This window comes from Nicotiana tabacum, chromosome 12 (genome assembly GCF_000715075.1).
Source record: "Nicotiana tabacum cultivar K326 chromosome 12, ASM71507v2, whole genome shotgun sequence".
NCBI classification, from domain to species: domain Eukaryota; kingdom Viridiplantae; phylum Streptophyta; class Magnoliopsida; order Solanales; family Solanaceae; genus Nicotiana; species Nicotiana tabacum.
Window position 1 is genome coordinate 24313619 of NC_134091.1, and position 72089 is coordinate 24385707.

The 72089-nt window shown below is 38.7% G+C and overlaps 2 protein-coding genes across 2 annotated transcripts; one reads left to right on the plus strand and one right to left on the minus strand.

The window, feature by feature from the left end:
* Nucleotides 1-10855: 10855 nt before the first annotated feature.
* LOC107770665 (uncharacterized) lies at nt 10856-12646 on the minus strand. Its single transcript, XM_016589998.2, has one exon. The coding sequence runs from the start codon at nt 12141-12143 to the stop codon at nt 11067-11069; it is 1077 nt and encodes a 358-aa protein (XP_016445484.1). The 5' UTR covers nt 12144-12646; the 3' UTR covers nt 10856-11066.
* A 31339-nt stretch (nt 12647-43985) lies between these two features.
* Nucleotides 43986-48003, plus strand: LOC107780960 (putative nucleobase-ascorbate transporter 10). The gene is made up of 14 exons (XM_016601583.2): nt 43986-44121; nt 44226-44323; nt 44447-44623; nt 45054-45154; nt 45267-45342; nt 45474-45533; nt 45905-46080; nt 46271-46367; nt 46550-46636; nt 46715-46773; nt 46949-47040; nt 47172-47249; nt 47333-47493; nt 47591-48003. The coding sequence occupies exons 1-14, from the start codon at nt 44007-44009 to the stop codon at nt 47807-47809; spliced, it is 1596 nt and encodes a 531-aa protein (XP_016457069.2). The 5' UTR covers nt 43986-44006; the 3' UTR covers nt 47810-48003.
* The last annotated feature ends 24086 nt before the right edge of the window (nt 48004-72089 follow it).

The following is a 72089-nucleotide window of genomic DNA, read 5'->3' on the forward strand; positions in this document are numbered from 1 at the left end:
TTCCAATTTTTCTAATTTCCTTTCCGTCTCTTCTGAGTTTTCTGCCTGTAAATCTGTGACTTTTACTGCAAACTCTTTGCTAAAACACCAACTACTTCCGTTCTTTGTTCAAGAAATTTTAAATGGCAAAAACGTCTAAAACTGTTCTGCATAAAGAGACTGCTTCTTGATCTCGACCTGCTGGTGGCGAGGATGTGGAAGAGCCCCACCCTGAGGAATTCATTTCGGTTGGGTGTTCGACTGTAGGCAATTTTAAAATTGAAAAGCCTTCTCTGATACCGGATCGATGTGAGCCGATGTCGAGTATCAATGTTCAATTACCGAAAAAGTTATCGATAAAGTCATACAAGAATGCAACTGGGATAATAAACTCATAGTAATCTCATCGCCTGATGGATTAATTACTACCCACGTCGAAGGGTTCTTAAGTGTTTACACTTATCCTTTCACGTTGGGACCTTTAGACTCTGTCATCGTTGCCTTTTTGTAAGAGGTACGATGTGACCCTCGGCCAAATTCACCCTTCTTTTTGAAGGATAGTGATTCTTCTTCGATATTTCTCGAGCAAGGTCGAGGGGCGTATCTTCACCCTCGATTATCTTATGTGCCTTTACAATCCCCGGCTTTATCGAGGGGGGTTGATCAAGCTTGCTCGCTGAGCAACCAAAGCACCATTCTCGAGCATAGACGAGACTCGGGATCGGGGTTGGATGGGCCATTTTGTTCGAATCAAAACCTCGGACCTGATCCCTGCCGATGACTTGCCATTTCCCGATAAATGGAATATGAGCCGTGAGTGAACGTTTCTCTTTGCCCGTTTTGATTTTGTGATTGCCTTTTATTTTGTTGATCTATTTTTCTTTCCTTATCACAACCGTAGCTCGAATACCGGAACCGATCCCGGATCTTAGACAATGGGTCAAAAGTCTGGTGTTGCAGAGACCGTACTCCGAGCGTTCTTGGGTCGAATTATCAAAGGGTCGATGGGAGGCCCGCAGTCATGGTAAATCTTTTGTCGATTTGTCTCTTCATCGGTTTGTATGGTAAATCTCCATCTTCCCTTTTGTAGGACTCGGGAAAGATGTAGTCATGAGGCCCTCATCTGGTGGCGAAGAAGTTCCTGTCCTGAAGCAGGTAAAAGAAAGGAAGAAAAAAGACGTATCGGGCTCCCCGATCTCGGAGAAGAAGAAACCGGCTAAGAGATCTCGAAGGCCGAAGGGGGACTCTGGTGTTATGACTTTGGAAGTGGCCCGCTATTTAAGGGACGAGCCCAAAGAAGGAGAGGAGAATTTAGCCTGTGTACGGGCTAATGTTGTGATTCAACAGTCTTCCAATTTGGTGGAAGCAAATCAGGGAACCTTGGCCATAATCCCAGAACAAGAAGAAACCGAGATTATCCCTTCTCGAACTAAGATGATCGAAAGGGACACAGAGGGTGGATCTTCTCGGGCAGTAGAAGATATTTCAAGGGATGAGTTTGGGATATTGACCTTGGCAGATCCCCTCAGATTTCGGATGCCATGATTCGAGAGGCCGTCATGTTGGAGGATCGGTCCTATGAGGGTATTCATAAGTCGGCCGATATCCATGGTTTTCTGGAGGGGCTTGAGTCAGGTGCCTCGGAGGGGGTTACCTGTTTTGGTGGAATGCCGGTACCCAAAAAAGCATCGTGGTCGGGTTCTACCGAGCCCTCATCGATTCATAAACTGGTGGACCGATTTTCGGCCCCGAGCATCGATCCCGACCGAAGGCAGAAGATAGTGCTCTCCGTACCTGCGGATACCCGAATTGTTTCTTCCCCTGTGGGGATTGCCAGCTACCTACGGTCCTTGGTGACCGAAGAAGATAAATCAGTGATGAATGCGGTGGGGACCGCCTGTCTCTTCAACGAGGCCCAACATGCTTTGAATCGGACAACTCTGATGGCGTTTTCGTTGCTTCTTTTGCATATAGAGTTGTAGGTAATTCTAATGTTTCTTCTTTTGTTTGCAGGCTTCGGTGTTGCATCACGAGGCCTTTCTTCGAATCCGAAAGGAGCATGATGCCAAGGTTCGGAGCCTCACTGAGAAGAGTGACTTGTACAAGCTCCTTAGTGAAAAACTTCGAGCAGATTTGACAGCGGCTCGGGAAGAGCATGAGGAGATGGCTGAGTAGGTATTTCGAATGTTCCGTGATAGTGAAGATGAAAAAGAGATAACCACTAATGATCCGATTCTGCAGGTTCGGCAGAGGATCGAGCAGATTGGACGGCTTAACTCACAGGTAGACGCACTACTCGCCGAGGCAGAAGAATTTAAAAAGTGTATGGATATCCTTGCCTCGAAAAAGGAAGCCGTCGAAGCTCAGTTGGAGATGTCTGATGCCAACTTCGATCTGCGAAAGAAAATGCTTCGGAGCTGATCGAAAAGATAAAAGAGCTTCAGCATCCGTTGGATTTTGCCACTTCAGATAAAGCGGATTTGGCCAAAGAACTTGAAGTGGCCAGATCTGAGGTGATCGAGGCCAATAAAAGGGCTGATGCTAAAGTGGCTCAGTTCAGGATCGATTTTGAGGTTAACCAAGCCAAAGCTGAGAGCATGGTCGAACATGCAAAATGGCAAGCTCGGAGAGAGGCTCTCGAGGAGGTCAGAGCTCAAGGCTTCGATATTGGGGCCGAGATTAAAGTCGCCAGGGCAGAGGAGAACAAAGCTCGGAGGTTGGCCTTTCCTGAGGAGGACTCCGATGACTCGGGGGAGTCTGAAGATGAGGACGGTGCCGATAATATGGCCTCTGATGAAGATTGAATCATTTAGGGCCTTAGGTCGTTTGCTGCGTTCTTTTGATACCGATTTTGGTTTTTTGTATTAAGAACTTCCTTTTGGCAGAGTAGCCGCCTCTGTACAAAAATAATTGTAAATATAAATCTTTCTTCCTTTTGAAGTAAAATAGCCTTTCAAACAAAATAGATAGTTTGATTTTTAATCTCTGTTGCCTTCGGGCCTTGTGGGTAGTCCCCTTTGTTTTATCGGGCTTGAACATCCTTCAGCTTAAATAGTCAAGTGTTTGTGTGAATTCGAAGAAATGAGTAGTTTTACTCGAAGTAATGTAGCCCGTATGCGTAATGGTCATAGTAGCCCGTATGCTTAATGGTCGAGTGAGTGATTTCTCGAACTCGAAATAAAAGTAGCCCGTAGGCTTAGCAGTCGAGTGAATGATTCGAACTTGATGCAATGTAGCTCGTAGGCATAATAGTTGAGTGAGTGCTTGCTCGAACTCGAAATAAAAGTAGCCCGTAGGCGTAATGATCAAAGTGGCCCGTAGGCTTAATGGTCGAGTGAGTGTCTGCTCGAACTCGAAATAAAAGTAGCCCGTAGGCTTAGCAGTCGAGTGAATGATTCGAACTTGATGCAATGTAGCCTGTAGGCTTAGTAGTCGAGTGAATGATTCGAACTCGATGCAATGTAGCCCGTAGGCATAATAGTCAAAGTAGCCCGTAGGCTTAGTAGTCGAGTGAATGATTCGAACTCGAAATAATGTAGCCCGTAGGCGTAATGGTCAAAGTAGCCCGTAGGCTTAATGGTCGAGTGAGTGCTTGCTCGAACTCGAAATAAAAGTAGCCCATAGGCTTAGCAGTCGAGTGAATGATTCGAACTCGATGTAATGTAGACCGTAGGCGTAATAGTCAAAGTAGCCCGTAGGCTTAATGGTCGAGTGAGTGCTTGCTCGAACTCGAAATAAAAGTAGCCCGTAGGCTTTAACAGTCAAGTGAATGATTCAAACTCGATGCAATGTAGCCCGTAGGCGTAATAGTCAAAGTAGCCCGTAGGCTTAATGGTCGAGTGAGTGCTTGCTCGAACTCGAAATAAAAGTAGCCTGTAGTCTTTAGCAGTCGAGTGAATGATTCGAACTCCATGCAATATAGCCCGTAGGCGTAATGGTCAAAGTAGCCCGTAGACTTAATGGTCGAGTGAGTGCTTGCTTGAACTCGAAATAAAAGTAGCCCGTAGGCTTAGCAGTCGAGTGAATGATTCGAACTCGATGCAATGTAGCCCGTAGGCGTAATAGTCAAAGTAGCCCGTAAGCTTAGTGGTCGAGTGAGTGCTTGCTCGAACTCAAAATAAAAGTAGCCCGTAGGCTTAGTAGTCGAGTGAATGATTTGAACTCGATGCAATGTAGCCCGTAGGCGTAATAGTCAAAGTAGCCCGTAGGCTTAATGGTTGAGTGAGTGCTTGCTCGAACTCGAAATAAAAGTAGCCCGTAGGCTTAGCAGTCGAGTGAATGATTCGAACTCCATGCAATATAGCCCGTAGGCGTAATGGTCAAGTGAGCTCTTGCTCGAACTCGATCTTGTTTGCATAATAAATCTTGAACATAGAGCGTCGGTAAAGAAGAGAGCTTTCTTTGCAAGTCATTATACATGTGTTCATGTTTTGCGTCGGGGCTCGGGCCAATTACATAAGCATGGTTCGTTTTGACCATTTGGCTCTTACAACGTTTCCTGTTGAGACACTGTTTGAAATAACAAAGTAACTTCCTTTGTACCGAACTTGATAATCATCACAGATGCGTTCAATGATAAAGCCCCCAGTATACGAGGTTGATTTTAAAGAGGCCTCGGATACTTAGCAGTAGTATCGTTTCCGCTATATAGCTGGTATCGATCTCTGGTCGACTTTTGCTTGGTAGTTCTTTTCGTAACGGACCTAGAAATCAACTGGTCATCTTCGACTCTTATTTTGGATTGATATCGATTGTGCACATCGGCCCAAGTAATAGCTGGGTACTCGATCAGATTTTGCTTCAGCCGCGGTGAAGCCATCGAGCTCCGCTCGTTTAGACCTTGAGTGAAAGCTTGAACAACCCAATCGTCTGTGACTGGTGGCAGATCCATTCGTTCCATTTGAAAATGAGATACGAACTCCCTTAACATCTCGTTATCCTTTTGTATTACCTTGAACATGCCCGACTTTCTGGTTTCGACCTTTATGGCTCCGGCATGTGCTTTTACGAAGCAATCTGCAAGCATAGCAAAATAATCAATAGAGTTAGATGGTAAATTATGATACCATACCATTGCCCCCTTTGACAGGGTTTCACCGAATTTTTTCAATAATACAGATTTGATCTCATCATCTTCCAAATCATTGCCCTTGATGGCACACGTGTAAGAAGTGACGTGCTCGTTCGGGTCAGTCGTTCCGTTATATTTGGGTATTTCGGGCATGCGAAATTTTTTAGGGATTGGTTTTGGGGCTGCACTCGAGGGAAAAGGCTTTTGAATGATTTTTTTCGAATCTAGCCCTTTTATCATTGGTGGAGCTCCCGGGATTTGATCGACCCTGGAATTATATGTTTCTACTTTTTTATCGTTGGTTTTGACTCATTTTGTGAGTTCCTCGAGCAATTTAGTAATTTCCGGAGTAGTCCCCGATTCTTGTTCATTTGACTTCACTATGGCTGGTTCCGTTCTGTGGGTGATTTCTCGAAGCGGATTGGGCTCCGGCCTACTTTGTACCTGAGTTTGGCTCTGAAACTGAGCTATCGCTATTTGTTGGGCTTGTAACATCTCGAAGATCATCCGTAAGCTGACTCTGATCTCCTCCACGTTATGGGTGTCTCGAGCTACGGATCGAGTACCGCCCTGAATATTATTTTTCGGTTCGGAACGTTGGTTCGCCTCAAGAGCCACTTGTGAACTGACATCTAGCGGTACTTCGACTCTTAGCTTCGGTGGCATCGCTAATTCGCCTTCCGGCCCTGGGTGTCAAGTTGTTGGTTTCATCTTGAAGGCCGGCTTCGTGGTCGATAGGTAAAGCCATCAATCGAGGGTTTGCCATTGCTGATTCAGAGTTGTAAACTGGTGCGTATTGCGGATTTGTATCAAACAACCACTATTATCCTTAGCCCCACGGTGGGCGCCAAACTGTTTACCCGAAAAATTGGATAGAGTTAAATTTGTGTATGGTTCTAAGGATATGTGATATAATTTGATACAAATCGCATAGAGAAATAGAAATACGTGTATTCTTGACTATGAGAATGAGAATAGTGATAAGAAGAACGAATAGATAAAGGGAAATAAACACAAGGGGATATCTTTCAATATGAGAAGAAAATATTTTGTTACAATCTGTCCGCCCCCCCGTGCTTACAGTGATTCCCCATTTATAGTAGAGGGATCTTACTTTATTTATAATAAAAAATATACAGTGGAAAACCCATGATTAATTGTCTCTTCCTCGATTCCTGCCAAGATTCTCTCCCCTAGTGCGGTTGCAACGGCTCTTGTCTGCGAGCTCGATACCGGCTCGAGCTCGGTATTGGGTCGAGCCCTCGGCCTTGAGTTCGAGTTCGACATTCGGGGTGAGTGCCAATCGGTCTGTGCATCTCCGACAACCTTCTCGTTGCCTTGCGGTTCGATTTGGTCATGGGCTTGATAATGATACTGAGCCGATTCCTCGATCGGTCTTGGAGCTCGAGGCTTGTTTGTACTATCGTCGGAACTCGTATCGAGCTCTCACTTCGATCGCTTACCATTCGAAGTCGATCAAACGTATGGAGGCCGAAATCTATTTCGACCGTATACAGTTTCTTCCTCATTCTTCTTCTGACTTTCTTCTTCATTCTTCTTCTGAGATGAACCATGAGAGTTCATTATCTCAACAGGGTCCGCTGTGATGTTAATTCTAGATGAACCTAACACGGAGATATTTATGTTTCATTGTGAAGAAAAATGTTGACTTGTTTTTTATGATCAGATTCTCCCATAATTCCTAATTGAAAATTGACCGCTAATCCTTTGATTGATTGACACAATGCATTTCCACTCGTCTACACGCCCGTAAAAGCAAACATTGTTGACTGGAAATAAAATAGGTAGAAAAGATTTAGAATTTTTCATTTATTTCTATTAGCTCAGTTCCATTTGGAATTTTGTTGTTCTCACTAAAGCAATCATGTTTTCATTACAAACAAAGCTTGAGAACCAAAATACTTCAGATTGCCTTGGAGTCTTTAATAGAAAAGTATAATAGAAATGCAAATTGTTCCCTTCTATAATGTGGATCAGGAAGCTTTACAAGAACATATTAGAGAACAAAATGTTTCCTAGAAGTAAGCAAATGAAGCGCTTAGTATGGTTGCTTTCTATGGCTTGCAACTTTTTCCTATTTGTTCTTTATTTCTTCCTTTTTCTAGAAGAAAAGGGGGAGAATTGAGATGCTGGGCTGTCGTATATCTTTCTAGCTTTGGTATTTTTGAGTGTAAATCAGATTTGGATACGATGCAATTCATTATTGTTTTACGGAAATTACTGTTCTTATTCTTCCAGATGACTATCGGGATTTCTGTTATAGTATTTACTTATACCTCCTTTTTCATCCAAAGAAGTATATAGGTCTTACCTAGAGTTCTTCAACAGAGATGGTTTATTCTTTTCTTGGACAGTTTAGTGGATCTGAGGATAGACTAACTTTCACTGGAAATTTTGAACATTGCATCTGCAGGTCATTATTTATTCACCTGCTAGAACTGCAAGTCAACAAGGCTCTGGAAAGGTTGGAAAGTGGAAAATAAATTTCTTGTCCACACAGAAGTACGCACCGTTCCATACATTTTTTCATGATAAAACAGTTATTTTGATCTGGAGACATTTCACTTTGGATATTCAAGTATTATCCGATGTAACAAATCCTTGCAATTGTGTACTTGTCTATGAGAGAAGTTTTCTCTAAGTTAGTTTTAGACAGCTCATACGTGCTCTGTGTCTCAAATCTCTGGGCAGCAATCAAGCAACTGCTTCGTTTTTGCTGATAATTTTTTTATTTCTGATATCAGTTTTTTAACTGATTCTACAGTAGTCAAGCATCTGTTTGACTGCATCTTGAGATGTTAGTTAAATTAATGAAAGGGAAAACAATGGTAAAAGAAAAACTTGATCAGATTTGTTAAAAAAGAAAAAGAGAAGGAGAAAGAGAGCCGGCCACTTGCACAGAGGTTAGCTTCACTAGAACTTGAACGCCAAATCTTTTTCATACTAATTGTCACTACACGATACATTAGCTTGACTTTGTTCCAAGGCCAACTTTGTTGGTCTTGTTAGCAGTCTAATGTACAGAGCTTTGTTTAACATTCACCTTATAAGCAGGACATATTGCGGTAGAATCCTTCAGTCATCAAGGTTCTAAAATGAATGGAAGAACACTTTTGGATTATCGAGAGTGAGTTACTAGATTTTAAACTTCTTTGAACTTAGGAATAAACTCAGGTGAAAATTAATAACTAAGAACCAAAGTACATTTCATTTTAAGATACAGCACTGTTGCTAAAGGGAACGCAAAACTGACTAGATTGAGAGTTCAAATTCTATCTGTTGAGGTTTTATTTTAAGATGAATATTCTTAATTATTTTAAGATGAATATTCTTAAAATGAGGGTGAATGGGAAATGGAGGGAAAATGAAATTTTGAGTAAAATTTTAAGTTTCCCCCTCTTAACAATGAGACATTGTCCCATATTGGAAGAGGAAGACATTTTTGGTGGGTATATATATAATTGCTCTTCTTGTAGCTCTTAAAGAGTTAAGAAGAAAGCAAACCTCGCGCCGTCGTCGTCGTCGCTCGCTCGGCTCGGCTTCGGCTACGGCTACGGCTTAATTTTTTGAACCAAATTTATTTGTTAATAGTAAATATTAACGTAAGATTATCCGTATTTGTAACGGATATTTTTCAATCCGTGTATTGATCATTTGGCAGCCGGATAATGGTCTTCCCACCATGAATGTGCTTGCTCCACAAACATGAAGTGCTTGCTCCACAAACATGGTGAACGTTTGGTCTTCTTCAACATTTTGCTGCTATATATATGTGCAGCAGATGTTGAAGAAAGACACTCAACACACAACATACAATTGGCTATACATTGCACTCCTTCCTCTCAGCATTTCCATACGATTTTCTGAGTATATACTCCTTCGTTCTGCATTGTTTTTAACTTCAAACAAAGCAACTGTAAGTGTGATTTGCTACCGAACTTTGTGTTCGCTGAAACACTGGGGTTTGAAGTACCGCTACACCAGTGTGTTATTCGTTCTATCTTGGGAGAAAATAATCCATTACCTTGGGGTACTAGGAGGGGATTAAATTCCTTAAGGAAACACTGTGAATTCAGTGGGCTCGAATTTATTATTGTTTCATTACGTTAACTTATATTTTGCAGAATTATTATTTACATATACAGCAATATTGACGGGAATAACACTATCTAATTGGCAAGTTAGACACTTCCTAACTAGTTAGGATCAGGACATTGGATTGGGATTCAAGCAACTACACTCGAAGACCTTACCAAGTGCATTTTCTTTGGATATAAAATATCGCGATAATGACCTTCAGAGATCTTTGAGGTTCGAATGTGGACTGCTCCTTATTCTGTTTGATTGCTTTTAATGTTACAGCAACACTGCCAGCAATTTAACCTTCTGTGTAGGACCTTTTAAGTATTTCAAGATGGATTAACTTATATACACTGTTAAGTGTTAAATAAATTTACTATGTCATTACATTTTAATATGTTATCTCAGTCAGTTACTTTATCTTCTAAATACCAAATTAGACTCATTATAGGGAGCTACCTTGTGTTGTATGTATCTTTTTGATTGTATAAAGAAGTTCAGAGAAGTATTATTTCTTCTTTTTCTCTTGAATCTTGATTTGTAGGTCAAGAAGTTTCATACACCGTTGTTGAAGGTATGAATTTTCTCTACTCCATGTTATTCCATGTTTTTTAAGATGCCGGTCCAACCAAAATTTCCATTCCGTTAATTGGTTCTCTTTTGTTAATTTTATTTTATCCGTTTGCGGGATGTAGACCAGTTCAAAGACCATGTATTTAAATTGGTATTTCTTGAAATGGAGTCTCATGGTTGCCTAGTTAACCATTTATTTATCGGGCACAGTGAGTCTTATATTTATGAACTTTATTTCTGGCTACAGACAAAATCATATGCAGACAACTTCAAATGGAAGGGCCCCCCACCAGAGTCCAAGGGAGACTAATGGATATTTTGTACGTTCAATTTCCACACTGCTGCGCTGCCTACAAGAGTTGCCACTACTGACAGGTGGAAATTCTTTTATCATTGGAATTGTAACACGTATTCAGCCAATTACTTCGTTTCCTATCGAAATATCATGGTCCAATAGACAAAAGTGTATTACGTTAGTTAGCTAGGTTTTTAAAACTTGTACTCATTTCGCCAACTAGGACGTAGGCTGTCGTCCCTTTTGTTTCTTGTGCGTTGAACTAGTAAAAATGTAGAGAACCAAAAGAAGAAAACTAGCGAGTTAGGCCATAGATTTTGCCAAAATAAACTTGATTTTGGTCATAAATTTTATCTATATTTTAGCTAAATTTTAAATCTCAAAACCAGCTCAATAGTTAATTTTGAGCCAAAATATCACTATTATATTTTTTTAAAATTACTCCAAACGTTTGTATTTTATAAAAGAGCTCACCATTTATTATTTTGTAACGATGTTGCTTCGTCTTCTCGGTCATCTGATAGTGTATCGGTCATCTGATAGTGTATCATGTAGTTCATTATAAAAATGATAATTTTATATCAATTTTTTTATGTTCAGAACTATAATTTGCGATAATATAATGAATGTTATTGATAATAGTACAGTTGGGTATTTATGATAGTTTTTAGAACTTGTTAGTATAAGTTATGTTTCATATTTTTCCAAACCAAACTTCACCCAAAACATATGTTCAAACACATTTTCATGTTCAAACATATTTTCATGTTTGAATCAAACTTCACCCATCCAAATCAGATTTTTCAGAATAAATTTGGGAATATATAGAGAAATGGTAGCTTATAAACTTGACATTGGCATATAGCTTTGTACTCGTAGGGTCATTGCAGATATACAATTTCGCATGTCGCACTTAAAGCTGGAAACAACTATCAAACATAATTAACTAACACTCATTTTGCTACTCTTTATACACTGCTACTATATGGCATAAGGTTTACTCTACAACATTAAACGAGTTACCTATATTTACACTTGGAAAACTGTTTAGATACTGGAAGCAGATTCAGGAGCATCATCATCTGTGGTATGAAACCTCCACTCAAAGAGATAATCCTTGGACTGACAAGCTAACCTCACAGCATTGCAAAAAGCTTTAACAGAATTCTTTTTCCCTTTGTCAGCTCCCCATTCTATCTTCACCCAACAAGTAAATCCATCAGATGACATTGGCACACTTTTTGAATCCAAGAACTCAAGCATCACTTCCCCACCAATTCTCTTGCATGCATTGCCACGCATGTAGTCCAGCCAACAACATTCAGGTTGACCCACCATTTCTTTGTATGCTGAATTTGTTAGCCTTACTTTGTTATTCGAGTCTGATATAACAGCTGGTAAGGCCTCTGCTTCAACTTCTTCCTCCACTTCCTCTGGCTTTTTCATACATTTCTTGTTAGTTCCACCATCTGGAGCCTCCTCATTGATACACCCAATTGAAATACTTGACCCAACTGGACGCACTGGCCGTGGAGTAATGACGCCACGGCTCTTAGGACTAGTGGATCCTTGCATTAACTGTGGCATGAAATCTAATTCTTCAGGAACATCAGCTGCCAAGTTCAAATCTATCCCTCTAATTTCCTCTCCAGAGCTTTTCTCAGTAACTAGCATAGGAAGATTTATCGTAGTACAAGAAAGAAGAGGGAGTGCTATTGAATTTGCTGGAGTTGTGACAGGGGTACCCAAGCCACATTTAAGAGGGACAAGATTTGGGATTATAGAGAAGTGGGGAACCGCATTTGGTCTATGAGCAGGTGAAGCAGCCATTACCTGATAATGAGGAAATTGGACTGCAGGAAGGTAATTAGTTCTGGCTCTTTTCATAGTAGGTGGACCAAGGGCAGTTCTTCCTCTCTTCCTAGTTCTTGTAGGCCTTGCTTGCAACTGAGGCCATACATTCCTCAAGAAAGGAGATTTGTTAATATTTGCTGGCAAGCCACTAGGATTATTTTCAGAAACAGGACTTGTTGGAACCTCTGGCTTTGGTGCTATAGGCCTGTATCTAGCCATGATCTCAGCTGTTTTTGAGGTTGAAGGGTAAGGATTCAAAGTCTGCATCATTTTGGTAGAAGGAGAAATTCAAAACTTCCTCTTAACAAACAATCCCAAAATGCAGAAACAGAGAAGAGAGAAGGTAAGGGGAAGTTTGTGGGATTGAGGTTTGAGGTATAAGAGGGTGATATAAGCCAATGAGAAGAGGGCAAAACATGAAGGAAGAGAAAAGAAAGAAGTGACACTTGGAAACGTACGGTGGGTACGTGTTTGAGGAACATAAAGAAAAGGGACATGTGGGATTACAAGAGGGTTTTGAACTTGCATGCATGCTTTACACTTATCATACCCTAAGCCTTTCACCTATTCTTCTCCTTCGGTTTCAGAAGAGAAATGACACCTTTTTGAAATTTTCATTGATTACCATTTACCCCATTAGATTCATGTATCTATTCACTTTTGTTCATTTTTTTAAGGATGGATTCATGTAGTAATAAAAAGGTATAACGGATGAGAGAAAGAGGATAAGGAGGCAGCAGAGGGTGCAGTGAGCAGCTACCAATCAGGCGGTGGGCTCTCATCTCATTGCACCGAAGGGAAAAAAAAGGCCTTTTGTAGGACAACGCGTGTGGACGTGGATCTCATGCATGCCTACACCTATCAGGAATTTGTTGCTCTTCGTATAGTGGACGTTTGGACATAAGAATTATAAAATTTCAAAAAAAAAAATTAAATAAAAATAATATTTAAAAATTAGAGTTATTATTGAACATTAATATAATTTTGGATTGTTTTAAAATTTTTGTGATTGATCTGAAGTGAATTTTGAAAAATAGCTATTTGAAATTTTTTAAATTTTTAAAAAATTTCGAAATTCATCTTTAAGTAAAAATTAAAAAATTCATGGTCAAATACTGATTTCGAAAAAAATAAAAAATTTACTAAAAAAAGGTGAATTTTTTTATGGCTAAACGGGCCCTTAGTCTTTGCCAATTGAAAAACAGATTCAATTAGTGGTTACATTAACTAATTTTCACTAGTTTTAGTACATTAATTAATTTATTCACTTTTAAGGTTACCATTATTCTCTATCAGTAAACTTTAATGTGTACATGCGTATATATAATACCAAGGATACTTATAATCCTTAAACGTATCATGTCATTTTGTAGGAAAGTAACATTAAAGGCAATATGAAAGAATTTATAAACAAGAAAAGTGTGCATCCTTTCGATATTAGATTAAAGAGTGAGATGTTAATGAAACCGAAGAAGCAAGAGTTTGAAATTGTGGTTTTCAAATGGATCAGATGCAGGGCTGCTTATTCGAGCGGAGGTTTTCAAGTGGATCAGATGCAGAGCTGCTTATTCGGGCGGATTGGACCGCTAACGATTCGCCTTTCGGTTATCGGCTTATAAATATACTAATTCGTTAATCATTCGATAAGATATCGGGCGGATCGGTATCGAATTAGCGGTTATCGGACGGTTATAAGGTGATTTATAGACTAAATCAAGTAGACTACAAAAATCACATAAGTAAGCAAGGTAGTAAATATTAGATAGACAATCCAATCACAATCACACTCTAGTAGGCTAACCAAGCTTTCATTGTTAATGACAGTTTCTTCTTTTTTTTAATTCTTTTACAATAAGCAAGCTAAAATATAAATTGAGGATCCTTAACCAGTAATAAAGGTTCAATTAACATAAATTCTGGATATAATTTTGTTTTAGTTACCAAGTTAAATAATTCATTTGAGCAGAAAAGGTATCAAAAACTATCTAGATCTGCGTAGTCCTACCCCGAAAATAAGTTATAATAATATTGAAGTTCAAGCTACTAAGAAGTTGCTTCATAATTGGTAAAATTATAAATATAGTATTCCAATTCTTAACGGGTTATCGATTTATTCGATAAGAAAATTGAGTAATTCGCTTCCAAACCGATAAATTTTTAATCTGTTTACCAACTACTAATTCGATAATCTGACACGGTTAAGTTAATTGTTAGGGTTCGATTTTGAATGGATCAGATGTTGAAGGTAGAACAAGAAAAATCAAGATAGTGTGAAAAAACTGTATGCTTCAATACTGTTAGTAATTTATAAAATAGCCCTTGGTTCTGTTTTTTTCCACTACGTTTCTTCGAATGTTTTTTCTGTCGATGAAGAGAAGTTTGATGCGATTGGAGGACTGGGTTGGAGATTACGCGAGGATGTTACACTTGCCACCTGACTGAAAAAGCTCCTTTATTATAACAATACTTGTAAACCGCGCCTGCCCCTGTTGTGCTGATCCATTTATTTAGTTGTGGTTCAAGTTCTATACGTTGTAAATTATGATTATATTATAAAAAAAGTTAAATTATGCGTAAGTATTTTACATTAAACATGTATTGGATTAATGGACATAGCAAAAGAAGGGGAGGATGATTACCTATTAAACTATCTCATATTATATTGATTATGAGAAAAGGATGTATACATATGTTGAACTATCTCAAATAACAACATTGATCATCTAAATCTTACACTTCAATCCTTTATATACAATTCTTTTTCTCTTTGATAGATATAAGGGGCAAAAGTTGATTGGCCGTAATTAAAGTAGATAAATTTATTTACCCGTAAAACGGTACAGCTGAATTTATACATGGTTTATAAATAAGTGAATTAATTTGATCCCAAAAAACGATAGATGGATCAGACAAAAATATAAGACTTAGCCTTAAAATCGAAATAGACGGCATATATCTTGGTTCCGGGCACAGAGCTACCGGGAGCAGTAAGAACAATACAAATAAGTAAGAAAGTAAAATATTATTGAGCTTTTGATAAAATATAGTATATGCTTGTCACAAAATTCGTATCCTTTACAATGATGATAGAGCTCACTATTTATAGCTGCACCTAGGGAACAAGATCCTAGGATTAAGCTCATCTTTAATGACAATTATAAGGGCCACTGAAGAGTATGTAATTGCGGGCAGTGAATGTCATATTCTCTATAACGGATCATGCACTTAATGCTGTAGAATATTCTTCATTGAATGCTACCGGATGGCGGCATTTGTTTTGTCGTTATGAGTATCATTCTCTCCGGTGACAAGCAAGATCATTGCATTCGGGTTTAGCTATCTCCTGCCTTCGGTTCCACGTATCTCTTTCTCATGTGATCATTAAATATGAACATATTTTACCCCATACAGATAGTCCCCCTACTTTCCGGTGGCATAACTTTGTGTCGCCGGAAAATTGATAGAAATACTTTTTTCGGAGAAAAATTCTCTGATCCCCTCTGAAAAGTTTCTGACGGTTGATTAGACGGACGTCTCTCCGTATTTAATGCCCCGAACATGCGTCATCCTACGATTTAGCATTACTTTTGCCTATTATCGAGGTAATTATGGCCACGATTTTAGCCGCATATACCTTTACTTATACGCATCAAACTTCTTCATTTACACTTTATAATTCTCTACACTTCCCCAAACTCTCTTTACTCAACTCGTACTTTGTCTTCAACCTTTCTTTAACCTTCTTCTTGAGAGAAAAACTTCCCTCTTTTTTGATAAAAAATGGCCTCTTCTTCCAGCAACCCTAGTTCTTCAAAGAGTAAAGGTAAAGCTGATGACGTCGTTCCTCCTACGGTAAGCACTATCACCCTGAAGAGTCTTGTCACAACCAAAGATTTTGAAGAGAAGTTTTCTTTTGCTAACCCTCGTACGTGGGTTGTTGGCATATCCCCTTCTTCCACCCGTCCTTCCAGCATTCCCACTATGAAAGAAGACTTCAATTGACAAGATTTAGACATTATTGCTCCTGATCTGGTAGAGGGAATAACTCTCCCCAAGAAGGATTTCACGTATGTTTATACGTATACCTTCACCTTAGGTTCATTCTCTTTGAGCGGGGATCTTGATTCCGTTATTGTGGAATTTTGCATCCGCTACCTAGTGTGCCCGACACAGGTAATTCCTTATCTGTAGAGGACAGTCGCTTATCTTCAGCGTTTGTGCCAGGAGACAGGAGAGGATCTTAACCTAGCTAGGTTAATGAATCTTTATTCCCCCAAAATTTTCCGCGGGGGAATGATAAATTTCAGCAAGCGTGGCCACCATGCCCTATTGGCCAGCATGGATGATGACAACGTCCGTGAATGGATGGAACAGGTCATTGCAGTTACCACCAAGGACATCATTCCGGCTACGACGTCGTCCTTTCTGGAGTTGTGGAACCGTGCTCGTAAGTCCATCTTTTATCCCTTTCTTCTAGTTAAAGATCATCCCACGCTGTCACTGATTCTTTTTTTTACTTGTTTTAGCAACTCGGTGGGTTCCACTACGGGTTGAAGGTTTGGACCAGTGGGTAGGTGTGGGCATAAAATTCGAAAAACCAAATTCCGAATCGGACCGAATTAATTCAATATTTCGGTTTCGATTTTTTTGGTATTTCGGTATGATTCGGTATTAAATTTTCGGTTATTCGATATAACGGTACGGTTCTCGGTATTAAGTTTTTGATATTTCGGTATACCGAAATACCGAAGTACCGAATTATTTATGTATTTCCTATCATAATCCTACCTACACTGCCCTAGCCTAACCCAAGTTTCTATTTCTAGGCCCAATAAGACTAAGCCCAAGTCCCTTACTCTCTTAGTTACTTTCCTTTGTTTCTAAGTTAGAATTAGCTTTCTCTTCTCAAACAAAGAAGTGAAGAATAGAGTACAGACCGGCTGCGGCGACTGCGAGTGAAGAACAAATCACCACGGCGACTTCACGACCTCGACGCCGACGACTCTCTAGTGTGACTACTAGTTTCCTCATTTTTGACCTTCATTCTTCAATCTTCAAATTTTCAACAGGTTCACAACTTCTTCATTCTTTAATATCCAGTTTGTATTTTAACAATTTATAGTAATAGTAATTAGTATCTTATATATAACTATAAGTTACTGTAAATCCTTTCTTTTGGGGACGTACCTACTGATGGGTGGGTGAGGGACAGGGAATTTTCTTCTATTTTTTAATTTGACCCATTAAAATCTGCCAAAGATACTCTATTTCTTAGCGGTGTGCACTATAATAATCTTCCCATATCCATTTGATAGTGCTTGATAGTGATATGCTTAAGCACTCGTATCTGTTTTGTGATTTTTTTTAATTTTGATTTGCATGTTTCATCTTTTCTGCTAAGAAATTATTGATAGAAATTAGTATATTTTTGGTTAAGTAGTATTATTAAAGGTGCAATCTTTGCTGCTAAGAAAGTAATTAATAAGGTATATATCTAAACTCAACTCTAGTCTCAATTTGTGTTTGTATCTGTTTTAATTTTGTATAGATGGTAGATGGAGTAGAGTAAGTGATGCCGATTCAACTGAAAGCTTACCTATTCCTGCTGGGTTAGAAATTTTGTTGTGCTAGGATGCTACTCGTTAGTCGTAATGTTGTTGCTCGTAAAGACTTTGCAGTAATTATGAAAAACTAGAATACTCAACTTTGCTTACTGGATTCCCTTTTTGAATGGTTTTTTAGGCTAACTTAGTTTCTCGTTTGAGGCTTAATCCTTGGTCAAGAATTGAATTAGGCCAATGCTAGGCTGATAATTTGTGGAGTGCAGCCTCTGATGCTGGAAGGCTTTAGTATATACTATGTGTAGTTATAAGCATATTTGACATTTTCATCTTTGGATGGCTAGGTGCCACTTATATGTAAACAAGAATTGTGGTTGATGATAACTTTTTATTGAGTTCTGATGCAGGTATTCTGTTTTTGTTTCTGCTTGCTTAGGCTCTAAAGTCTTAACATTGTTATTAGCACAACGTGATTCATTATGTATCAAATCGAAACCGTACCGAACCAAAGTAAGAAATACCAAAATACTTTGGTACGGTATTTGATATACACAATTGATAAATCGAATACCGAAATACCGAACCGAAGTACCGAATGCCCACCCCTACCAGTGGGTCCAAAAGATTTTGGACGTCACTACGCCAGAATGTGGAAGGAATTAGCCCTCAAATATGGATAGAAGGCCAAAAATTATGGTAAGTAAAACTCAATCTTGTTTTCCCCTTTCATGTAAGGAAGTTATTTACCCTTTTTTTCCTTTGTTGAATTCAGGTCTATCCAAGGGCTCAGTTGTTGTCCCTGAGTAGGACGTTTTGGCCGATCCTATTGATGCGGAGAGGCTGCTGCAGGAAGCCTTTACGCAAATAGGTATTTCCGGGCCTGCTTCTGGTGCAAGTGCTTCTTCTTAGAGTCCCCGGCCGGAGAATAAGCAACAAAAAAGGAGACGCTTATCCGTGGTCGAGGAAGAAAATAAAAAGGCAAAGAGTACAGAACCCGAGTCATCTTCGGATGTTGTGGTGATGAGCACCGCATCCGAGCCGATCCCAAAAATCGTGGTGATCGATTATGATGGAAAAGACAATAATGATGGGTCTTCTCTACATAAAAGATGGCGACCTTCATCAACTCAATTAAATGCTCAATTTGTTGAGCTAGCTACACCAACCAGGGACGATACCTCAGAACTCTGGGGAGTTTTGTATGGTAGAAGATGCCAACTCACGATTTCGAGTCCCAGCTGCCGCGCCTGGTACTATAGCGCTAAGTACCGGGCCTCTTCCGTCTCCGGTTGACAAGGAACCATTAACCAGCGCTGCACCTGCCGCAACTGCTTCTCAACCTACAATGCCATTTGCTTCATCTCCCTCTTCTCTAACTCAACTTCCGCCACCAACATTTGCTACATAATTTTCGCCGGCCGCAGCTGCCCAAGAGGAGGATGTCCTTCTTCTCCAGTCACCAGTTCATGGGAACCTGGGGCATAGTTATGCTGCTCCTTCAGAAGATCCCCAAAGGAGGAGAAGCACCGCCCTCTCGGTTTCCACCGGATGTAATATGTTGTCCTACGGGTGAAACTTGCTAACTATCTGAAGTCCCTGGCTTTAGAGAAAGACTGGGAAAAGATACAAGCTCTCTCGGGAGAATGTTTGTTGAATAATACCATGCACAACGCAACGGCGGTATAGTCTTGTTTTCTTCTATTGTTTCTTCTACTTGTGTTATGGCAAAGTTTTGAATTTGCATTCTTGTTTTGCAGGCCAACTTCCTTGCCTCCGAGTACCTTCAAATGTTAATTCGTGATAAGGAGGAGCTTACCTCCGATCAGGATCAACTTTCGGCTAAGAGGGGCCAAATCATTGCTCGCCTCTAAGAACTGGAAGCTCAAGCTGCTAAGGTTGTTGAATTGGAGGCTCAATTGTAGCAAAGTGAGCAGGAAGCAATGACTCTTATCCAAGAGGTTGTCCCATTAAGGGCAAAATATGAAGAAACTAAGGCCAAATGGGTTGAAATCCATAATGTCATTCTTGCTGCATTCGATCGTGAGGCTGCCTCTGCTGAAAGATTGCATAATTTTGAGGCAGCCTTAAACTTCAAGGCTGAAGAAGTTGTTGTTGCCTAGGAGAAGCATGCCCGTTTGGAGGAGAAATATAAGAAAACCTTAGAGCATAATAAGATTTATGGCTCTACTATCCGTGATTTTGAAGCCAGCCTCCGATCCGTGAGATTAGCGCTAGACAACCTCTCTACTGAGATCGACCAGCTTAAAGGAGAAATTCAGCGCCGAGCGGCTTCTCTCATTGTTGAAAAAGTATATCCCATGTACAACATGAGGATAAAGACCTTTGAAGAGGCTAAAGCGGGTGTCATTGACTTTGATATCGAAATCGCTAAATCCCGTGAGCTGGAGTTGGCTGCTAAAAGGGGTCTTCCAGCCAGGCCTGATGCTACCGATTCTTCTGGTTCCGGTTCTGAGTTCTTAGGAATTGAAGAGGAACCGAAAAGCGATCATGCTGAAGGACAAAATGACGAAGGCTAGGATATCGAACCTGCGACGGATCTACCCACTTTCCCTGGGGCGTAGATGCTTCTCTTCCTCCGGGTTCCGGAGATGCAACGACTTAGTTTTTGATTTCCTTTTTCAAACTTTTGTGTTGGTGCCGTTTGGCACATTTATTGTAAATAAAAATACTTTTTCATTCAAGTATAGTATAAGTTTCCATTTTTGTGTACTTTTATTTGAACATTTGCGCAAGTTTGCTCTTTGCATCTTTTTTCGGTTAAGTGTTTGCGCAAGTTTTACTATTTGCGTCTAATCATGTGAGGCTTCAGGTGTATTTTTTTTCCTGAAAGCTTTTGGATTCCGGGCATAAGTTCTTCCAAAATCAACCCTTTAACATGAGGGTTTTCATAAGGGAGGGCCCTCTTATGTTTACGGTGCTCTTGAAGATGACGTCTCTTGTTCATTACGGCACTAGCATTTGAAGTACTTGTTTAATTTTCAAATGATAAAATCAATTCATTATTCAGACAAGAAACAAGATAGAAATAAAAGGACTTTACTTTATTCCTTCCATTTTCAAAAGTACATAAGTATTCGTTTTGCTAAAACGAAATTGTCACGTCTTATGGCTAACTTGTACAACTTGTTTCAACGGGGTTGGCCGTGCAGTCCCCGATCCCGATGATACTACTATATTTTTGGGTTTCATATTCCTGTCAAAGTGGCAGTCGTTGTTGCCATATCCTCATATCATTCTCCCCCTTGCGTTCAAATGCGAATTTGAACACTAAGAGTTTCACACATTCGATGATTCCACCAGTGAATTGCCAGATAATCTTCAGTTCGGTAACAAACTTCACTTCCTCTTAGGAATTTATGCTGTCAAGTCAAAAATTATCTAACAATCCCCCAATGGCTTGCATTTGTGAACGGTCGGGTAAACTCTGTTCGACAGCAAACTCAACTTCCCGGTAGGAACTTTGCTATCGAGCAAAAGACTATCTAACCGCTCCGTAGTGGTTCTTTGCTTGTGTGCCTTTTCACTAAAAGGTCTTATTACTGCTATTGAAACTTCCTTCGTAGTATGCTTTCTATTGCTGCCTCGTTAAAACCTTACCAGAAAAATCTAATTGGGACAATAATCGGACGAAGGGAAAAAGAGTGCAACATACTTTTAGTACAAGTGACGTTCATTAGCAATAGTATCTCTTGAGGTGTGCCACGTTCCAGTTTCTTGGAAACTTTTCTCCGTCTTGATTCTATAACTCATATAACCCTTACCCGGTGACAGCTGAACGTTGGACCCAGTTTTCCCTCATTGAGTTCCCGGGTGTTCTGCGTTACTTTATTTAAAATCAAGTCTCCTACTTTGAAGTAATGGAGGTTGGACCTTCGATTGTAATATCTCTCTATTTGCTACTTTTGAGCTGCCATTCTTATATCCACCAAGTCACTGCGTTCATCGAGTAGCTCCAAATTGACTAACATTGCTTCACTGTTTGCTTCTTCATTTGACCGAAAATATCTCATGGTAGCTTTACTTACTTCCACTGGGATCATGGCTTCTACTCCGTACACAAGAGAAAAAGGAGTCTCCCCCGTGCTTGATTTGGCTGTTGTTCGGTATGCCCATAGTACACATGGAAACTCTTCAAGCCATTTTCCTTTAGTTGCTTCTAATCTCTTTTTGTGATTTTGTATGATCACTTTGTTCGTCGATTCTGCTTGGACGTTTGCACTCGGATGATAAGGTGATGATGTGATCCTCTTGATTTTCAAATCTTCGAAGAACTTTGTGATTTTTGCACCTATGAATTGTGGCCCATTATCGCAGGCTATTTCTTTTGGTATCCCAAATCTACAAATTATGTTCTCCCACAAGAAATCTACTACTTCATGTTCGCTGATCTTCTGATAAGGACCTGCTTCAACCCCACTTAGAAAAATAATCAGTTAAATTAAAAGAAATCTTACCTTATTGGGGGCCGGTGGCAGCGGTCCGACAATATCCATCCTATTTCATGAACGGCCATGGTGATAGAACTGAGTGCAGTGGATCTACCGGTTGATGTACCAACGGTGCATAACATTGACATTTATCGCATTTTTGAACATATGCTTTGGCGTCTTGTTCCATCGGGGGCCGATAGTATCATGCCCTTATTAATTTTAGTACTAAGGAATATGCGCCCGAGTGGCTCCCACAGATCCCTTCGTGGACTTCTTGCATAACATATTTAGCCTCGGAGGCTCCCAAAACTTCGGGCCTTGGAAAGATTTTTTGTATAATTGACCTCCTTTAAAACTATATCGTGCGATCTTAGTTCGAGCACTAGAGATGCCTTAGGATCCTCAGGCAGTTTTCCATGTTTGAGATAGTCAATAATTTTGTTTCTCCAGTCCCAGACCAAATTAGTCGCATTTACCTCATAATAGCTATCCACGTCAGAACCGAGTGCATAAGCTGTACGACCGTATCAGTCCTATCCTTTCATATCTGTGGACGAGCCAAGGTTAGCTAATATGTCTGCTTCAGCATTTTCTTCCCTCGGGACATACGTGATTGACCACTCCCAGAACCGAGCGAGCAGAGCCTAAACCTTCATTACGTATTGTTGCAAGCGTTCCTCCTTAGATTCGAAGATCTCATAGACCTGATTAACCACCAGCTGTGAGTCACATTTGATTTCTATGACCTCGGAGTCCAGTCCCCGGGCTAATTCAAGTCCTTCAATCAAAGACTTTATACTTTGCCTCATTGTTAATCAGTGGGACCGTTCTTATGGCCTGCCTTAGGGTTTTCCCCAAAGGCGTGGTTAGTACAATGCCGAGCCCGGACTCTTTTACATTGGAGGCTCCATCTGTGAACAAGGTCCAAACTCCTTATGCTGATTCTGACACCATCATTGCTTCTTTGGTTGCCAAAGGTAACAGTCCCAGACCGAAATCGACCACAAAGTCGGACAAAACATGTGACTTAATTGCAGTCCTAGGTTTATATTCTATGTTAAATTCACTCATTTCGATGACCCACTTGGCCAGCCTACCTGAAATTTTGGGTTTATGAAGGATATTCCGCAGGGGAAAGCTGGTCACCACAGCTATCGGTTGACATTGGAAATAAGGCCTTAGTTTTCGAGCGGTGACTATGAGAGCTAAGGCCAATTTTTCCAGATGTGGGGAGCGAGTTTCTACTCCCATTAAAATTTTACTAACATAATAGATAGAAGATTGCGTACCTTCATCCTCACGAACTAAAACAGCACTTACCGCTACCTCCGAGACAGCTAAGTAGACCAACAATTTTTTGCCTTCTTCCGATTTTGATAACAACGGAGGACTCGACAAATACCTTTTCAAATCCCTCAAACCATGTTGACATTCCGGGGTTCATTCGAAGTTGTTCTTATTTTTGAGGAGCGAGAAAAAATGATGGCATTTCTCTGAAGATCGTAAAATGAATCGGCTCAAATAAGCCATCTCCCTGTTAGCCTTTGAACCTCTTTTACGATTTATAGCTGGTCCGGGATGTATTCAATGGCCTTGATTTTATCGGGGTTAACCTCGATCCCCCTTTGTGACACCAGGAGTCCCAAGAACTTACCGGAGCTGACCCCGAACGCACACTTCTCGGGGTTAAGCTTTATGTTGTGCTTCCTTAAGATGTCAAAAGTTTCTTGCAAGTGTTTGAGATGATCACCTGCATTCAAAGACTTAACAAGCATATCATCTATGTAAACTTCCATGGTTTTCCCTATTTGCTTTTCAAACATCTTGTTCAAGAGCCATTGATAAGTGGCTCCCGTGTTCTTTAGCCCGAAGGGCATCACGTTGTAACAATATGTGCCGAAATTCGTGATGAACAAATTTTTTTCCTGATCCTCCAGGTCTTTTTTGATTTGATTGTACCTAAAGTAGGCATCGAGGAAACTTATTAACTCGTGCCCGGCCTTTGCATCAATCACTTGATCAATGTTTGGCAATGAGAACAAATCTTTTGGGCACACCTTATTTAAGTCCTTATAGCCTACGCACATGCGAAATTTATTATTCTTCTATGGAACCACTACTACGTTAGCTAGCCAGTCGGGATACTTTACCTCTCGGATTGAACCGATATCAAGCAGGCAAGTTACGTCTTCTTTGACGAATTTATTTCTGGCCTCGGCAATAGGACATTTTTCTGTCTTACCGGAGGAATGCTAAGATCCAAGCTTAGCTTGTGTATGGCCACTTCCGGCGGGATACCTGTCATATCCGCATGCGACCACGCAAAACAATCGACATTAAATTTAAGAAATTCAATAAAACCAAACCTGAGTTCGGGATGCAGTCCTGTTCCCAAGTGGAATTTCCTCTCCAAGAATTTCTCGAACAATACGACTTGCTCCGTCTCTTCTGGTACCTGGAAATACCTTGGCACCTTAAAGGATTCCGACACCCATTCCCCTTAGTTGACTTCGCTTGGCTCAGGAACAGGTGACGGCTCCTGTAATTGCTATGCTGCATGCTCTTTCCCTTTGCTACTGGAGACTGAGATTGCATTCATCTCCCTTGTTGTTAGTTGGTCACATCTTATTTGCTTAACTCCCTCGGGAGTTGAAAATTTCAACAACTGATGATATGTTGACGACGCAACCTTTATTTCGTGTAGCCATGGCCTCCTCAGGATGATATTGTATCCCATATCGCCCTCCACTACCTCGAAAAGTGTCGTCTTCATCACCTCCTAGGACTCGTAGGTAACAATATTTCTCCACGGGTTGTCACGCTTGCCAGATTGAACCCGGCGAGAAGTTTTGTGACCGAAATGATACTTCTGGCGAGCTTGGATTGCTCTAACACTCTCCATTGGATGATATTGGCCGAACTTTCTGGATCCACTAGAACACGTTTAATCTTGAAATCTAAGACATTTAGAGAAATTACCAAGGAGTCGTTATGCGGTAGCAGCAGTCCATCAGTGTTTTCCTCCGTAAAAGTGATGTCGTCTTCAGCAACTTCCTAGAGTCTTTTGATGTGGGTCACTGATACTTTTGTCTTTTTCGTTACCAAAAATGTAACCACGTTGATCTCGTTCCCCCCGAAAATCATGTTAATCGTCAGGCGTGGGGGATCTTCTCCTGCTTTTAAAGGCTCTACATTATTAGGATTATGACCGTAGTTGTTTTTAGCTTGGTTGCTTAAGAATTCCCTAAGATGGTTATTTTTCAGCAATGTCGCCACCTCTTCACGTAGATGCCGGCAGTTCCCAGTCCGGTGACCGTTTGTCCCGTGGTATTTGCACCACAAATTAGGATCTCTCTAGCCGGGATCAAATCTCATTGGCTTCGGAAACCGTGTGCTTCATTAATGTTCCTCATAGTCGATACCAGCTCTACTACGATGACGTTGAAGTTGTATTCAGAAAGTTTAGGGGTAGGAAGAATCTGACGTTTCCTTGTTCTGCAATGACCTGTTATTTCGGCCACGATCGGTTATCCTATCGGTAGCGAATCTATACACCTACCGAAAACCTCTACCACGTCATTTGTCCCGTTCATAGGGCAAAAACTAACTTTTGGAACCTGGTTATGAAGTCTCGCAACAACTTGGACTCTCCTTGCGCAATCCTGAATATATCGGCCTTTCGGGCCTGTACTTTTCTGGCCCCAACATGGGGCTTGCTGAAATAATCCGCAAGCATCTCAAAGGAGTCTATGAAATGCTCGGGTAAAAGCGAATACCACGTCAGGGCTCCCTTCGTAAGAGTCTCCTCGAATTTCTTTAGCAAAACGGACTCAATCTCAGGGGGAGCTAAATTGTTTCCCTTCACCGCCATTGTATAGGTGGTGATATGCTCCTGAAGATCCGAAGTCCCATCATACTTCGGCACGTCTGCATTTTAAACAGCTTTGGGATCATATCTAGTGTCGCTCTTGGTTTTTACGGCAATTGCGTGTACTTCTTTGAGTCTGGCCCTTTCAGCACTGGTGGTGCACCCGGAATTTGATCCATTCTGGAGTTTACTTCCCTCATAAATCGCATGAGTTTGATTTTAAAGGGATCACTCTCATTGTTGTGACTGGATCCGTTCGCCCCGGCCCCATCGGAGCCGACCTTGTCGCTCGGGGTGTTGTTGTCGACCCTCTGCGTCGTTTGGTTTACGGGAGCACCAAGAAGAACTAGGCCTCACCCATTCACGTTATTGTAGCGGCCGACAATGCCCTGCTTCAGTTCTATCATGACTTTATCCTGACGTGTGAGATGGCCTATAATGGCCTCCTATTGCTCTTGCAAGGCCCTGACTGCTTCGACGACATGTTATTCTCCAGCATCATAATGAGTTGCCTCCCGAACATGTCGTGGATATCGGTCGTCGTGGACCGGCATGGCCTTGTTCCCCTTGTTACGGGTATCACTGATTGAATCCTCGTGGTAAGGTTGATTTCCTTGGGCCTCGACGCTGTGTGTTGTTTAACACCATTTTCTGCTATTTTAAATAATTTTTGCTAAGAATAAAGATCAAAATAAGTTAGTAACGGATACAGGGATCAATTCAATTACACAACTGTCTATGCCCCACGCTGGGTGCCAAACTGTTTACCCGTAAAGCGGTACATTTGAATTTATATGTAGTTTATACAACAACAACAACAACCCAGTATAATCCCACTAGTAGGGTCAGGGGAGGGTAGTGTATACGCAGACCTTACCCCTACCCTGGGGTAGAGAGGTTATTTCCGATAGACAAGTGAATTAAGTTGATCCCAAAAAAAATGATAGATGAATTAGACAGAAATATAAGACTTAGTCTTAAAATCGAAATAGACGGCAGATATCTTGGTTCCGGGCGCACAGCTACCGGAAGCAGTAAGAACAATACAAATAAGCAAGAAAGTAAAAAATTATTGAGCTTTTGGTAGAATATTGTGTATGCTTGTTAGAAAATTCACCTCTTTTACAATGATGATAGAGCTCACTATTTATAATTGCATCTAGGGAACAAGGTCTTAGGATTAAGCTCCTCTTTAATGACAATTATGAGGGCTATTGAAGGGTGTGTAACTGTGGGTAGTCAATGCCATATTCTCTGTAACGGATCATGCACTTAATGCTGTAGAATATTCTTCATTGAATGTTACCGAATGACGGTATTAATTTTGTCGTTATGAGTATCATTCTCTCCGGTGACAAGCGAGATCATTGCTTTCGGGTTTAGCTATCTCCTGCCTTCGGTTCCACATATCGCTTTCTCATACTATCATTAAATATGAACATATTTTACCTCATACAAAAGCTACACTTAGAAAAATAAAGAAAAAAATATCATTATATTTTTTCTATGTCTATTTGAACTTTATGTTTTCAATGAGGTTTGGCTCTAATAAGTCGATTGCCTGCCGCCCGCTATTCCACGTACATAGTACGCCATATTCGACGAAAGAAAAACTCAACATAGAAAAAGAAAAAAGAAACAAAATACATTAATATGAATCTTGTTTCAAGGCTTTTTCTTGGACCAAAGCGTAGTTTAATACTAATAAGATGCCATTCCCCCGGTATCTTCTTTACCATCCAGCTTTGGTATTAAACTATCATCAGATATATCTACAATCAGCTACTTGGGGATCCAGGGGCGAATCAACCTTAAGAGGTAGGGGTACCACGGCATTCGTTCGTTTCGTTAAAATTCTTATTATGTATATAATATCTCGGTGAATAAACGTATAAATAGATAGAGTGACACCCAAAAGTCACAAAGTGGAAGCGGGTACCATTGGTTCAGCCTTCCCTTCGAAGGTTTTCCTTGGCCTTATGAATGCAAGTTTGAATCCTTGTTGGAGCAACTCCTTTGATTTTGGATTTTTGATTTTTTTTTTTTTTACTTATTAAGATTTCTTTTATTTTCAGTTGAGCCCTATGCCTCACCTCTTTTTCTTCTTTTTCGGTTCTTTCCCTTATTTTATTACTTGCTAAGTCTCTCTTCTTCATTTTATAACTTTTGATCCTCATTTTGTTTCTATCATTATACCTTACTTTATGAACAATTATTTTTTATAGGTAATTTGAATTGATTTTAATTAGCATATAATTTCTTTATTTAATTGGTCTCATGAATGCAAGTTCGATTCCTTGTTGGAGCAACTCCTTTGATTTTTGATTTTTTCTTTTTTCTACTTATTAAGATTTCCTTTATTTTCAATTGAGCTCTGCGCCTCACCTCTTTTCCTTCTTTTTCGGTTCTTTCCCTTCTTTTATTACTTGCTAAGTCTCTCTTCTTCATTTTTATAACTTTCGGTCCTTGTTTTGTTTCTTTCATTATACCTTACTTTATGAACAATTATTTTCTATAGGTAATTTGAATTGATTTTAATTAGCATATAATTTTTTTATTTTTAATGAAACGATATTAATTTATATATTGGAATATAATTTGAGCAATATTTTCTATTGGGTTTTGAAAAAATAATTAAATGGCTTGATTGATAGTCGTTTTGAGTCGAATATCATAGGTTGAATGTTGAAGGTTTTTCTTTGAAAATAATTGTCATATAACTCAACAATTAAGATGGAAAAATAAACAAAGAACAATACAAGTAAATTAGTCTAGTCAAACAAAGAATATATAGTGTAGTTAAGGTACTCTTTAAGTAAATATTTATATTGGAGGCGCTCTTTCATGAAATGTTATTTTTCTTTTGCATTTTTATTGAAAATGTGTTTAAATTAAGCGTTAAAAATTTGAACTAAAATCAAACTTATTTGCTTTGTGAATGAAAGGTCTATTCAAATTAACCAAAAACTAACCGAACCGACCCATTATTCCTAATCTATCTTTGTAGCTAGTGATATGTATACTGTATGCATAACATGGTGGCACCCGCAACATTCGAGTCCTGGATCCGCGTATGAGGGGAGGGGATCAACCTAAAGTTGAATGGAGAAAGTTGATTTACCATAAGAGAGCCAGACCCAAAGCTATCTTTACTCTATGATTGCACTGTCATGGGAAGCTTGCTACCACAAACAGACTTCGCAAATGGGGTATCAATGTGCAATCACTTTGTGGGTTGTGTCAAGTCTTAGATGAAAGCAGGGATCACCTCTTTGGGGAATGCAGTTTTTCAAGAGGATTGTAGAGCAGACTATTACAGTGGCTGCAAATGCAAACTCAAATAGGACAGACATGAACGCTACTCTTCACATGGATAATGCACAAAGCTAAAGGGAGAACAACTGCAGCAAAGATTATCAAAATGACGTATGCGAGTTCGTACACGCAATATGGAAGGAAAGAAATAACAAAATTTTCAAAGGAGAAGCTAGAGAACAAAAGAGCATAGCGAGAGAGATAGCATGTTTATGTAACATTAGAGGCACGAGCGACATGAGGAACCAGCTACAGAAGTTGATCTTTTAAATATGCAATCCATAGCCCAGCTTTACATGTATAGACTTAGACTTAGACTGCTGGATAGAAGAACACAATAGGAGGTAGATTATTTTTTGTTTACTTAGAGTAACTAGCTGCGTGTATCTATGCTTGTTTTGTAATGTTTTCACTGGTGATTAATATAATATTTTAATTACTAAAAAAAAATGCTCCTTCGGTTCATCTGAAAATTTTAAGGATATTGAAACAGAAGTATAAAGGGTAGAGAAAGATTTAGAAAGAAAAGGTGTAGGACAAATTTTAATCAACTAGTATTAGAGTACGCGCGTTGCGTGTGTATCCCATATTTTAAAATTCATTCTAAAAAGACAAAAATATAGTCGACTAACTTTCAAAAGACATCTTTTTTTCTCATGATAAAAATGCAAATTGTTCGATTGTTTAAAAAAATACTATATAGGAATTGTTTCCAACATATTTGAAAAGAATAAAATATTATTGCAAAAGTAAATTATTATGGAAAAGTGGATTAATTCAACCGCTATAGTATGATTAATCCACAATTCTTTCTTTGTCAGAACATATAATCATACATCTCAAATTCTTCATTCGGATGCATCCGGATGTTGTTTTCCATGGAAAGCAAGAGTATATGTGTAACACTCCTCAAATCTATAAAAGTTTCAAGATCTGCTAAATATAGAATTTTTATTTTTTTTATCTTGCCTAAAGTGCATAAAAAATTATACTCCTATTACGGATTTAAACCCTTGTGATTAATTTTTGAGTTTCTTCTCTATTTATAAAGAATTGGATATACAATTAGGGGATTATTAATAATTTTAATGTTAGTAATTTTTAAAAGTAGGTATCATTAATTATTAGTTAAGACAAAATAAAATAAAAAGAAAAAAATAATAAATAAATAAATAAAGGCTTAAAGCCTTAGAATGGTAAGAAACGTATTTCTTTTAGAAGGGGCAAAAGGGTTGAAGGCCTTAATCAAAACACAACAAAAAAACTCTGAAGGTTGAAAAGCCTTATAGGAACAAGATAGAAGGCTTAAACTCACGCAAGCCTCATACGGAAAAGAGAAACATAACGAGAAACAGAGGCAGCAAGACTATTTACGCAGGCAACAAAAATTTTAGGGTTCTTCACAAATCACTAATTCTTGAACTTAGGTATATAAAATTCCCTATTGTCAATTATCCTAAAGTAGTAGTAGGTAAGAATTGAATAGTTAATTACCTTCTTCCTCTGTATCAACAGTAAGTTTCATGTTTAGGTGTGAATCTTTGAAATTAATTCAAATGCAATGGTTGTTGTAGAATCAATTGTTTGACGGGTATAAATTGGATTGGGGCTTATGCATTGGCTCAAGGAGTTTTGAGGTGAGTTGATATAACACTTTACTAAAGTAGTTTAACTCACAAAAGAACGCATACAAGGTGTTTGATGAATTGCTTAAAAGAGTTAATATGTACTTAATTGGAGCTATTGAGTACCTATTAACTTAGAATTGTTCTAGCTAAAGTTTAGATGATTTATTATGATATATGTGCATAAATTTTCAGATTTTTGTGTTATTCTTATATTCCATTTTCATGTTGAAAATTCATGAAAAAGCAATAATCTTTAGAAATACTTTTAAATGTTTATTTCATTCTTATGCCATGCTTTACAATTAAGGATACCGGTATGAGTATGCATAGAATGTTTCAGAAAAGATTTAGACTTGAAAAGTCACAAGAAGAAGTTTTAGAAAGAAATTTTTTTTGGGAGTATCCTCTATTCTGAGAAGGGGTCATCGTCCAGGCCGAGGGTCCTGACCAAGGCGTTGACTTCCTGAAACTACTTGTGCCAAAGTAGGGAGCACACGAGCCGAGGGTCTCGTTGCTGAGAATTTGCCTAGCCAAGCTAAGGTATAGCACATGAGCGCTGAGAACCATGAAGCGAGTGGCACCTTGTGGATTGGGCCTATTCGATCAGGTTGGGATCGAACCCGTGCCGATCACACGGTGACTGAGACAGAATTAAGTCAGGATAGTTGGAACTCCCAAAGTATAAAGTGATGTATTTTTTTTAAAAGAAAAAGAAAAGAATTTCTTTTAGAATATTCATAAACTGCTATTATACAATTATTTTAGAATTCTTCTTATAAGCTTTATGTTTTACATGCATTTAGAATTTTTACTTGTAATGTATATGTTATTAAAGTTTCGTCCCCTGTCGTTGAGACTCACTGAGTACAATGGATGGTACTGACGTTCTCTTTTGGGAACCTACATTGGTCTACGGTACAACGTAGGAACCGATTTTGCAGGCGAGCAGGCTACGGGTTAGGACTTCCCTCACTTTCAGTGCTATTGGTGAGCTCCGCTTTTGTTCGTGGAGTACTCCTTAGAGTCATCTTTATTTAGTTATTTCTTTATTCACTTAGAGAACTGGCCAGGAAATCTCATGTCCTGAGCAGTGTGTCAGTTTATCAGTAGAGGCTTCATAGACAAAGTCGGTGGGTTAAGATTCAGATGTTTTTGATAATAACTTAGCAGTATTTCAGTAGTTACTACGAATAAAGTTTTGGAGTTGATTTATTTTAAATATTTAAATTAATCAAAAGTATTTTGTTAAAGTATTGCCTTGTTGCATATAAAGTTTGAAGTTATAATAGATTTGATAAGCATAGATGGTTCGCTCGGTCATGTTTAGTGATCGGGTGCCCGTCACGGCTTGTTCAGAAAATGGGTCGTGACAAACTTGGTATCAGAGCCTCAGGTTTATGGAGTCCTAGGGAAATATGAAGTCGTGTTAGTAGAGTCTTGTTTATGGGTATGAAACGTGCCATACTTATAAACAGGAGGCTATAAGCATTTAGGAAAAGTCTCATTTTTTTTTCATACTTTAGATCGTGCAGTAGAGCCTACCTCTAAGAAATTATTTAATGTATTCGTTTCTCCAAAACTCGCAGAAATGGCTCGTACTCGCAACTCTGACACCGACACTCAGGATGCTGCTCAAGAAACTATTGCTACTATTGTGGCTCAAGGTAGAACTAAGAAGGCTTCAACTCAGAAAAGAAAGGGTAAATCCACAAAGGGGGTTCAAGTACCCCGGGTTGAATATGAAGAAGGGGTGGAGCATGATGATCCAGTATCTCAGGATCCAGTGCCGCCCCCAATAGCAGCTCAAGCTCAGACAGCTATATCTCCAGAGGTGGGTCACATGTTTAATGCTGTCAACAGTGCTATGGAGATGTTTAAAGCCTTCATGGCCAACCAGAACGAGAGAAGAGATGAGATTCCACCTCAATCAAATAGATAGAACAATTCTGAGTCCTCAAGAGTGAATGAATTTTTAAAGTTGAGTCCTCTATTGTTCCATGGTTCTATAGCTGATGAAGATCTAATGTTGTGGCTGGAGGGTGTCAAGAAAGCCCTCCGAGCGATGAAGGCATTTGATGACGAAGCTGTGGAGCTGGCTGCTTACCAGCTTAGAGATGTGGCTGGCGCTTGGTTTGAGATGTGGGAAAAGGAAAGAGATGAAGATGATGGCCCGCATACTTGGGAAGAATTTGAAGAGGCCTTCATGGCTAACTTTATCCTGGAAGAGGATAGGGAAGCTAAGGCTACAGAGTTCGAACAACTCAAGCAAGGGAATAAAAGTGTGCAAGAGTACTACATGGAATTCATAAGGTTGGCTAAGCATGCTCCTTACATGGTTAAGACAGAAAAAGCAAAAATTCGCAGGTTTGTTGGCAATTTGGCTTACCACATTAAGGATACGACACCAGCTGCAGCGGTAGGAATGACAGCTTTCTCCTCTATTGTGGGATTCGCCAAGCACTTAGAAAGAGATAGACAACAAAGGAGAGAAGAAAAAGAGCAAAACAAGAAAGCCCGGACAGCGGGCAGGCTTAATGGTACATCCAGCGGAGGTGGAAGGGGTTCCTCTAATAAGGAGTCATTAGCACCAGCTTAGTCCAGTCATCAGTCAGGTGGTGGGTCTTCCTTCAGACGTACTCAGAGTTATGAAAATCAGTCTCACCAGAATCAGAATTTTAGGACAACATCCTCACATAGCCAGAGTCATGCTGAGCAACATTCACAACAACAAGGTCTTTGTGGAACATGTAAGCGTCAACATTCAGGTCAGTACAAGCTCGGGTTTCATGGTTGCTATCATTACGGAGACATTGGTCATATAAAGGCCAACTGCCTAAAGTTACGACGTAATTTCAGTGGTGGATCAACTCATCCTTCTAGTTCCTCAGCTACTACAGTTGCACCACCACAGGCTCGTGGTTCTTATAATCAGGCAGGGCATGGAGCAGGCAGAGGTGCAGATCGAGTTACTCAAGGAGCGGGACCACCCCGTTTGTTTGCTACACTTGATCGTCAGAGTGCAGAGGCATCTGCAGAAGTTATTACAGGTATACTTCTAGTTTGCTCACATAATGCTTATGCCATAATTGATCCAGGTTCAACGTTTTCGTACGTGACTCCATACTTTGCAATTAACCTCGGGCTAGAACCTGAACAGCTTAGTGAGCCATTCTTAGTATCTACTCCAGTTGGCAAGTCAGTGAAAGTCAAAAGAGTCTATAGAGGTTGTATATTTTCATTCCATGGTCGCAGCACCGAGGCCGATCTCATAGAGTTAGAAATGGTGGATTTCGATGTGATCATGGATATGGATTGGTTGTCTTCTTGTTATGCCATGTTAGATTGTCGTGCCATCAGGTTCCAATTTCCAAATGAAGAAGTCTTAGAGTGGAAGGGTAGTTCAGCATCGCTGGTAGGTAAGTTTATTTCTTACCTTAAGGCACAAAGAATGATTGGTAAGGGGTGTCTCGCCTATTTGGCTCACATCATTAATCTAGAATCAGAACCACCAGCTCTTCACTCTGTGCCAGTTGTTACAGAATTTCCAGAAGTTTTCCCAGATGACCTTCCCGGACTTCCTCCTGAAAGAATCATAGACTTTGGCATCGATCTCATGTCAGGAACTCAGCCCATATCTATACCTCCTTATAGGATGGCTCCAGCAGAACTTAATGAGTTGAGAGAACAGTTGAAAGACCTTCTTGACAAGGGATTTATCAGGCCGAGTGTTTCACCGTGGGGTGCCCCGGTCCTGTTTGTCAAGAAGAAAGATGGGTCTCTCATAATGTGCGTTGACTATCGGCATTTGAATAAAGTTACCATTAAGAACAAGTACCCACTTCCAAGAATTGATGATTTATTTGATCAACTTCAGGGTGCAAAGTACTTTTCAAAGATAGACTTGAGGTCGGGGTACCACCAGTTGAGAATCAGAGAAGAGGATATATCTAAAACAACCTTTAGAACTCGCTACGGGCACTATGAATTTCTAGTAATGTCCTTCGGGTTGACAAATGCTCCAGCTGCATTCATGGATCTCATGAACAGAGTTTTCAAGCCATTCCTTGATACCTTTATTATCGTGTTTATAGATGATATTTTGGTATACTCTAAGAGCAAGGATGAACATGCCGAACACCTCAGGATAGCCTTGTAGACCTTGAAGGAGAATGAGCTTTATGCCAAGTTTTTAAAATGTGAGTTCTGGTTGCAGTCCGTGGCATTCTTAGGCCATGTGGTATCTAGTGAAGGCATAAAAGTAGATCCTCAGAAGACAGAAGCAGTCAAGAACTGGCCTAGGCCGACAACGCCAACCGAAATCAGGAGTTTCTTGGGGTTAGCTGGATACTATAGAAAGCAGTTAAGTTCCAGTGTATAGAAGGTTTGTAGAGGGATTTTCCTCACTTGCAGATCCATTAACTAAGTTGACTCAGAAAGCAGTTAAGTTCCAGTGGTCAGATGCTTGTGAGCAGAGTTTTCAAGAGTTAAAGAAGAGGTTGACCACTGCACCTGTGTTAACCTTGCCGACAGGTTCGGGTGGATTCACAGTGTATTGTGATGCCTCTAGAGTGAGTCTTGGTTGTGTTCTTATGCAAGATGGAAAAGTTATTGCTTATGCTTCCAGGCAGTTAAAGAATCATGAAAAGAACTACCCCACTCACGACTTGGAACTTGCAGCAGTGGTGTTTACATTAAAGATATGGCGACACTACCTTTATGGCGAGCATTCTGAAGTGTTTACAGATCACAAAAGCCTCCAGTACATTTTCAAGCAAAAAGAATTAAATTTGAGACAAAGAAGGTGGCTCGAGCTATTGAAAGATTATGACATCAATATCCTTTATCACCTGGGCAAAGCTAATGTGGTAGCAGATGCACTTAGTAGGAAGTCAATGGGTGTCTTGGCCCATCTTGCAGTACAAAGGTGATCTTTGGGTCGAGAAATTCAAAAACTAGCAAATGATGGGATTAGATTGGATGAGACCGAAGAAGGAGGTATAACTGCTTATGCCTTAGCACAATCCTCCCTTGTTGCGTATGTTAAGGCTAAGCAAGACAAAGATCCGTACCTAGTGAAGTTAAAAGAAGGAGTCAGAAACAAAGAAATCATTGTTTTCACTCTAGGAAGTGACGGAGTTTTAAAGTTGAATAATCGGTTATGTGTGCCTGATGTAGATGGTCTTAGAAAGGCCATAATGGAAGAAGCTCACAGCTCGAGGTACTCTATCCACCCAGGTGCTACCAAAATGTATCTGGACTTGAAAGGGTTGTATTGGTGGAAAGGCATGAAAAAGCAAGTAGCAGATCATGTGGCTAAATATTTGAATTGCCAGCAAGTCAAAGCCGAGCATCAGAGGCCTGGTGGCCTAGCTCAAGATATAAAAATACCACATTGGAAATGGGAGATGATTAATATGGATTTCGTAGTAGGTCTACCTCGCACATACTGTAAGCATGATTCAATTTGGGTTATTGTAGATCGACTGACAAAGTCCGCGCATTTCCTACCAGTAAAGACGATAGATTTCGCAGAGCAGTATGCGCAATTGTACGTCAAAGAAATAGTCCGATTGCATGGTACTCCAATTTCAATCATATCTGACAGAGGCCCTCAGTTCACGATGCATTTTTGGAAGGCATTTCAGAAAAGATTAGGTACCAAGGTCAATTTGAGCACCGCTTTCCATCCACAGACCGATGGCCAGGCAGAAAGGACCATTCAGACACTCGAAGATATGCTGCGGGCATGTGTTATAGATTTTAGAGGTAATTGGGATGATCACTTGCCACTTATAGAATTTGCTTACAATAACAGCTATCAGTCTAGCATTGGTATGGCTCCTTATGAAGCGTTGTATGGGCGAAGATGTAGGTCTCCAGTGGGTTGGTTTGAACTAGCAGAGGTTCCATTGATTGGTCCAGAGTTTGTTTGTGAGGCCTTAGAGAAAGTCCAGCTAATCAGAGAAAGACTGAAAGCGGCTCAGAATCGTCAAAAGTCCTATTCTGACAAGAGGCATCGTGACTTAGAGTTCATGGTTGGTGACAAGGTGTTTTTGAAAGTTTCACCAATTAAAGGAGTTATGAGGTTTAGTAGGAAGGGAAAACTTAGTCCTAGATTTATTGGGCCTTATGAGATTATAAAAAAGAAGAGAAACGTGGCTTATGAGCTAGCGTTGCCCGTTGAGTTGTTCTCTGTTCATCCTATTTTTCATGTGTCTATGCTTAGAAAGTACATTCATGATGAGTCGCATATAATACCTGCCGATACCATAGAAATTAAAGAAGGCTTGACTTATGAAGAGGTACCTATAGAAATTCTCGATAGGCAAGTAAGAAAGTTGAGAACAAAAGATATAGCATCGATAAAAGTTTTGTGGAGTAATCATGATTCAAAAAAGGCTACGTGGGAGATCGAGGAAGATATGAGGAAGAAGTATCCATATTTATTTGAGGAAAAAAGGTATATGAACCTAAATTTGGCTTGGCATATATATTTTATTTATTAAATACAAGTTAGCATGTGTTTATGTCCTTGTTAGATAACACTTAGTTGTTGAAGTAATTTAGTTTCTATCAGAGTATATTTAGTTATTTAATAATTTAGTGCCATGCCAGAGTATATTTAATTCATTAAAGTAATTTACTTTTTGCTGAAGTGTTGTGCTTTAGGTTTTGGTTGGTTATTGTGGTACCTCCTTGCCGGAGTGTGAGTAATTAGTTTATGAGCTGTGTATGGTGCCTACGAATGGCCTGTTATGGTATATTTGGTTGTTGTTGGTGTAGTCGTGGTATTAGTGACAGAGATATTTTTGGATAGTCCAATTTACAAGGGAAACTCTGCCGAAATTTTTGAAAATTTAGGGAGTTAGCCAAAATTTTGAGTCCCTTGGAAGAGTGAGTAGTGCTAAGAAAACTTAAAAAGTTCAAGGACTTAAGGAATGATTGTTAGCTTAAGAATAGGGCCCTAGCAACATTCGAGGACGGATATTTTTAAGGAGGAAAGATTGTAACGCTCCTCAAATCTATAAAAGTTTCAAGATCCGCTAAATATAGAATTTTTATTTTTTTTATCTTGCCTAAAGTGCATAAAAAATTATACTTCTATTACGGATTTAAACCCTTGTGATTGATTTTTGAGTTTCTTCTCTATTTATAAAGAATTGGATATACAATTAGGGGATTATTAATAATTTTAATGTTAGTAATTTTTAAAAGTGGGTATAATTAATTATTAGTTAAGGCAAAACAAAACGAAAAGAGAAAAATAATAAATAAATAAAGGCTTAAAGCCTTGGAATGGTAAGAAACGTATTTCTTTTAAAAAGAGCAAAAGGCTTGAAAGCCTTAACCAAAACACAACAAAAAACTCTGAAGGTTGAAAAGCCTTATAGGAACAAGACAGAAGGCTTAAACTCGCGCAAGCCTCATACGGAAAAGAGAAACAGAACGAGAAACAGAGGCAGCAAGACTATTTACGCAGACAACAAAAATTTTAGGGTTCTTCACAAATCACTAATTCTTGAACTCAGGTATATAAAATTCCCTATTGTCAATTATCCTAAAGTAGTAGTAGGTAAGAATTGAATAGTTAATTACCTTCTTCCTCTGTATCAACAGTAAGTTTCATGTTTAGGTGTGAATCTTTGAAATTAATTCAAATACAATGGTTGTTGTAGAATCAATTGTTTGACGGGTATAAATTAGACTGGGGATTATGCATTGGCTCAAGGAGTTTTGAAGTGAGTTGATATAACCCTTTACTCAAGTGGTTTAACTCACAAAAGAACGCATACAAGGTGTTTGATGAATTACTTAAAAGAGTTAATATGTACTTAATTGGAGCTATTAAGTACCTATTAACTTAGAATTGTTCTAGCTAAAGTTTAGATAATTTATTATGATATATGTGCATAAATTTTTCAGATTTTTGTGTTATTCTTATATGCCATTTTCATGTTGAAAATTCATGAAAAAGCAAGAATCTTTAGAAATACTTTTAAATATTTATTTCATTCTTATGCCTTGCTTTACAATTAAGGATACCGGTATGAGTATGCATAGGATGTTTCAGAAAAGATTTAGACTTGAAAAGTCACAAGAATAAGTTTTAGAAAGAAATATTTTTTGGGAGTATCCTCTATTCTGAGAAGGGGTCATCATCCAGGCCGAGGGTCCTGACCAAGGCGTTGACTTCCTGAAACTACTTGTGCCAAAGTAGGGAGCACACGAGCCGAGGGTCTCGTTGCTGAGAATTTGCCTAGCCAAGCTAAGGTATAGCACATGAGCGCTGAGAACCATGAAGCGAGTGGCACCTTGTGGATTGGGCCTATTCGATCAGGTTGGGATCGAACCCGTGCCGATCACACGGTGACTGAGACAGAATTAAGTCAGGATAGTTGGAACTCCCAAAGTATAAAGTGATGTATTTTTTTTTAAAGAAAAAGAAAAGAATTTCTTTTAGAATATTCATAAACTGCTATTATGCAATTATTTTAGAATTCTTCTTATAAGCTTTATGTTTTACATGCATTTAGAATCTTTGCTTGTAATGTATATGTTATTAAAGTTTCGTCCCATGTCGTTGAGACTCACTGAGTACAATGGATGGTACTGACGTTCTCTTTTGGGAACCTACGTTGGTCTGCGGTACAACGTAGGAACCGGTTTTGCAGGCGAGCAGGCTACGAGTTAGGACTTCCCTCACTTCCAGTACTATTGGTGAGCTCCGCTTTTGTTCGTGGAGTACTCCTTAGAGTCATCTTTATTTAGCTATTTCTTTGTTCACTTAGAGAACTGGCCAGGAAATCTCATGTCCTGAGCAGTGCGTCAGTTTATCAGTAGAGGCTTCATAGACACAGTCGGTGGGTTAAGATTCAGATATTTTTGATAATAATTTAGCAGTATTTCAGTAGTTACTACGAATAAAGTTTTGGAGTTAATTTATTTTAAATATTTAAATTAATCAAAAGTATTTGGTTAAAGTATTGCCTTGTTGCATATAAAGTTTGAAGTTATAATAGATTTGATAAGCACAGATGGTTCGCTCGGTTATGTTTAGTGATCGGGTGCCGGTCACGGCTTGTTCAGAAAATGGGTCGTGACAATATGATTGTAGTAGTATTACTTGCAATTGTTTGATTATGAAAGGGCTACGTTCGTACTATCGTGGAAGGACTTAGAATATGAAATTCATGTTTAGATCAAAATTAGAATTTATTCTTTTCATCAATTCCTACATATGTAACGTTTTGTTTTTCTTTGTGTACTTATAATCAGTTCTCATTTAAATAAAGACAATTTAAAAGTAAATCCAATTTGATTAAAAAAATATTTTAATTGTTTATATTTTCTAAAAATATTTTTATGATAAAATCTACAAAAACATTTTTGCTTTTTAATTTTTTAATTTATTATGATTTCTTATTTTGTTGTATTTATTTTTTACTTTCATAAACAAATGTAAATAATTTTCGGCAAATTGTAACCTCAATTTTGTTTTTACTATTTTGTTTTCACGTATAGAATGGTAAAATCTTTAATATTACTTAGTGATATGATTTGTACTCTTAAATTTGTATATTTAAAAAGATTGTGAATTAACCTTAAAAATATTCTAATAAAATAAAAGGCAAGCGGTCTACAAAAGTTAGAAGAAAAAGAAAGAAAAAATACTCTTAAATCGAAAGTTGTCGAAACTATCCTAGTTTGTAATTGAACGTGCTTATCTAATATTCCTAAATTTAAATGGAGTTGAAAGTGTATGAATTCTAGAATTGAAAATTAAAGTCTTAAATATTAGGATAATAATTAAATAATTATTTCTAAATATTAAGAAAAAAATTAAATGACTATTCCTAAATATTAGAAAAAAATTATTAAATGACTATTTTATCCGATGTAAACTCTATGTTTAAAGGGTAAAAAAGGCGAACAACATTTAGCTAAGGGCCTTCGTACTTTTAATATAGTACTAGTTACTATGTACATGCGTTGGACGTAAATATTTAGTCAGAACTTTTATGTAAAAGAACAACTAACTAAATTTAGTAACAAATTATTTACAAGATGATATGATCATTGTAAAGCAATTAACGTGATAAAAATACAACAATCATTTAAATGCTAAACATTAATGTTATTATATTAATAGAATACTTGAATTAAAAATGATATCGTCTTAACCTACAAAGATGATCAATTTAATTAAGTTAAGTAATATTCTATTTATAGTGTATAAATATTCAGTGTGGTAGTATCATATCTAAGACTTCTTTATAGAGGTCGTTTTTTGGTGTCATATTTCCTTCTATAACTTTGGCTTCTCCATCTCAAAAGTAAAACATATAGTTGTCCATCTTTGAATTACCTCCAAAAAGTATTACTTTTTCACTATTGTACTTTGACATATTTGTGAGGGTTGTCTCAATTATTTATAAAGTTATGTTAAATTAAAATTATGGCGGATATAACCCGAGTAAAATTATACTACTTTATCATATTCAAAGCAATAAAATATTAATTATACACGTGTTTTGATAAATCAAGTCCATGATTAATTAAGATTTTATATATATTTAACCGCTCCCAAAAATAATTGCAGATAAATATTTTTTTGTATATATGTGTATTATATATATAGTATATATTTTTTAGCTAGCTAATACCTTGGAAAGTTCAAGTTGATTTTCACATTTTATATGAATATTGTAATGTATTTTTGCTTCTGTTACAGAGCCGGTCCAATCATTGTGTTCCACTTACTTTAGATTGTTTTAACCAATCATAACGCATAATACATTAATAATATTATTCTAAAGGATTTTGTTTTTTATTTGAATATAAATTGATGTAAATCTTGAATTGGAGACAATTGAGCATCTAATGAAAATAAATCAATCAAAAGAATTTTTTTTGTTAAACTTCAATATATAGGAGACTTTGACGAACTTATTCTAGGAAACCTAATCTAACATCAATCGATTTTCTTTGAGAAATTTGTAAAGCAATCAATTACTCATACTGAAGTAAAAATAAATAAATTAAAGAGCACAATCTCATCATATTATTAGAACCACTTTATTATCATGTAAAAGAAACATATTCATAGAAAGTTGCCCCTATTGTTTAGTCCTTTAAAATTAGATTTTATATTTTTAAAAATTACTATTTAATTGTTTGCTTATTATTTAATATTTTAAAAATTAACTCAATTTATTTGAAATATGTAGTAACTCCTAATATTTAGGTAAAAGATACTAACTTAACTTAGTTTTAGCTTTATATGAACTAAATACGAATTAAGACTTTAAAGGATAGTAAGAATTTTCAACTTTGTTTAAAATGTTATTGATGTGTTTAGAACGTAGTACTAAATCTTCTTTTAGTACGTGCCTTTTTTTCTAGTATATTCCTTGTTATAAAAGAATTGTAATTAGGAACAATAATTCTTTGAAAGAAAATTATGGACGTACTTTTCTAACTCAAGTATGATCAACATTGTAGGGTCAGGCATATATATAGTTTAAATCGAAAAAGAATTTCATCATTAGGTAATTTACCATTAGATCCTTAAATTATACAAATATTTAAGGGCATAAAAGTCGATCAATATTTTAGGGATATTTTAGTCGTTCAACATTTATCATAAATTATTCGTGCTTTTATAATAATATAGATAAATAGATATATAGATATAGATAGATAGATATATAGATAGATAGATAAAAGAAATATACATGATATTATGGATATGATTTTTCTTCTTAACTATAGGTGTTGAATTCGTATCTTGAAAATATAAAGATACCCCTAATAATTTAAATGTTTTTTTTTTTTTGGTAATGGGTCATACATAATGCGAGTGAATTAATTGGATCAAGTAATTTAAGATAGCAGACGGTTATAGACAAGAATTTGGATCGAATCGAATTCTTTACTGTTTTTTTAACCTCGTTCATTAAGACATTGCTGAAAAAAGAAAAAGAAAAAAAAAAAGCAATATCAGGAGTAGCAAATAGCAACTGTTTCTGATTGGTTGTAGTCGTATTTTGGATTGAATTCAGGTTGTCAAATCAAATGTGAAAGGAAGTCACCAGTCTAGCTTAGTTTAATTTCAATTGTAGAAGTCCAAACGTGCAATAAATAATTTTTGCCTCCTCATGTGGTTGCTGTAGATTATTATTATTATTATTATTATTATTATTGATAATTGGCTGGTGTAGAAACACAGTAGTAAAACAAAAGATAGAAAGCACAGAAGAACATGTGTGGTAGAAGGAAAGCATAAAGACACAGTAGCATCAACTAACACACCCCAGAAAGAATAGTATGTTAATTTTATTTTCATTATTCATTTATTTACTATTAATTAATCAACTTATTATTAGGCAATTTATAATCGCATTATTATTAAACAATATCCGAATGATAGTATATTTTCGTAGAAACCATTGCTTACTTTTTGATTGGCAATTGTACCTACAATCTTCAGTAAATCATTTGAAGTAAATGGAATTAAATTAAAACACTCTCTCACAGGAAGAATTCGTCCAAAAGGGGACTAATAAAATTGTGTGAAATATGTAAATTCCTAATTAATCGCTCTAGCATGTCGAATCCTTCTTCAAATTATTGATTCTAAAATTTAATTTTTTTTTCACTGCTCTTTTTAGACTAACATAATATGTAAAAAGAAAGTAATAAGAGACAAAGTTTCCAGCAACGAACAGTATAAACCTTTTAATGTCTGTTGTAGCTTAATGAATTTTATCTATTTGTTTTTTGTTAATTTGTTTTATACTAAAGCAGGGGTTAGAAGATTAAAATTACTTACATACTTTGCAACTCATTGAGCCTTACTTTGATTTTCCACTTTAATATAATTATATTAGTATAAGTTTGTTATCTACTGGGGATAATGTATTGAATAATGAAACCAGATTCCAGAAATCAGAGCTGAAATAACACGTATCAGATTAATAATCGCATTTAGTCTTTTCAGAGAATTTTGAGGATTTAACATTGAAATTAGTCTTGGAGTTACAGCACAAGATACTGAAGACCAAGTACAGGGCCTTGGAACATGAGGGTTAGTTATTTTGGTATCAGATATAAATGTATATCTTTCACTCTTTAAAACTAAGGCATAATATTAGTAACGGTAATATACTCAATTAGTTCCATATCATCAATATCTAATTATAGCAAATAATTTGTAACGGTCACCTTTTTTGCTACAAAGAAAATGTCAAGTAAAGAAATATTTAGCTCCAATTTGAACTTTCTCTAAAACCAATCTCTAAGCTTCAACTATGTCTAGTGGAGGTGGTGAGAATGGAGCTAAAAAAGCAGAGGAATTACATCCTCATCCAGTTATGGAACAACTTAAGAATGTACAATACTGTGTTAACAGCCCACCACCTTTGTGTACGTGACATTATTTAGATAAGACCATATTATATTGTCAACTATTGTTAATTTCGTCGAAAAAAGATATTGAACTGACTATGATTATTTCATGAAAAATGCAGCAGAAGCATTATTCTTGGGGTTTCAACATTACATATTGAGTCTTGGTAATATTGTCTTAATTCCTAGCATCATAGTTCCTCAAATGGGAGGTGGCAATGTAAGAATTTTCGTCAATTCCTTAACATTTTTTTTTGTGAACCGTTAACACTATGCTAATTGATATTGTCTATTATCCTTTTATTGATTCAATTGATTTTGAGACAGTGATCTTATATTGTAGGATGAGAAGGCAAAAGTAGTACAGACAATGCTTTTTATTTCAGGAGTGAATACATTACTACAATCCTTATTTGGGACCAGATTGCCATTGGTAATAGGTGGTTCATATGCATACTTGATACCTGTTACCTCAATTATCCAGGCTAATAGGTCCTCAGTTCTTCAGGATCCTGAGCTGGTAACGTAGTATAACATTTTTATCTCTTTCTCTCTCTTTTCGGGTAGGAGGTGTGTGGGACCAGAGGCGGATCCAAAATTTAAACTTGATGTGTTCAATCTTTAAGGTTATTCACACGGAACACATTGCACTCTGGACTATGTTGCTCGGACTCTCAAAAATGTCGTTGGGTGCGTGTCGGATCCTCCAAAAGTAGTGTATTTTTGGAGGATCCGACACGGGTGCGGCAACATTTTGGAAAGTCTGCAGGTGTGCATCCTCCCCTCCTTCCGTTGATATTTTTATTGATTGTGCTCCGTGTCAAAAATATTGGGTTCAGATAAATACAGGGGGGACAGTTGTTTTTTTTTTTTTGGGGGGGGGGGGGGGGGGGGAGGTTGTCAATTCAGCTGATGTTTCTTGAATTTGTTTTTGTGACTGATATTCACAGAAGTTTATGCATACAATGAGGGGCATACAGGGAGCTCTTATTGTTACTTCTGGTTTCCAAATTATAATGGGCTTCTTTGGCCTGTGGAGAAATCTTGTAAGGTGTGTGTAATCTGAACTTCTTCTTTTTTACAGTCTTGAGCATGTGGAATATTCAACTTTAGGTATTCAACTTTATTTGCTGCATAACTTCTGCATTTCTTCTATAATTTAGGTTACTTAGCCCTCTATCTGTGGCACCACTTGTTACTTTGACTGGACTAGGGCTCTACCATCTTGGCTTCCCATTGGTGAGAATGTTATTTCTAGACTTCTCTTATAATATATGCTTTTGATTTAAAATATAATCTCAGGAAAGATGAGAGCATCAGATTGCTGAAAACAAGTTCACTAAGTACTTTTTGTTTTCTTTCTTTTGTAGATTGCAGAATGTATCGAAGTTGGGATACCACAGTTAATTTTCATGGTTGTCATCACACAGGCAAGTAATGCCATCCATTATAATGAATTTAAGTTTCGATTTATATGTTTTTTTATGAGTACCTTGTTCTCTTTCATGGAGTTGTTGAAGAGGATACCGTAGCGTGTTCTCTCTACTAAAGCAGTGATATTGATCAAGTGATTTTGAAATGGTATATCCTGTTGAGTAAAGGTAAATATATGAACTTGCTAAAATAAGTTGCCGATCAGAAGATCCAGGATACACTGTGGCATTTTTGTGCATTGAGCATAAGGGTTAAAGAAAAAATTTTCTAACATATAGCTTGCTCATACGTCGTGATAGTAGTTATTCACATCATATATCCTCTTCCTACTCGAATTGATTCCCTGAATGTACTAAATTTCTTGCAGTATCTACCAACATATCTCAAATTAAAGAGGCCGATATGTGACCGGTTTGCAATGCTCTTCTCTATAGCAATTATATGGTTTTATGCAGCAATCTTGACCTGGAGTGGTGCATACAAGAATGCAAAGGAAGCAACTTGCTGCACTGATAGCTCTGGACTCATTTCTGGATCTCCTTGGTGGGATTTCTTTCACTTATATTCACGTTATGAAGTTGGAAATTCTTATATTTTCTTTGTTTAGATGTAACCTTATTGAGTTTGGCTTGAAGAAAATTTTGTTCATTGAAATATTGGGGGTTCAGGAAATTTGTTTATTGAATTTGGATTCAGGAAACTTTTATCATGCAACTCGCATCACTTTATGCAGGATAGATATACCATATCCATTTCAATGGGGGGTTCCTACCTTCAACTTTGGAGATGCTTTAACCATGATGTTCGCTTCTTTTGTTGCTTCAGTTGAGGTCTGCTCTCTGATCCTCTACTTATCTCTTTGCTATTGATATGTAACACAGTCTTCACAGTAAACGTTGTTGAAAAAATAGGATGCAAGAAATGATGTTCTAAATTGTTTTTGGTGCACTGAGCTTTTATTTTCATGGTAAAATCTAGTCTTGAATTCAATTTGAATCCTGTTGTTGTGTAGTCAACTGGTGTATTCCTTGCATCAGCGAGATATGGAAGCGCTACACCAGTGCCACCTTCTGTCATTAGCCGGGGCGTTGGTTGGCTGGTGAGATCAAATGTTCTCTTCTATATATCCTCTCTGTATCGAATTTTATTTACATTGTGAACTTCAAATTCTTGGCAGGGGATAGGGACTTTGCTAAATGCTGCTTTTGGTTGTGTCACTGGTTGCACTGCTACAGCGTAACAATCTATCATCTCTGTACTGTTTTTCCAATCTAAACTTACTTCTACTTATTAGGCACGGATGACTACAAACGGTCTTATCCGTGCTTGAAATTTCATGTGTCATGCAATCGATTAACTATGATTCACATAGAATTAAGCTGCTCGAATTGAGCTTATGTTGTATTTACAGGGAAAATGCTGGTCTCTTGGCAATGACAAGAGTTGGAAGCCGAAGAGTCGCACAAATGTCTGCTGCTTTTATGATTTTCTTCTCCATCTTAGGTATGCTAATGCTAATGTATATTCAAGGACTGACTAGTAAACTCTTTTTCTCTACCAAAAGTAAACTCTTTTCTCTATATACTAATACTGATGTATTGATTCAATAAGTGACCTACCTTTTTGTTTACCAGGAAAATTTGGAGCAATTTTTGCTTCAATACCTGCATCAATCATGGCTGCCATATATTGTATTTTCTTTGGATATGTCTGTATGTAACTCTTACATTTTTACCATTTCGTTAGCAAATTTCTCCAATGACAAATATGATTTGACTCATTGGTACAAATGCAGCTTCTGCTGGTCTTGGATTTCTCCAATTCTGTAACCTTAACAGCTTTAGGACAAAGTTCATATTAGGATTTTCTCTTTTCTTGGGATTATCCTTACCTCAGTATTTCAGAGAGCATCAGCTATGTTCTGGATCTGGTCCTCTTCATACACATTCAAGATGGGTAATCACAACCTTCATCCACTAATTAAACGCGATTATTTTTAAGAACTATTGTTACAAAACAACCTTGTACTAATGATCTTGTCGTTGAACTGCAGTTTAATGACATAATGTCTGTCATCTTCATGTCACACGCCACGGTAGCTGCTGTAGTTGCTGTATTTTTGGACAGAACCCTCCCTATTAGTAACGATGAAGCTCGAAAAGATAATGGTTCACATTGGTGGGACAAGTTTGTGGTATATACTAAAGATGTCAGGAGTGATGAGTTCTATAAATTACCATGCCAACTTAATAGCTTCTTCCCACCTTATTAGTGAAAAAAAATATGCCTTCACTGTTTTGTTTGGTTGTTTCCTTCATAAGCAATAGGCTTTCTGTCCTATGTAAAATCTGATAACCTAAACTCATCCTTTTGTTTTGTTCTTTTTATTCCTTGATAAAACTATATATCATTCTGTTGACGTTCCAGCAATCTTCCTATTATGAATATCAGCAGTATTTGTGCTGGAGCCTCAAATTATCCCTTTAAGCTAAGATCAGTCACTAATATTAATCTTATCCATGTCTTGTTACTTCATTCAAAAGAGGTTTCTTATACTTAGATATATGAATTTCTAGTTCATAGTCTCTTTCGCTTTAGTTTATCTAGTATCGTGTTGTTGGTACGGCTTGCTGCTATTGCTTCTTTCTCATATTTTCTTGTGCCGAGGACCTATCGGAACAACCCCTCTTCTTTCACAAAGGTAGGGGTAAGGTCTGCTTACACTCTACCATCCCAATACTCCACTTGTGAGATTTTCACTGGGTTTGTTATTGTAGAGAATGACCAATTGATGATGATTTTTATTCGTATAACTAATAGTAATGCATTCAAGCTCTTTCCGGGACAAATAAGAAAATATATTGCAGAAACTGGGAAAAAAACATTTGTGTAGAATTCTCAGTGATAGTTGAACTGGGGCCTATGTTTAAAATGAGAAAAGTCTTGGGTGGAAACCTATGTTATTGTTAGTCAATATGTATTACTGTAAATAATGAAACGGTAAACTTTCTGAAATAGGAAAAACAGAAACAGAAAGTTAGCAAGAATATAATGTCGAAATAATTTTTTAAAAAATAATTTCGGAATAAATCGAGTCCACTGAATGCACAGTGTGTCCTTAAGAAAATTATTCCCCTCAAGTACCCGAGGTGCTGGAATATTATCCTCCCAGAATAGAATGATTTAACTCACTGGAGTGTTGGTACCAAAAGCGCCGATGTAACAACGAATCATTCGAAGGTTGTAAAATACACTAAAGATTTTGTGCAGAAGAAGAAGAAGAGCAGAAAATTTCGTAAGGAAAGATTTTGGGATTCAAAGCATATTTATAGACTTTCTGATACTGTTTCTGAAAAGGTTTGCAACCTTTCAGAAACAGCCATGACTGTTGGAACAGGCTGTTTGAAATATTGCGGGAAAACGATTTTAAAATAATCCAGGAAGGAAAACGGACCGGACCGGGTCGCGTCGCGGGTTCTGGGTTATTTCGGGCTGAATTTTCGTTAATTAATTAATTAAATAATTGAAAGAAATTTTGTCCAAAAAGATTAATCAATCATTCGATCTTTGACCAAATCCAATTAATTAAATTAATTAATTAAATAATTGAAAGAAATTTTATCCAAAAAGATTAATCAATCAATCTTTGACCGAATCCGAAGCCGCGAAGCCGAAGCCGACGCCGACGCCGCGAGGCTTACTTTCTTTCCAACCCATTTAACACCAAGAGAAATGTTTTCTCAATATAAGCACATTCATTTTTCTTTCCATCATCAATGAGGGACACTTTGCTCTTTCCAAAGCAAAAAGGAGCTCACTTTCCCTGCATTTCTCATTCACCAATCTTTAATCCTAACAATTCCCCACATGAATGGGGAGTGGCTATAAGACAAAGGAATGCACGGACGAGTGTGTGTTTTACATGCAAGGATTAATTGCATATGAATAAGTAGGTTTCCCTTTGAACTTTCCGTAGTGAACTTATATCGGATATACTCGGTCAATCGGTAGATTTGATATCTTTGAACCGTCGAGCTTTGTTATACACCTAGACAACATAAGTCACACAATCAACCCTTAACCATCTATAGTTCTCACGGTTGTGTTCGTTTCAGCCATGAACACTGCCTGGTTTCATGAGTGCTTAGAGAATGGGCCTTTACTTTCATTCCCCTTGAAGCGGCTTACACTTCACACTCACATAGGTGATTTCTAAACGTGTAATCCTATAGATACACTATCTGGTCATATCCTGCCAGACTTAGCAAATCATTAAAAAACTTTTTAGCTTTATTGACTCATCAAAAAGTTTTAATGCTTTACCTCGATTCCTGAGCATTGTCTTCATTATGAGAATGGGTTGAGTTATTTGACAATGTTGAACTGTCATTCATAAGTTTGTTTGATCTCTTTAAACCTAACTCTTGGAATCTCTAGTCTACTAGGTAGAGTTACCGCCATGATGACTTCTCCTAGGCCTTAACCTCACTCCATTTGATGATCTTTCAACTGCCTCTCTAGATAGGCCTTTTGTAAGTGGATCCAACACATTATCTCTTGACTTTACGTAGTCAATCATGATAACACCACTAGAGAGTAGTTGTCTAACGGGATTGTGTCTCTGTCGTATATGACGAGATTTTCCGTTATACATAACGCTCCATGTCCTGCCAATTACCACTTGACTATCACAATGTATACATATTGGTGCCAAAGGTTTGGTCCAAAATGGAATATCTTCCAAGAAATTTCGGAGCCATTCAGCTTCTTCACCAACCTAATCTAAAGCTATGAATTCAGATTCCATTGTAGAACGTGCGATGCATGTTTGTTTGGATGATTTCCAAGACACTGCTCCACCCCCAATTGTGAAAACATATTCACTCGTGGATTTAACTTCAAATGACCTAGTGATCCAATTTGCATCACTATATCCCTCGATCACATGTCACGACCCCAAATTCCCTTCGTAGGAGGTCGTGATGACACCTAGTCTCTAAGACTAGGTAAGTCTATTAACATGGAATAATAATAAATATCTAAAATAAATAAACTACAATTCAAATAATTACAACTCCCAAAACCCGGTAGAAATAAGTCACAAGCTTCTAAGTATTTATTCTCTACGTCTCTATACATCAGAGTCTAAAACAATTAAGGAAGACAACATAGTAAGATAGAAGGGGACTCCAGAGTCTGCGGGCGCTGGCAGATATACCTCGAAGTCTCCTCGTACAGCTAGTTTATTGATGCCTTGTCTGATAAGATGTACCTAGATCTGTACAAAAAGATGTGCAGAAGCGTAGTATGAGTACACCACAGCGGTACCCAGTAAGTGCCAAGCCTAACCTCGGTAGAGTAGTGACGAGGTCGGGTCAGGCCCTACTGGAGAATAAATAATGGCATGGTAAAATGTTTAAACAATATAATAAAATAATATGATAATGAAAATGAGTCAAGTAGTATGTCACTATTTAATTACACCAAATAATAGAAATTAATACCTCGTGGAAACAAAATAGAATTATTTTCAACTTTAAGAAAATCACAACAATAATCAAAGACGACTGCGGCCATAAATCAATATCAACAAGGGCACTCCCGAGGTACCGCTTCGTAGTCCCAAATCATAAATAAATTCATAATATCTCATTTTCTTATATCACCGCGGGAGCCTTCACAATTTATTTTAAAGAAAATATTTTTTCCGAAATAGCATTCCGCATTTTAGCCATCCTTATTACACCGCATGACTTCTAGTACTTTTCCCTACTAGTCACGCGTATCAAGCCATCCTTATCTCACCGCATGCGTTTCAACATCCAAATCTTATACCACCGCATGTGTATCAATATCATAATATATCACAATTTGCACCTCAAGTGCCCAAATATTTGAATTTGCCTAAATAAATCAACAACAATATTTTTTCATAATAAAGAGCTCACGGCTCATGCCAAAATAATTCAACAATAATATTTTTTTCACAATAAAGAGCTCACAGCTCCATTACAATGAGTACGAAAATTTCACAAAAATATTCGGGAATAAATAACTCAACAAAATAATATTTTAAAATTTTAATACGGTGCTTCAATACCAAATTTAAAAATGTCAATAATTCATATTAATAATATTTAATTTAAAGAAAATCAATCTTCAATTAATGCACAGAATAAAAGAAACCAAGTTTCAACTAAACAGGTAAAACAATTAGTAGGAAAAGGTCAAGCAAATTTAAAGTATAAACATTTAAATCAATGATGAAGAATATAACAAGGTAAAATTATTTAATTAATATGCAACATCGATCTACAAAATTTAAAAATATAATCTTTCACATTTAGCTCGTGTACACACTTGTCACCTCGTATACACGACTTTCAACACATTTCAAATTATCACTTCAATACCAATCCTAGGGGAAATTTCTCCCACACAAGGTTAGACAAGTCACTTACCTCGACTTGCTCCAATTTAACCAAGTAGTATGTCTTCTCCTCGACTTTTCGACTCCGATCGACTCGTATTTAGTCATAATTAATGCGATACAGTCAACAAAAATTATAGAATCAATTCCATAAGAAAATACTACATTTTACAATAAAATTCAAAATTAGTTCAAAAATTTCCCTATGGGGCACACGTCTCGGAATCCAGCGAAACTTACAAAATCCTACAACCCATTCAATTACGAGTCCAACCATATCAGTTTCACTCAAATCCGACTCCGAATCGACACCGAAATCTCAAAAATTCATTTTTATGAAATTTCTAAAATTTTCCTAAATTTCCATCCCAATACACTAGTTAAATGGTGAAAACAATGATATATTTATGTATATTAACCAAATCCGAGTTAGAATCACTTACCCAAATATTTTTTCTTGTAAATCTGTCAAAAATCGCTTTGCTCAAGCTCAAGTTCGTCAAAAATGGCAAATGAGACGAAATCCCCAGTTTTATAAACTGCCGAGGCAGCCATCGATCATGGGTATCGATCATGGCTTCGATCTTTATGGCCTTCGATCCTGGCATCGGTCATAGCCCTCAATCCTGGGCCTTCGATCATGGCCCTCGAGCTGGGACTTCGATCATGGCTTCGATCCTGAGCCTCATCCCTGGGCTCGATTTCTGCATTTACAGCAGAAGAAAATTACAGTAGCTTTTTAAGTCCAACTTTTGATCCGTTAACCATCCGAAACTCACCCGAGTTTCTCGGAACCTCAACCAAATACACCAACAAGTCCTAAAATATCATAAAAACTTATTTGAAACCTCAAATCACATCAAACAACAATTAAATCACAAATCACACCCCAATTCAAGCTTAATGAACTTTGAAACTTTTAATTTCTACAAACGACGCCGGAACCTATCATATCAAGTCCGATTGACCTCAAATTTTGCACACAAGTCATAAATAACATAACGGAGTTGTGAAAAATTTTAGAACTGAATTCCGACCCCGATATCAAAAAGTCAACTCCTCGGTCAAACTTTCAAACTTAAATTCCTATTTTAACCATTTCAAGCGTAATTTAATTACGGACTTCCAAATAAAATTTTGGACAGGCTCCTAAGTCTAAAATCACCATACGGATCTGTTGGAATCATCAAAATTCTATTCCGGGGTCATTTTCTCAAAATGTTGACCGAAGTCAAACTTAGCATTTTAAGGCCAACTTAAGGAACCAAGTGTTCCGATTTCAACCCGAACACTTCTAAATCCCGAACCAACTATCCCCGCAAGTCATAAATTTATAAAAGCACATACGGAGAGTTTTATTTAGGGGAATGGGGTTTTAAAAGTTAAAATAACTGGTTGGGTCATTACATCACGGAGGGATATTTGTTATAATACAAAGCGTAATTTTGGATATGTTTCAGATATCCCAAAACTCGTTTCATTTTCATCCAATATATTTGATTGGGATTACTTGTAAATCGACTTAGTTTACTAATAGCACATGCTATATCTGGTCGCGTACAATTCATGATATACATCAAACTTCTCAATACTCTTGCATAATCTAGTTGTGAGTCACTTTCACCTTCATTCTTTTGAAGTGCATAAATCACGTCAATTGGAGTCTTGGCAATTTTGAAATTCAAATACTTGAACTTGTCAAGTACCTTTTCATTGTAGTGAGACTGTGATAATGCTAGACTTTGTGGAGTCTTGTGAATTCTAATTCCTAATATCACATCAGCAACTCCTAAATCTTTCATGTTGAATTTGCTAGCCAACATGTGCTTAATAGCATTTATATCTTTCATATTTTTGCTCATTATCAACATGTCATCAACATATAAACAAGCAATGACTTCAAGTCCTGGAGTGTTTTTAATGTAAACACATTTGTCACACTTGTTGATTTTAAACCCACTTGCCAACATTGTTTGGTCAAATTTGGCATGCCATTGTTTGGGTGCTTTTTTAAGTCCATAAAGCGACTTAACAAGTTTGCACACTTTCTTTTCTTTACCCGGAACTACAAAATCCTCAGGGTGTTCTATGTAAATTTCTTCCTCCAATTCTCCATTTAAGAAAGTTGTTTTAACATTCATTTGATGGATTTCAAGACCATCCACGTCCGCCAGTGCCACTAACACCCTAATAGATGTTATCCTCGTTACTAGCGAGTAAGTGTTAAAGTAATCAAGGCCTTCCTTTTGTCTATAACTTTTGACAACAAGTCTTGCCTTATATTTATTAATAGTACCATCAACTTTCATTTTCCGTTTAAAGATCCATTTCGAACCTAAAGGCTTATTTCCCGAACGAAGGTCAACCAATTCTCATGTATGGTTATCTAAAATTGATTGAATCTCACTATTGACTGTCTCTTTCCAAAATGTTGAATCAGAAGATGACATAGCTGCTTTAAAAGTTTGAGGCTCATTTTCAAGTAAGAATGTCACAAAATCTGGTCCAAAGGAATAGATGTTCTTTGGCGTTTGCTACGCCTTGGATCTTCTTCACTTGGAATATTTTCCTTTGGTTCTTCCCGTAGTCGTTTAGGCCTTTCACTTAACGACTCGAATTCAGTTTTATACGGATAGATGCTTTCAAAAAATTCAGCATTATCTGATTCAATTACCGTATTAACATGAATTTCAGGATTATCAGATTTATGAACCAAAAACCGACATGCTTTACTGTTTGTAGCATATCCAATGAAAACGTAATCCACGATTTTTGGTCCGATTTTTACCCTTTTGGATAAAGGTACTTGTACTTTTGCTAAACACCCCCACACTTTAAAATATTTCAAGTTGAGTTTTCTTCTTTTCCATTTTTCATATGGAATTGATTGCGTTTTTCTATGGGGTACTCTGTTGAGTATTCGGTTAGCTATAAAGATAGCTTCCCCCCCACAAACTCTGCGGTAATCCGGAATTTATTAATAAAAAATTCATCATTTCCTTTAATGTCCGATTTTTTCTTTCCGCAATTCCTTTTAATTGAGGTATGTAGGGGCAGTAGTTTGATGGATAATTCTATATTACGAACATAATTCTGCAAACGGAGATTCATATTCTTCACCCCTATAACTTCTAATCATTTTGATCTTTTTATTCAATTGATTCTGCACTTCATTCTTGTATTGCATAAATGTTTCAATTGCTTCATCCTTACTATTAAACAAATAAACATAATAATATCGAGTGCAATCGTCAATAAAAGTAATAAAATACTTCGAGATGGTGTCGACTTTATATCACAAATGTCAGTATGAGTTAAGTCTAAAGGATTTGAATTCCTTTCAACAAACTTATAAGGATGTTTTACAAACTTAGATTCAACACATATTTGACATTTTGATTTATTACACTCGAATTTAGGCAATACTTTTAAATTAATTAACTTCCGCAATGTTTTATAATTGACATGTCTTAATCGAATATGCCATAAATCATTTGACTCTAATAAATAAGAAGAAGCTGATATTTTATTCATACTATCAATAACCATTACATTTAGTTTGAAAAGGCCCTTTGTGAGGTAGCCCTTTCCAACATACATTTCATTCTTGCTTACAACAACTTTGTTAGAAACAAATACACATTTGAATCCATTCTTAACAAGTAAAGAACTAGAAACTAAATTCTTCCTAATAGTAGGAACATGAAGAACGTTGTTGAGCGTTAACACCTTGCCGGAAGTCATCTTCAGGAATATCTTTCCATAACCTTCAATCTTGGTTGTTGTAGTATTTTCCATGGAAAGCTCTTCTTCGGGACCAGCAGTAGAGTAAGTCGCAAATGCTTCTTTGATAACATAAACATGTTGAGTCGCTCCAGAGTCAATCCACCACTCATTCGAATTTCCAACTAGGTTGCATTCCGAAAGCATTGCACACAGATCATCAATGTCATCATTCTTCTCCACTATGTTGGCATGTCCCTTCTTCTTATCCTTTTTCGGGAGACGACAATCAGGGGCTTTGTGATCAGCTTTTCCACAATTGTAGCAGTTGCCCTTGAATTTCTTTTTGTTCTGCTCCTTAGTCTGTCCAGAAGACCTCTTTCTCTTCTTACTTTTTGGAGCAGTCTCCTCAACGATATTAGCTCCCATGATCATTAAATTTCCACGAGACTTCTTCTCGGCTGTTTTGTTGTCTTCCTCAATCTTGAGACGAATCACAAGATCTTCCAACTTCATTTCTTTGCGCTTGTGCTTAAGATAGTTTTTGAAATCTCTCCACGAAGGAGACAATTTTTCAATTATTGCAGCCACTTGAAATGCTTCATTCACGGCCATACCTTCAATAATAAGGTCGTGAAAAATAAGTTGAAGTTCTTGAACTTGGGTTCCAACGATTTTGTTGTCTATCATTTTATAGTCTAGAAACTTGGCAACCACAAACTTCTTCAAGCATGCATCTTCAGTCCTGTACTTCTTCTCAAGTGCGTCCCATAATTCTTTCGAAATTTTCATAGCAATGTAGACATTGTACAAGTCATCCTCCAAAACACTTAGGATGTAGCCTTTGCAAAGAAAGTCTGCATGTTTCCACACCTTAACAATCATAAACTTCTCATTGTCCGGCATGTCGGCGGCAGGCACTGGAGGGTCTTCACTGGTGAACTTCTGCATACCAAGTGTGGTAAGCCAGAAAAACACCCTTTGCTGCCATCCTTTGAAGTTGGCTCCAGAAAATTTCTCCGGTTTCTCGGCTGGTGGAACAACAGTTCGGCTTGACGAGGCTATCGTCGTTGCCGCAACAGTCGCAGAAGAATTTCCATTATCAATTGTCATTTCTCACTGTCAACAACAGAAGAGCTCAATTAATGGCAAAAAAAATAAAATAGTAAACAGTACTGTAATGAACGATAAACAGTACGTTTAATAAATAAAAAATAAAGTTTTTTATATATTGTTTCACAGTAATCGATGAAGTTTTTTATGTTCTTCAAATCGTTTCTGAATCTTAATACTCCGATGAAGTTTTTATATTTTCAAATCAGAATAGAAAAAATCAGATGGAGTAGAAAACCACACAGGTTTTAATCTCCAAAAATGAGAATACATAATACAATAAAATAATTTCCTTAAGATTGTTATTGTTAGTCAATATGTATTACTGTAAATAATGAAACAGTAAATTTTCTGAAATAGAAAAAACAAAAACAGAAAGTTAGCAAGAACAGAATGTCGAAATAATTTCTGGAAAAATAATTTCGGAATAAATCGAGCCCACTGAATGCACAGTGTGTCCTTAAGAAAATTATTCCCCTCAAGTACCCGAGGTGCTAGAATATTATCCTCCCAGGATAGAACGATTTAACTCACCGGAGTGTTGGTACCAAAAGCGTCGAAGTAACCACGAGAAGACTGTAAAATACACTGAAGATTTTGTGTAGAAGAAGAAGAAGAAGAGCAGAAAATTTCGTAAGGAAAGATTCTAGGATTCAAAGCATATTTATAGACTTTCTGGCACTGTTTCTGAAAAGGTTTGCAAACTTTCAGAAACAGTCATGGTTGTTGAAACAGGCTGTTTGAAATATTGCGGGAAAACGGTTTTAAAATAATCCAGGAAGGAAAACGGACTGGGTCGCGTCGCGGGTCCTGGGTTATTTCGGGTTGAATTTTCGTTAATTAATTAATTAAATAATTGAAAGAAATTTTGTCCAAAAAGATTAATCAATCGATCTGGAGCCGAGCAACGACGATGGCGCGAGACTTACTTTCTTTCCAACCCATTTAACACCAAGAGAAGTGTTTTCTCAATATAAGCACATTCATTTTTCTTTCCACCACCAATAAGGGACACTTTGCTCTTTCCAAAACAAAAGGGAGCTCACTTTCCCTCCACTTTCTTCCCTCAATTTCCGCGAACAACAAGAAACGTGTTCAAAAATTGAAAACAGCAATGTCTGTTTGTACAAGCAGATTTTATCTTATAAAACTAAGATTAATCCACAGGTAGATTGTTACAAACACTAACACAAAAGTCCTTTCATTTTCTGAAAAAGGTACTCTAGACCCACGATTTTTCCCAAATTTATTTTTCAAAACCTAGTACAAAGTAAAACCAAAATGAAATCATACTGCCTAAACTATTAAATAAAATATATCACAAAAACACAAACAACAACAACAACACATATTCAGTGTAGTTCAAAGAGTGAGGTCCGAAAAGGGTAGAGAGTATACAGCCTTAGCCTTACCTTGTACAAGTAAAGAGGTTATTTCCGATAGACCCTCGGCTCAAAGCAACCAAGCATAACCACAACAGTATAGAGCAAGAAATGCAGTAGCGGAGAAAGGGAGAGAAGCAGTAACAACAACAAGATAAGAGTAAAACTGAAATAAAAGTAACGTCAGATCGTAACAGAAATCTTAAAATATGGAAATACGAGAGTAACACTAACACTACTGGAATGAAAGGAAAGAGGTTCGGCTGCCTACTATCCTAATTCTCGACCTTCACACTAGGGTTGCTTATCATGTGTAACACGCGGATAATTATTCTTGACGGTTCGATTTATCGGTTATCGACTTTTAAATTACTAATCTGTGCCAACCTATAAGATATCGGTCGGTTCGGTATTAACAATTATCAAGCGATTATCGGATTATATACCGACTAAATCTAAGAGAAATACAAATTAAAATCACAACATGTAGTCCAGCTTCCACCGGTGAAATTAAAATCAAGGCAGCTTCCACTTCTTTTGCACAACTGCTTTTGCAAAGATGAAACAACAAAACTTTTGTATGTTGTATAGAAAAAGTCAAAAGGCAACCAGCAGACTAATAACTAGCACAACTGCTTGTGCCAACTGCCAAGTTCTTTTGCGACAAGATGTAAACATTTTATAATTGATAAAATCAAAAAGATAAAATATAGATAAGATGTAAACAATGACAATTGACAAAGGTTATTACTCCCTCTCGCTGGAGACTTGAAACAGGATGATATGATTCATAAAAAGCAATTGGAGACTTCCTATTTAATTTATTAAAAGCAATTGGAGGAGACTACCTCTTCAACCTCGCAGTTGAAGAAAAACACAACAATATCAAAAATTCAAAACAACGTTACAAGCTGCCTCAATAAATGACTTCAAAGTCTTGGATTCGGCATCAACATGTGTCACGACCCAATTTAGGATCATGACTAGCACTTAGGAGCAAGTGCCCCCAAGTAAACCTCATCAGTATTTTACAAAAAATCGGACAGAGTTTCCACTGTTTTTGGACTATCCCAAAACTTTCCCTGTCTCAAATCAACAACCAAACATCCTAATATCAATTCAAACGACAATGACTTTATCAATTAACCAAAACAAATATCTACCATTAATAGTCCATCCACTAACAACTAGAAATACTACTTTATCTGTAACTTTGATAAGAATGAGCGATACTCAACATAAGTCTATAATAACAAAAGAATACCTAAGACACTAAAAGAATGACTATGGAGCAACTCTAAGAGTTCAAAGAAAAGACCATAACAATAAAGAAAATCTCCGCCCATGCGAACAAGTGCGAGGCTCACCAAGAACTATCAACTTGTACGCTCTAATTAACGAAATCCTCGACCGCGTCAACTATTGTCTCTGTAAAAAAAATAGCGGGGAATGAGTCGCTAGCTCAGTGAGTAATAACATTTAAACACAACTATTTTTATTAGGAACAAGTCAGAAAACATGCTAGTATATATTTTAAATATAAAATATCATAAGAATGCCTTTTCAGAAATAATAAATAATAATCAGTATCGTCGTGTTTTTCATGTTATATAAATCAATTGACAATTCGGTAATAAGCTCGGTAAATACTGTGTAATATCAATATTCATGAGGTTTCAATGAATGGATCATGTAATCGGTATAACTGTGAACTTCTTCGTAAGAAGTCAAATATAACGGTAGTCCCTACTCGAGGAAAATCGGTAACGGTATGCTAGTTCTACCTTCCCACTAGCGAGGGCTATAACTGTACTCGATAAATACAAGGTGCACCAGGTCTAACGAACCCGCCGTTAGCTACGGGATCCTTCAAAGTCTACTCCCATTTATACTTATCTCTCTAATCTGTATATACTCATAAGAAAATATTTTAAAACAATATAGGACATTTCGATTCTTATCAAATCATGTAATTTTATTTCGATAAACGTAAATTCAAGTAACGGTAAAACATATCTAGTCACAACAAGAATATTTAAAACAACGGTAATCATCTCAAATAACTATTTCGGTATCATATCGAGTAAAAGACTTGTCCCACATGCAACTCAAAATAATCGGTACACATATTCATATTAAAAATAAAGTGTAAATCATATAAGTTATGAAAATACAAATTGCGGTAAGATTACTACTCACAGTACTCGTGCCAAAATACTAAATGTTTCATCTCGAGCAATTCGTACAAATTCCTCCAATCAATATATAATTACATAATATCGATCTCATGTTAATTTCCTTGTTTAGGCTAGTTCATAGCTAATTTAGAATACCCAACCCTCGAGGTTTCATATTTGACTCTTAATTCACCGAATTATATTTACCCACATATGAGTAATTATTAATTTATCAACTCCAACCTATTCATATAATTTATTAATTCAATTTCACAAAGTTTTATGGATTCTTTAGGAAGAAAATTCTCAATTATGTGAATGAACTAGTGTAATTTTTATTACTCTGTAGAATCTTCCAATCATGAGAATCGAAATTAAAATCTACCAGAAGAAGAAGCTCAAGTAATACCCATAAGACACAATTAGTGCTTAAGATTCCTCAACAGTTATAGTTATGGTTCCAACGCACTGCATCAACTTCTTCCTCCTTCTTTTCTTTTTTCTTTCTTTCCTTCTCTGCTCGTTTTTTGGTTTTTCGTTTCTCTCAAGATTTTGCTTCGTTCCCCTCCCCTAACCCTTTTCAATTGGCAGATATGTTCTAATGGGCTTCGACCTTTTTCTTTCAATTCCTTATCCCTTTTTTCTTTTTTTTTGTTTTGTTTTATTAGTTAGTTCTTTTATTATTTTTTTCTTTGGACTTAAATTATTCACTAAATATCCCATATGTCCTCATTTAAAATATTAGGGTATTACATCCTCCCCATATTATAAAATTCGGTCCCTGAATTTAACTCAAGTACGTACCTGTAGACTGAAATAAATAAGGATACTTGACTCGCATAGCATCTTCCACTTCCCATGTAGCTTCTTCAACTGTATGGTTTCTCCATAAGACTTTCACGAATACAGTTTTTTTTGACCGTAGCTTTCTTACTTGTCTATCAACAATAGCCATCAGCTCCTCCTCGTAAGACAACTTCTCATCAAGCGGTATAGTCGGCGCTTCAAGCACCTGAGATAAGTCTGATATACATTTTCTTAGCATTGAGACATAAAACACTGGATGAATAAAAGACAACTCAGGAGGAAGTGCCAAACGATAAGCCACAGATCCCACTCGGTCTAGTATCTCATACGGTCCTATAAACCTGGGGCTCAGCTTGCCTCTTTTCCCAAACTGCATCACACCTTTCATAGGAGAGACTCGTAGGAACACTTTGTCCACAACTGTGAACACTAAAATCTCTTCTTCTCTTATCTGCATACGACTTTTGTCTGCTTTGAGAATTGAGCAATCTCTGCATGATTAATTGGACCTTGTCAATAGCTTCTTGTACTAAGTCGGGTCCCAATAAGTTAGTCTCACCAGCTTTAAACCTTCCGATAGGAGAACGACATCTTCTACTATACAGTGCTTCGTATGGTGCCATTTGAATACTGGACTGGAAGCTATTATTGTAAGCAAATTCAGCTAAAGGTAGATAAGCGTCCCAACTACCTCCAAACTCAAGAATGCAAGCTTTCAATATATCCTCCAAGATTTATATAGTACATTCAGACTGGCCGTCTGTCTATGGGTGAAATGCAGTACTAAGATCTACCCGTGTATCCAATGCTTCTTGAAAAGATTTCCAAAAGCGTAAAGTGAACTGTGATCCTCTATCAGAGATGGTAGATACTGGAACTCCGTGAAGTCGGATAATTTCATTCATAAATATCTGTGCATATCTTACTCCACTATATGTAGTATTCACTGGCAAAAAGTGTGTTGCTTTTGTCAATTGATCTACTATAACGACCCGCCGGTCGTTTTAGGAGTTATTGCCCCGTTTCCCCCATTTCTGCTTCTTTATGTGTTATTCAGTTGTATTATGTTATACCGGGTTAGCTGGTTCGGGTCTGGAGTGGTTTCGGAGTGGATTGAGACATTTAGTCTTCTATTTAGAAGTTTAAGTTGAAAAAGTTAACCGGATATTGACCTATGGGTAAACGATCTCGGATTTGAATTTTTATGGTTCTGTCAGCTCCGTTAGGTGATTTTGGACTTAGGAGTGCGCCCAGAATGTGATTTGGAGGTCCGTAGTGGAATTAGGCTTGAATTGGCAAAAGTTGGAAATTTGGCGATTTCGGTCGGCAGTGGAAAATTTGATATCGGGATCGGAATGGATTTCCAGAAGTTGGAGTAGATTTTTATTCGGACGTGGTTTGGTTAGTTTCAGCATCGGTTGTCGAATTTAAAAGTTTAGAAATTCTTAGGCTTAAATCCGAGGGTAATTTGGTGATTTGATATTGTTTTGAGTGATTCGAAGGTTCGACTAAGTTTGTATGTTGATATATGACTTGTTGGTATTTTTGGTTGAGGTCCCGAGAGCCTCGGGGTGATTCCGGGTGGTTAACGGATTGTTTGAAGTTGGAAAATGCAGCTGAAGCTGCTGCTACTGATATTTCCGCACCTGCGGAGGGGAGGACCGCAGATGCGAGGTCACAGGTGCACATGGCGAGTTCGTAGGTGCGGGCAGTGCTGGGCTAGGAAGGATGCGCATGTGCGAGAGGGCTATCGCATCTGTGAGCCCGCAGGTGCGAGGCTTGGGGCGCAGATGCGGAGAGAAGGATTTTGGGCAGGCTTCGCATATGCGAAAGCTTTGCCGCAGATGCGGAACCTGGTCTCTTAAGTGAATTTCGCAGGTGCGATAGTTTTGAGCGCAGGTGCGGTCCCACATGCGCGGGAAATAGCCCGCAGGTGCGAAAACCTGGGTAGCATGTATAGATAGAACTTCGCGAATTTTGGTTCATTCCACTATTTTCAATTCGATTTTTGGAGCTTTTGGGAGTGATTTTGAAGGGTGATTCAAGGGCTATCAGTGAGGTAAGTTGCTTGAGCCCTAATACTCGTATATATGGTGATTTTCCATTGTTTAATCATGTAATTAGTGGGATTTAGGGGTGAAAAATGAGGGGTTAGTGCTTGAGATTTTGGAGAGTAATTTAAGGATTTGAAGGACCAAATGAGGTCGGATTTTGATAAATTTAGTATGTATGGACTCGTGAGTGAATGGGCTTTCTAGTTTTATAAATTTTGTCGGATTTCAAGATGTGGGCCTGGGGGGCGGGTTTGAGCCATTTTCAGGTTTTGGGCTAATTTGATAATTTTCTTGTGGAATTCATTCCATTAGCGTAGATTGATGGTATTGTACTGATTGTGAATAGATTTGGAGCATTTGGAGGCCGAGTCGAGAGGCAAGAGCATCGCGAGTTAGAGATTTGACCGGTTTGAGGTAACTAACGATTGTAATTCTAGTCCTAAGGGTATGAAACCCCGGATTTCGTATCATTTACTATTTTGAGGTGACACACATGCTAGCTGACGGGCGTGTGGGCATGCACCGTTAGGGATTGTGACTTGGTTCGTCCCATAGCAATTGTAAAGTTGCATATTTTGTTGAAACTATATGATACTTGTGAGTTGTAAAGTTGTAATTCTTGAATTCTTATCGTGCGAATCTGTTTATTCTAGTAACTAAACATCTGTTGTTTCATTCTCTCACAGATGGTGAGGACTCGTACTATCGGTCAGGAGGGCCAGCCACCAGTACCACCAGCCAGGGCCGCGAGAGGCCGAGGCCGCGGTAGAGGCAGTGGCAGGGGCAGAGGTGCAGCCTACACCGCAGCTGGGGCAGTAATTGCAGATCTACCAGTTGCCTTAGATCATGACCAGATTCGAGTTGTTGATGCACCAGCTCATGCACCACCTGTGCCTATTGTGATTCCAGGCCTTCAGGAGACCTTAGCTTAGATTCTGACAGCGTGTACCAGCCTTGCTCAGGCGGTCTCTATCTCAACAACTGCAGCCACTTCTCAGGCTGGGGGAAGCACAGGCACTCAGACTTTCGTCGCTCGCACACCCGAGCAGGTTGTTCAGGGACTCCAGACACAGGGGGCACCACCAGCCCAGTCGGTTGCAACTGCACAAGATTATGTGGTTCCTGCTATGCCTGTGGATGATCAGCGTAGGTTGGAGAGGTTTGGGAGGCTCCAGCCACCACCTTTCAGTGGCACAAAGAGAGAGGATGCTCAGGACTTCCTGGACAGGTGTCAGAGGATACTCCGTACTACTGGTATTCTGGAGACTTGTGGGGTCTCATTCACTACTTTTCAGTTTTTCGGGGTTGCACTCAGATGGTGGGAGACTTACGAGAGGCGTAGGCCTGTTGGCGCAGCACCCCTTACTTGGCAATAATTCTCCGTGGTCGTTTTGGAGAAGTTCGTGCCTCGGTCCCGCGGAGAGGAGCTGCACAGATAGTTTGAGTGGCTTCGCCAGGGTGATATATCTGTGACGCAGTATGAGATACGATTCTCGGAGTTGGACCGTCATGCTATCTGGTTGGTTCCCACGGATAGGGAGAGGATCATGAGATTTATTGATGGTCTCACTTTTCAGCTACAGTTGCTAATGACTAGAGAGAGGGTGTCTGATGCTACCTTTGATGAGGTTGTCGATATTGCTCGGCAGATTGAGATGGTTCGCGGTCAGGAGAGGGTTGAGAGGGAGGCCAAGAGGCCTTGTGGTCAGGGTGGATTCAGCGGTGCTCCTTTTGGGGGTCATTTCCAGCACGGTAGAGGTCGTCATTTCAGGCAGGTTCAGTCAGCTCGGCCATTTCACCGTGGTGACTCATCTGGCCATGGTTCTCACAGTTCTCATCAGGGCCACTCATCACTCGGTGCCCTTACAACCCAGAGTTCGTCCCTTGCTCCACCAGTTCAGGGCTCCTCCATGCCAGGTTCTTCTATCAGTTATCCCAGTGCTAGGGGTTCCCTTCAGTTCCCACCACCAGCACCAGGGAGTTGTTTTGAGTGTGGGGAGTTTGGGAATATGTGGAGGCAGTTTCCTCGTCGTCATGGAGGTTTATCTCAGTAGAGTAGTCAGCCTTCGACTTTAGCACCAGTTACTTCACCACCCGCCCAGTCATCTTGGGGTGGAGGTCAGTCAGCTAGGGGTCGCCCTAGAGGGGGAGGCAGATCACGGGGTGGTCAGGCTCGTTTCTATGCCCTCCCTGCTAGACCAAATTCTATTGCGTCAGATGTTGTGATTACAGGTATTGTCTCAGTTTGTCACAGAGATGCCTCCGTATTATTTGACCCTGATTCCACGTATTCATATGTTTCCTAGTATTTCGCCCATTTTCTTGATATGCCCCGTGAGTCTTTAGTTTCATATGTTTAGGTATCTACTCCTGTGGGTGATACTATTATTGTGGACCGCGTATATCTGTCATGTGTGGTGACTATTGGGGGTCTGGAGACCCGAGTAGATCTATTGTTGCTCAGTATGGTTGACTTTGATATGATATTGGGTATGGATTGGTTATCTCCATGTCATGTTGTTCTAGATTGTCACGCTAAGATCATGATCTTGGCGATGCCGGGATTTTCGAGGGTTGAGTGGAGCGGTTCTGTAGATTTTGTACCAAGTAGGGTGATTTCATATTTGAAGGCTCAGCGTATGATTGAGAAGGGTTGCCTATCTTATTTGGCTTTTGTGAGGGATGTTAGTGCAGAGACTCCTACCATTGATTTTGTTCCGGTGGTACGTGATTTTTCGGATGTGTTTCCTACAGACCTGTCGGGCATGCCTCCTGACAGGGTTATTGATTTTGGTATTGATTTGGCGCCAGGCACTCAGCCCATTTCTATTCCACCATATCGTATGGCACCGGCGGAGTTGAAGGAATTGAAAGAACAACTTCAGAAACTCCTTAATAAGGGGTTTATTCGGCCTAGTGTGTCACCTTGGGGTGCACCGGTTCTATTTGTGAAGAAGAAGGATGGTTCCATGAGAATGTGCATTGATTACAAGCAGCTGAACAAGGTCACAGTCAATAACAAGTATTTTTTGCCTCGTATTGATGATTTATTTGACCAGCTTCAGGGAGCGAGGGTGTTCTCCAAGATTGATTTGAGGTCTGGTTATTACCAGCTGAAGATTCGGGATTCGGATATTCTTAAGATAGCTTTTAGGACTTGATATGGCCATTACGAATTCTTAGTGATGTTTTTTGGGCTGACCAATGCCTCAGCAGCTTTCATGCATTTGATGAACAGTGTATTCCAGTCTTATTTGGACTCATTTGTTGTTGTATTCATTGATGTCATCCTGGTGTACTCTCGTAGCCAGGAGGAGCACGCTCAGCATTTGAGGATTGTATTACAGATATTGAGGGAGGAGAAGCTTTATGCAAAGTTCTCCAACTGTGAGATTTGGCTCAGTTCGGTAGCATTCTTGGGACACGTGGTGTCCAGTGAGGGTATTCAGGTGGATCCGAAGAAGATAGAGGCGATGCAGAGTTGGCCTAGACCGTCCTCAGCTACAGAGATCAGGAGCTTCCTTGGTATGGCGGGTTATTACCGTCGCTTTGTGGAGGGATTTTCATCTATTGCTTTGCCCTTGACCAAATTAACCCAAAAGGCTTCTTCATTCAGGTGGTCGGACGAGTGTGAGGAGAGCTTTCAGAACTCAGGACTGCCTTGACCACGACTCCAGTGTTAGTTCTGCCATCAGCTTCAGGTTCTTACACCGTGTATTGTGATGCCTCGAGGATAGGCATTAGTTGAGTTCTGATGCAGGAGGGTAGGGTGATTGCCTATGTCTCGCGCCAGTTGACGACCCATGAGAAGAACTATCATGTCCATGATCTTGAGATACCAGCCATTGTTCATGCCTTGAAGATTTGGCGCCATTATTTGTATGGGGTTCATTGTGAGATCTATATTGATCACCGGAGTCTGCATCTGTTTAAGTAGAAGGATCTTAATTTGCGTCAGCGGAGATGGTTGGAGCTTCTTAGGGACTATGAAATCACTATTTTATACCATCCGAGGAAGGCCAATGTGGTGGCCGACGCTTTGAGTCATCGGGCGGAGAGTTTGGGGAGTTTAGCATATCTTCCAGCAGCAGAGAGACCTTTGGCATTGGATGTTCAGGCCTTAGCGGGCCAGCTTGTGAGATTGGATATTTCGGAGCCGAGTCGGGTGTTGGCTTGCGTGGTCTCCAAGTCTTCTCTTTATGACCGTATCAGGGAGCGTCAGTATGATGACCCTCACTTGCTCGTTCTTCAGGACAAGGTTCGGAGAGGTGATGCTAAGGATGTGACTATTGGTGATGATGATGTGTTGAGGATATAGGGCCGGATATGTGTGCCTAATGTAGATGGGCTTCGGGAGTTGATTCTTGAGGAGGCCCACAGCTCGCGGTATTCCATCCATCCAGGTGTCGCGGATATGTTCCAGGATTTGAGATAGCACTATTGGTGGAGGCGGATAAAGAAGGATATAGTTGGGTTTGTAGCTCGGTGTCTCAACTGTCAGTAGGTTAAGTATGAGCATCAGAGATCGGGTGGCTTCCTTCAGAGATTAGAGATCCCAGAGTGTAAGTGGGAGCGGATCACCATAGACTTTGTAGTTGGGCTCCCACGGACTTCGAGGAAGTTCAATGATATTTGGGTGATTATGGATCGGCTGACCAAGTCCGTGCACTTCATTCCAGTTGGTACTACTTACACTTCAGAGCGGTTGGCTGAGATTTACATACGAGAGATTGTTCGCATGCATGGTATCCCAGTTTACATCATTTCAAATAGAGGTACTCAGTTCACATCGCAGTTTTGGAGGGCCGTGCAGTAAGAGTTGGGTACTTAGGTTGAGTTGAGCACAACTTTTCACCCTCAGACGGACGGGCAGTCCGAGCGCACTATTCAGATTTGGAGGACATGTTGCCCGCTTGTGTCATTGACTTTGGGGGTTCATGGGACCAGTTTCTGCCACTCGCGGAGTTTGCATATAACAACAGTTATCAGTCGAGTATTCAGATAGCTCCGTACGAGGCTTTATATGTGAGGAGGTATAGATCTCCGGTTGGATGGTTTGAGCCAGGTGAGGCTAGGCTCTTTGGTACAGACTTGGTCCATGATGCATTAGATAAGGTGAAATTGATTTAGGAGCGGCTTCACACGGCGCAATCTAGGCAAAAGAGCTATGCGGACAGGAAGGTCCGTGATGTACCTTTCATGGTTGGGGAGAAGGTTTTGCTGATGGTATCACCCATGAAGGGTGTCATGAGGTTTGGGAAGAGGGGCAAGTTGAGCCCCCGGTTCATTGGGCCTTTTGAGGTGCTTCAGAGGATAGTGGAGGTGGCTTATAAGCTTGCCTTGCTACCCAGCTTGTCGAGTGTGCACCTAGTGTTTCATGTTTCCATGCTCCGGAAGTATATTGGAGATTCGTCCCATGTTTTGGACTTCAGCACGGTTCAGTTGGAGGGTGATATGACTTATGATGTGGAGCCGGTGGCTATTTTGGATCTGCAGGTTTGGAAGTTGAGGTCAAAGGACATAGCTTCGGTAAAGGTGCAGTGGAGAGGTCAGCCTATGGAGGAGGCCACCTGGGAGACCGAGCGGGAGATGCAGAGCAGATATCCATGCCTATTCGATACTCCAAGTATGTTTCTAGACCCGTTCGAGGGCGAACAGTTGTTTAAGAGAGAGAGGATGTAACGACCCGGCTTCTTTATGTGTTATTCAGCTATATTATGTTATACCGGGTTAGTTGGTTCGGGTCCGGAGTGGTTTCAGAGTGAATTGAGACACTTCTCTCCTATTTAGAAGTTTAAGTTGAAAAAGTCAACAGGATGTTGACCTATGGGTAAACAATCTCGAATTTGAATTTTTATGGTTCTGTTAGCTCCATTAGGTGATTTTGGACTTAGGAGTGCGTCCGTAATGTGATTTGGAGGTCCGTAGTGGAATTAGGCTTGAATTGGCGAAAGTTAGAAATTTAGCAATTTCGGTCGGCAGTGAAAAATTTGATATCGGGGTCGGGATGGATTTTTGAAAGTTGGAGTAGGTTTGTGGTGTCATTTGTGACGTGTGTGTAAAATTTGAGGTCATTCGGACGTGGTTTGGTTGGTTTCGGCATCGGTTGTTGAATTTGGAAATTTAGAAATTCTTAGGCTTGAATCTGAGGGTAATTTGGTGATTTGATGTTGTTTTGAGCGATTCGAAGGTTCAACTAAATTTGTATGTTGATATATGACTTGTTAGAATTTTTGGTTTAGGTCCCGAGGGCCTCGGAGTGATTCTGGGTGGTTAACGGATTGTTAGAAGTTGGAAAATGCAGCTGAAGCTGCTGCTACTGATATTTCCGCACCTGCGGAGGGGAGGACCGCAGGTGCGAGGTCACAGGTGCGCATGGCGAGTTCCCAGGTGCGGGCAGTGCTGGGCTAGGCAGGATGCATAGGTGCAAGAGGGCTATCGCATCTGCGAGCCCGCAGGTGCGAGGCCTGGGGCGCAGATGCGGAGATAAGGATTTTGTGCAGGCTTCGCAGAAGCGGAGGGAAATGCGCAGGTGCGCAAGCGTATGTGCGAAAGCTTGGCCGCAGATGCGAAACCTGGGCTCTTAAGTGAATTCTGCAGGTGTGGTAGTTTTGAGCGCAGGTGCGGTCCCCCAGGCGCGGGAAAGAGCCCGCAGGTGCGAAAACCTGGGCAGAATGTATAGATAGCACTTCGCGAATTTTGGTTCATTTTCAAGTCGGTTTTTGGAGCTTTTGGGAGTGATTTTGAAGGGTGATTCAAGGGCTATCAGTGAGGTAAGTTGCTTGAGCCCTAATACTCGTATATATGGTGATTTTCCGTTGTTTAATCATGTAATTAGTGGAATTTAGGGGTGAAAAATGAGGGGTTAGGGCTTGGGATTTTGGAGAGTAATTTAAGGATTTGAAGGACCAAATGAGGTCGAATTTTTGATAAATTTAGTATGTATGGGCTCGTGAGTGAATGGGCTTTCTAGTTTTATAAATTTTGTCAGAATTTGAGATGTGGGCCCCGGGGGGCGGGTTTGAGCCATTTTCAGGTTTTGGGCTAATTTGATAATTTTTCATGTGGAATTCATTCCATTAGCGTATATTTATGGTATTGTACTGATTGTGAATAGATTCAGAAAATTTGGAGGCCGAGTCGAGAGGCAAGAGCATCGCGGGGTAGAGATTTGACCGATTTGAGGTAAGTAACGATTGTAATTCTAGTCATGAGGGTATGAAACCCCGAATTTCGTATCATTTACTATTTTGAGGTGACGCACATGTTAGGTGATGGGCGTGTGGGCGTGCACCATTGGGGATTGTGACTTGGTTCGCCCCGTAGCAACTATAAAGTTGCATATTTTGTTGAAACTATATGATACTTATGAGTTTTAGAAATGAGTTTCTGTAAATTGGGCGGAATGCCATGTTTGGGCCTTGTGCCAGTGCTGTTTGGACCCTTAGGGGCCTTTTTTTTTTACTATCCTCTCACTGTTTTCGATTGAAAATATATACTCAGTCATGGTTATACTTGTTTACTGCATAACTCAGTTTTATTACTCTGTTTTGATGCATATAAATGTTGTTTTGGGCTGAGTACCCTATTTTTTCTGAGAGTTCGAGTGGCTTGAGAGGTTTATGACTGAGTGAGGCCGAGGGCCTGATTTGTGAGGATATTTATGGGATCGGACTGCACGCCGCAACATGTTTGATATAGGGGCCGAGGGCCTGAGTGATTTATGCCATGATTTTACTGGATATAGCGCTTAGGCTGAAGGAGCCCCTCCGGAGTCTGTACACACACCCAGTGAGCGCAGGTACCTACTGAGTGTGAGTGTCGAGTGCCGAGTGCTGAGTGATTGTGAGGTATGCCTGAATGGCATGAGTGAGTATGAGGTATGCCCGAGAGGCATGAGTGACTGTGAGGTTTGCCCGAGGGACTGTATATGAGTGATGTTTAGCTCGAGGGGTTGTTTATGATTTCATCATTTTTGCTCACCTTTGCATTAAGCCTTTGTTTGAAAAACTGTTGAAGAATATCTTTAAATGATTTTTACTGGAACTGGGTTTAAACGAGATGATTTGATTCCAACACTGATTTTTAAAGCATGTTGTATTTTACCGAGATTTCATGATATGAACTTTATATGCTTTATTGCTCCTCACTACTACTTAGTCTTTATTTTCTGTTGTTACTTACTAAGTTGGCGTACTCACGTTACTCCCTGCACCTTGTGTGCAGATCCAGGTGTAGCTGGACACGGTAGCGGTTGTTGACTATTCCGGTTGCAGATTTTCTCGGGGATAGCAAGGTAGCTGCCTAGCGATCGCAGCCCTGCTCTTCTCCCTCTTATTTTCCTTTAGTTGTATTTAGCTATTTTCCAGACTATGTTAGTCTCGATATTGTCAAACAAATTATAGTAGATGCTCATGACTAGTGACACCCCGATGTCAGTCTTTTCTTTTCCGCACTTTTGTTTTGATTTGAACTCATTTACGAAGGTATTTTTATGTTAAATAGCCTTGAAATTTTCTTTGAAATGAAAATATCGGTTTGTTTTGGGAATGAGTGGGCTTGCCTAGTTCCACGATAGGCTCCATCACGATAGGGCTAGTTTGGGTCGTGACATCTACAATCACCCATACCGAGTCATAACCTCTAAGGGTTTGTGGTACACTTGTAACACCCCGGAAAATTTTGAAGTACTTAGGTGTAAAACCTGGTAAAATTTACAAAGAAAATAATGTTTCATGGTGCCGGACTAGGCTTACGTGTTTGAGGATTGGCCGAGGCCTACAACTCCAACAGAGATTTGTAGTGTCTTAGGCTTAGCTGGATATTACATAAAGTTTGTGGAGGATTTTTCTACTCTTGCCTCTCC

Bases quoted from the DNA above. Each gene is read 5' to 3' on its own strand.
- LOC107770665 (XM_016589998.2), bottom strand. From the start codon at position 12,143: ATGATGCAGACTTTGAATCCTTACCCTTCAACCTCAAAAACAGCTGAG.
- LOC107780960 (XM_016601583.2), top strand. From the start codon at position 44,007: ATGTCTAGTGGAGGTGGTGAGAATGGAGCTAAAAAAGCAGAGGAATTA. The intron at 47,250-47,332 runs GTATGTAACTCT...GTACAAATGCAG, and splicing joins TATTTTCTTTGGATATGTCT to CTTCTGCTGGTCTTGGATTT. The intron at 47,494-47,590 runs GTAATCACAACC...GTTGAACTGCAG, and splicing joins TTCATACACATTCAAGATGG to TTTAATGACATAATGTCTGT.